Source organism: Dipteris shenzhenensis, chromosome 2, assembly GCF_047967505.1.
Source record: "Dipteris shenzhenensis isolate YYH24624 ecotype China chromosome 2, Dip_SZ_1.0, whole genome shotgun sequence".
NCBI lineage: Eukaryota > Viridiplantae > Streptophyta > Polypodiopsida > Gleicheniales > Dipteridaceae > Dipteris > Dipteris shenzhenensis.
Window position 1 is genome coordinate 1,541,109 of NC_141597.1, and position 72,089 is coordinate 1,613,197.

Sequence of the window (72,089 nt, forward strand, 5' to 3'; positions counted from 1 at the left end):
TTATTTACAAGGGACAATAAGCTTAGTGGCCTCAAGTCCCATGATTGGCACAAGGTCTTACAGATATTCTACATGTTAGCACCAAAAGAGATCTCGGTATTGAGCATCAAGAGGGCTAAGTTGGACTCCATTGAAGCAGTGTGCTTGCTTGAGAAACACTTTCCCTCAAGCATTATGATGACTCAGGTGCACTTGCTTGTATGTGTAGTTGATGAGGTTGCCATTGTTGCAAGAACCGTTCATTGTCATTGGATGTTTTTCCTTGAATGGTTTATGAAAACATTGAAGGGATTTGTAAGGCAAAGAGCTAGACCCGAAGCAAGCATGGCGGATGGATGGCTTGTGCAAGAGTCATTAGAATACATCACAGACTTTCTTGCATCCATGGATCCTGATATGCCAAATTCTTGGAGCATCAAGGACGATGATCATGTCATTGCAGAGGCTCCCCAAGGTAAAGGGGTTGAAAGAAAGATGAGCGAAGAGCAAAGGGAGAAATTCAATAAGTTTTGTGTCCTCAATAGTCCCGAGATGCAAAGATGCATGGAGAGATATGAAGAGACCAAAGCAAAAAGAATAAATGAGAGGGCGAGATTTAGATTCATGCATAGGCAGAGGATTCCATATCCATCGGACCTTGCTCTTCTCCCTAAACACATGTCCCGTTGGCTACAACTAGAAGCTCTGCGTGAAGCCGAATGTGATGGAGAGGACGTAATAAATCGAGAGTAGGAGCTTGCAGTCCGATGTATGCCACATGTAAGTTTTTACCCTTTCTACTTAATTTGGGTATTTATGATCACAAATGCTACAAAATGCATCCTCATTGTTTTAATCATGTTCTTTTGTAGTACAAAAAGTACAGTGCATTGTGGTCACATGGGCAGCATTTTTGTGTGGAATGCATCGATTCAAGGAGTCACATATGATTGTGGAGTCATGGTTGACTTTGTACAACATAGCCAAGCAAGTGCTTCTGATACCAATCTTCTCTCCTCACAGTTAGATTATTGTGGGACCATACGTGACATCTATCAAATTGATTTTAGAAGATTTAGTATTTTCATTCTTGATACATCAAATGGTTTAGAACTAACTATCTACAATGGTCCCAATGCTATAGTCAAGAGAGACAAATGTGGTTTCTTTGCTATTGACTCCACCAAACCCTGGACCAATGAAAGTGATACCTTTGTTCTTCCAGAGTATTGTGAACAACTACACATTAACGAATTAATTAAAAGCTAATAACTTCGTTTTCAAACAAATGTTGGTAGATTCTCTTTTTTTTTTTATTACTTGAGCATAAATGAATATAATTACACAAACCTAATTTGTACTCTTTAACACATAGGTGGTCTTTCATCCGGATCATTTGGATCCAAGATTGTGGTACGTGATCCAAGTTTCTCCTCGAAGCAAACATATTTTTGAAGATAGGGATGTGGATACAGAGATGCCGGCAGAAGATCCAAATAATGAGGTCGATGGATCTAGGGAAGAGGATGAAGATGATGATATGGTCCATGAAGAAGGTGACAATAATGACATTGTAATGGAGGAAGGTGGAGATCATGACTTTGGGGAACAATAGGGAGAACTAGAGGCCAGTAAATTAGAGAATCAAGTCTTAAGTAGACATACAATAGGGGATGATGATGTAGGTGATTAATTGTATGTAAACCTTAAGATAGACATATTTGGCATGCAAGACTTGGCTCAAGATGAAGCCATTGATTTAAATGCTTCTAATTCATAGTTTTGACATTGACAAGACTTCTTATGTATAATTTGGCCCTCACAATTTTATAGTGACATTTTGTACATTAATTTGTATTGGTAATTAAGTTCAGCATTTGCAAATGATGTTCTATAAAAATGTCGGTATGGAAAAATGTACCTGGGTGTCAGTGAAAGCATCACTAAAAGCGTCAGTGCAAGAGTGGTGTCAGTCAGTATGGTAGTCAGTATATGTGTGGGTATAGGCGTCATTATATACCTACTCTTGTACCCACACATATATCGACAACCATACCCATGGATAATTTGACGTCCACCTAGACACCTTCCATGCCCACCAACCAGTACCAATGATACTGATGCCTATATCCACACATATACCCACGACCATACCCATGGATATTTTGATGTCCACACTGACACCTTCCCCACCCGCCAACCAGTACCGATGATCTTCGTGCCTACACCCACGAAGCGATGAAAGACAATGTCAGAAAGAGGCATAATAACAAGACTCAATCTATCATTCTAAGCATCACCTCAGCACAGTCTCTCGCTTGACGACCTGTCATCGCCCAAAATTCAAGGTTGTCTTGGAGAGACCACCGCAGTGGTTCTTGGAGTTATAGCTCCGTTACCTATTTTTACATATTATAGGAGGAGGTCTATGACAACCAGTACACTGGCAAATAGAAGGAGATCTATGATAGCCACCGTGCTGGTACTTAGAGTTATATATTTGTGTACCAAGGAAAATGTATTTCCTTGTGCAACCAAGCAAAATGCAATTGATGAGATAAGGCCCAGGTATGGCCCTTGATTGGTCCCCTTTAGGGGCAAGGGACATGTTGACATGCCATTTCTATCCACCAGTGGCAACCTCAATTTGTATAATGCATGTCGATATGGCCCTTGCCCCTAGAGGGACCCCTCAAGGGCCATATTATCAATTGCATTTTCTGAAACTTTAATTGTAGTTTTATAGATGTATCTCCATGCAACCACAACTATGGGTCGTTGGAGCTATGTTAGCGCTCTTTTGGTCATAAAGCAAGGAAATTGTAGTCCTCTTTTACTGGTATTTTAGTCCTTGTTGCAGGAAATATAAATGAGGGAAAAAGTATTCCAAGCCACCATGGTGACTAGAGGCTCGGTGGTGCCATCCAGATAATCAACTACAATCGAGTGAAAATTAAGCAAAAGAGAGTCTCAAGAGAGTACAATGTACATCTACAACCAATAATAGGTTATATAAAAATTAACAAATATTATTGAGCAAAATTTGAACATAGGATCTTACATTTATAAAAACTCAGCAATTGCTGAGAGCCTTAAAGGCCAAAAGATTACATGTAGAGACCATAACCATTGAAATATTAAAATCTAACAACAATGCATACTGAGAGCCTCAAATTGAACAAAAAGAGATTACATAAATGTAATAAAAATACAGCAATTGCTAAGAGCCTTAAAGACCAAAATATTACATCTAGCCATTGCCTGAGTAGTTATGAGCCCAATCTGAGCAAGAGGAAATTTGTACAACTTAGTATTTCCGCCAATCTAGCTCGTTGCATTAAAGTTTTTTAGGGAGCCCACAACTCGAGCCCAAGGAGGAGACAATGGAGAGGCCAAAGACCATGCACATTGCTAGGACTCAAATTACGGCCCCCCCAACAAGTCGAGAGTACTCTACTGTCAAAATATTGAGGCTATCATTGATGTCTTGGGGGAACCCATACAGCACAGCTATAAAGAGGCAAGAGGTGAGCATGTCATCTAAGGTGGTGACATGCAGATATGTGGGAGGAATCAACTATGGGAACAAAGGGTGACCTCCTGTATCAACCTAGTGAAGTTGTTGAGAGCATCCAAATTAGGCTTTTGAAGAGTGAATGAGGAGCTCCAAAATGTCACGATTTCAAGATCACGGGAGGAGAGGCTCTTACTGTGCTACAGAGGGGGAGGAAGGATTGTGTGAGGAGCTCCCGGACTGTGCAGGGGGGGAGGAAATATCATGTGAGGAGCTTTCAAATTGTGCAGACAAATTTTGAAGCACAGTGTGTCCAAGGGGAACCATTAGGAGAGGGGATAGAAGTTGCAAGAAGAGTGCAAGGGAGAAAGTGGTTGAGAGGGATAGAAGATGAAACAATGAAGGAAATGGAATACTCGAGGCTAAAATTTGCAGTCTGAGTACAAGGGAGAAAGAAATTTTTGAGACAGATAGAGACAAAACAGTGAAGAGAATGGAATAGCGGAGGCTTAAGTTTGTAACCGGACTACAAGGAACCATCAAGGTGAGAGCCACCACAGTGGTTGTCTTGAATTTTGATTAATTCAAGGCGGCAGTACTACCTTGCATGGTAATGAGTGATTAGAGGTGATTAGGATTCATGATTTATTTTTGTGGTGATTACTACCATCTTCCATTGATGGTGGCCACTGATGGTGGCATCTAAGATTACCAGCCACATTTGTGGTGGTGGTTAAGATTCCACTAGGTTGGCAGTTAATTACTTGCCACCACATTGGCCCATAATTACGCACTTGCCATTACCACCACTGGGCCTGCATGCATGATTACTACAAGTGCAGTAAATTACCAGTCATCGGGCTTGCATGCTTAGTAAAGTACTAGAGTGCATGGTAATGAGTGATTAGAGGTGATTAGGCTTTATGATTTACTTTTGTGGTAATTACTACCCAATGGTGGAGGCTCTCATCAGCCACGTCTATCATGTCTAAGGTTCCACCGAGCTGGCACTTAATTACCAGCCATCACTATGTAGAATCCCGTAGGATAGAATAGATGCATCTTGTAAGAGGTGTGAGAGCACAATGAAAGAAAGATGGTAGTTCTCTATTATAGATTGTGAGAGAGATGACTCTCTCTTATGGAAAGGGGGAGAATGTAATACCTTCCCTACATAAGTGGCAATCAGCCCCTACATCAGTGGGAATCAATCCCTACATCAGTGGGATTGCCTTTGTCTTACATCATCACTTAGGTCACACACTAGACACATCATAGCACTTGATGTGCCTTTACAACACACACAAACACACATGTGACTCCCCTAGATGCACACATGCACCATAGAGCAAGCCCTTGATCATACTTATCCCAACATACCCCCCCTCAAGGGGTTGCCTCTTGCAGTGTCAAGGATACATCTAGTCTCATAGTTTCTCATGCCATCTCATGGTGGTCAAGGATAAATCTATGGCTAGGATCTCATGCTAGCAAGGGTTCCCAAGGGTGTGAGGTTCACAGAAATGGGATAGACATATCACATGGTCTACATCATATGGTGACCAGAGGTGATTTACAAAAGACATAACATATTCTTTTTGGAGTACTACTTCAGGCAGAGAACCTCAAAATTTGACCAAGTGATGATAAACAAAAAAGACAAAGTGCCTAAAAAGCATAGTCTTCATTTTCTTCATTTGCTGATGGAGTTCTTCCTTCAGCCAGATTTTCTTTGTTGTTGAAGTAGTCCTTCTTCATAAGAAATGTTGATTCTCTTTGTTGTTCTTCATGGAATAACACATTCCCTTTTCCAATTGTAGGCAAAGGAACAAGATATATTTGAAGCACTTCCCTTCATCAATGTGGTGAAAGTATGAGCCACTTAATCCCAAACCTATGATAGCAAGAGCCTTCTTATTTTTGATCAACCAATTAGCTTTTTCTTTTGTAGACTTCTTTCCATTCACAACATTCCATATCTTCTTTTTCATAAGCATAAACTCAGCTTTTGTTTGCCAAGTATGGAAACTAGTCCCATTAAACTTATCAGAAAAGGTCTTAGCTTCCATGGCAAGGTCTTACCCGAGGGTAGTGTCTAGTGCCTTACAAGTGAAAATATGAGCAATAAAAAATATTCCTTCAAAGCACAAGCATTTAGTGTAGCAAAGGCTTGCAATCAAATTCCATACTACAAAACATAATGGAAATGATGCTTTCACTTGCATGCTTCATAGAGGTGGCTAAATGAAAGTATTCCAAGCAAATCCAGGTATAGCAACTTAAAGGAAAGCTATAGCCATAGTTGTACTGATGCTATTCAACATTTTAAAACATCAGAAATGCTAAAGTAGCATCTAATGTAGCATCAAACTCACAACATTGTCAAAACTATCCAAAACAGAGACCAGAACTTGGAGGGTGCAATTCTCACAGCTCATAGCTCTATTCAAAAGGATTTTTATGCAGCAAGAAGGGCCTTATACCAAAGAAGGGCTACCAGCAAGGAGGGGTGAAATGTTGCGCCAGGTCACCCTGTAGATACTTGAGAAGACCGACTAGTTTTTCATCTGTTGCGCCTCCATCTCTTAAGAAAATGAGCTTAGATTTCAACATCAACTTCCCTTCAGTGTCATGCAGCTCGGGCTCAGAGGAATTTGCAAAAGGATAGTCACAGAGGCAGCATTGTGTGAAAGTTCATCAGGGAGTGTGAGTGTTGGCATTGCACGTACAGTCAAAATTTCTCTGATTGCTTGCAGCTGGAAGTTTGCCCATACGTGAGGAGTTTACAACTCAAAGGGTTTGGGCAATGGTCGCTTGACTGCAGAGAACATATCTCTCAAAGATTTGGGGAAGAAGGAGGAAAATGGAGGAGATGAAGAAGTTTTATGCTAGAGATAGCATCTAATGCTAGACTAGGCTAGATCTAGAACTTGGAGCTCTGATACCAAGTGTAGAATCTCGTAGGATAGAATAGATGCATCTTGGAAGAGGTGTGAGAGCACAATGAAAGAAAGATGGTAGTTCTCTATTATAGATTGTAAGAGAGATGACTCTCTCTTGTAGAAAGGGGGAGAAGGTAATACCTTCCCTACATAAGTGGCAATCAGCCCCTACATCAATGGGAATCAATCCCTACATCAGTGGGATTGCCTTTGTCTTACATCATCACTTAGGTCACACACTAGACACATCATAGCACTTGATGTGCTACAACACACCCTCCCCTAGATGCACACATGCACCATAGAGTAAGCCCTTGATCATACTTATCCCAACACACTATGGCCTATAATCACTCATCTAGCAGGTACGCCCATCGGGAAGCTGCTTCATGATTACCACCCATGTTGTAATTAATTGCCATTTCCCATTTGGGGTGGCACCTAAGATTCCACTGCAATGGCCTGTAATTAATATGGATGTAACACTGGGCCACTGAAGTCCAGGGCCTCCGACCACCACAACGGCTTGAAGTTTATAATATATAAGATTTGTGGCATTTGGCATTTTGCTATGTTGGTCTCATCTGCCCCAGCTTTGCTACATTACTCCACTTGCTCTTCTACTTTGCTCCACACACCCTCCTCCAGGATTCTTCCACCCCTACTCAACTTTGCTCCACGCTCCCTCCTCCAACTCTCATCACTCATCTTCTCCCTTGCTCATCCGCTCCACTACTCACCCACTCATCTTCACAATGCCTATTATAACTACTACCACCTCTCGATGCAACGTGATCCCAATGTTATCTGCCTTCTCATATAAGGTGATTGTGTTGCACTCACCTGGACTAGAAATGTTGGATCTAATGGACACTCTTCGTTCCCATGGTTCATTCCCCCCACATCTACATGTCACCACCTTGGATGACATGGTCATAGTGGGCCTCTATATTGCTGTGTTGTATGGGTTCCCCCTAGACTTCAACGAAGGCCTTAAGATTTTCACATCAGAGTACTCTTGTCTTGTTGGGGAGGCCGTAATTTGAGTCTTGGCAATGTCCATGGTCTTCGGTCTCTCCATTGTCTCCTCCATTGGCTCCCTAAAAAATTTTAATGCAACATCTGGGCTGGTGACAAGACAGACTTGTATAAATTTTCTCTTACTCAACGAGGCTCATAACCACTCAGTAATGGGACTGGATGTAATTTGTTGGCCTTTAAGGCTCTCAGTGATCTTTTGGCTTGCTAGATGTAATCTTTTGGTCTCTAAGGCTCTTAGCAATTGCTGTGTTTTTACATTGATGTAATCTCTTCTGTTCAATTTGAGGCTCATAGTATGCACTATTCTTAACTTTTATATTTGAGTGGTTATGGTCTCTAGATGTAATCTTTTGGCCTCTAAGGCTCTCAACAATTGCTGAGTAATTATAAATGTAAGATCTTCTGTTCAATTTTTTCTCAATATAAGTTGTTGTTAATTTTTATATAACTTGTTATTAGATGTAGATGTAATCTCTTTTGCTCAATTTTCACTCAATGAATTGTAGTTGATTATCCAAATGGCACCACCAGGCCTCCATTCACCATGATGGCTCAGAATACTTTTGCCCTCATTTAGGATTTACTGCAACAAGGACTAAAATACTAGTAAAGTAGGACTACAATCTCCTTGGTTTAGGACCAAAATAGTGCTAAAATAGCTCCAACAATCCACCATTGTGGTTACATGGAGATACATCTAGAAAAATACAATTAAATTTTAGAAAATGCAATTGATGATATGGCCCTTGAGGGATTCCCTCTAGGGGCAAGGGCCATATCGACATGTATTATACAATATCTAGGATGCCACTGGACAGATATGGCATGTCGATATGTCCCTTGCCCCTAAAGGGAATTTCTCAAGGGCCATATTGATGATATGGCCCTTGAGGGATCCCCTCTGGGGGCAAGGGCCATATCAACATGTATTATACAATATCTAGGATGCCACTAGATAGATATGGCATGTTGATATGTCCCTTGCCCCTAAAGGGGACCCCTCAAGGGCCATATCATCAATTGCATTCTCCTTGGTTGCATGAGGAAATACATTTTCCTTGGTACACAAATATATAACTTCAATTATTTACATTAACCAACATTTCACCAGACATGGAAATAGCTTGACACCATATTATTTAATTTCAAAGTATACATGGCTAGCCACATAGAATTTGGGCACTGTATATACATTGTTCACCACGTTTGATATGAGCAAAGTATATCGAGTGCTCATTGTACAAAATTTTTAGGTAAATTGGATGTGGCCAAAAAAATAAAAGTGATGCCCATTCTACAAAAATTAGTTTTACATAGGATGTGGCAAAGTATTAGAAAGTAAGCCAAATAAGTAACATTTCGTAATCGCTCAAAGTAGAGTCATCTTAGGGTCCACAAAGTAGCAATCCTGCATAGCGAGTTCCCATAGGAAACCAAGAGTTTGATTGCCACATCTCCCTTCACTGAGTTGTCGCCAAGAGCTCCTACAGCATCTATGAGAAAGTTGGCAGTTTCTCTAAATAGCCAGCCAATAGCAAAAAAATATGACTCCAACAAGACTTCTTCTGACTATTGTCTTGTGGAAGATGAAACCCTTTTGAAATGGGTTCCTTGGCAAACCAAGATTGTCATTCATGAGATAAATCACTTGGGGGAGGAACTTTGTGTTTCACAATGTCAAACCTGAGATTGTCATTCACAAGATGGATCACTTGGAGGAGGAAATTTGGGAAGGCCTTCAATATTATAAAAACTGATAGTTTGTAAAGTATGTTGCTGAAGGCTCCCATCCTACTGTAGTTAATCACCAGTCATCACTGTGGTGGCATATGATTGCATGCCGAGCTTGCATGTGATTATTTTTGGGGCAAAATCATTTTAGTGCATTTGATTACCAGACACTACGCTCGCTCGGATTTTTATTGATTTAAGGTAGCTTATTAAGGTGGCTCTTGGATGGCACACTAGGGCCTCCAATCATCATGATGGCTCAAATTTTGATTAATTTAAGGTGTATTCAACCATGGCCCTAAACATGATTTGGTTGCTTTTCTCTTATCAGCCCTTGCTCTACTCTTTTGTTATGGTATCTCTGCCCTAAACCTTCCCTTGTCATCCTCTTTTCCCTGTATCCTCTTCTTCCTACAAATCATGGCCTACTACCCAAGAGCCTTCCAATAGCTATTTTCTTGTCTAAGGTGTTGTCTAGATGAACAAAGGTAAGAACTTGATCCCATAAGAGGGACTACAAGGAGAACATGTTGCATACTTGGATATGAACATCATGGAGAGGGTGAATTTTCTACCTTTTTTCCTGATTTCATAAATCATGTCAACCGGCCATAAGCTAGCTTATTATATAAGTTCTTGTGTAGGACATGGCATGGGCTCAAAGGTGTATTGAGAGAGAAGGAAAAGATGAGAAAAGCGAGGAGTGCAAGGAGGAGTTATTGTGTGCCTATAAGGAGGATGAAAATTGTAAGAACCTAGTGGTGAGACTATGTGAGGAGTTTTACAACACTGTAGGAGGCTGGCCATGAGATCTATTGTTAGCCTACTTTGGAGAGATTGCTAGAAAAGTTGGGAATTTAGAATTCCCTTGATATGTGGGTTGTCGACTCAAAGAGAGGCCAAATTTGTTGCTGCCATGTTTGCTTGACTTAGGCGGGATTAGCCTACAAGCAATGTCATATGGTGACCTTTGGACTTACATGGGTGGATCATTGATTCAAGGATTGATCTCTCTTGGTTGGCTCGGCATGCCAGTACAACTACTGTGCTTTCTCATATTCCTAGTTTTGTTAAAGGTCAATGGCAAAGGTACTGCCACTTGATAGGCTCAAGATTTGATCACTTAGATTATCCCAGGTGTGGACTATGCTTCGGCTCAATTTCTTGCTTGTGTTGTTGGGGGTCCAAATTCTAAGTCTTGAATTTGTGCATGATCTTTGGCCTACTGCAGCTCACAATAAAATAGAACCAATGCGGTGGTTGCACACAGAAATACATTTTCTTTGGTTTTAGGATTAACTGCAAGCAACACTGAAATAGTTCCAAGAATTAGCATGGTGGTTGCAAGGAAATACATTTTCCTTGGTTTAGAATTAACTACAAACCCCGTGGTTGCACAAGGAAACACATTTTCCTTTGTTTAGAATTAAATGTCCTTCATTTAGGATTAGCTTTTAAATGAAGGAAGGTGTTTAACTTTGTGCAACCACTGCACTAAAATAGAACCAGTGCAATTATTACGAGGAAATACATTTTTTTTGGTTTAGAATTAACTACAACCCTCACTAAAATAGAACCAATGTAGTGGTTGCACAAGGAAATACATTTTCCTTCATTTAGTATTAACTTTTAACCACTTGATTTAAACTCGATGCAAAAAATATATGCATAGTTGTGGGACCCAATGTGGGTCTCACATGACCCAACCCCTTTTTCTAGGTTTAATTAGGAGTGGTCACACCAAGCCAACATCAGCATGGTGGTTGCGAATCTAGATCAGCATAGCAGAGTTGCACGTAGATGACAAGTGGCGAGTTGTGGGTCGATGATAGGTGGGGAGTTGAGTAGTAGATGACAAGTGGCAAGCTGCGGGTAGATGACAAGGGGTGAGAAGCGGGTAGATGATAGGTCAGACTATGGTGGATAGTCTGATATACAAAGATGCGGCACAAATACTACATGAATGAGGTTAGAACTATTCGTGTAGTGACAAATGTCGGGCTCTTTGGTGTTTAGAACATTAAGTTTTGACAAATTGTGTCTCGTTATTATGCCAATAAGTAAAGCATTATGCTAGAAAAAATTTGGTGAGAGCAAGAGTCCACCCCAAACTCAAAATGTTGCCTACTAGTGCATCATGTTGCAGCCCCAAAATTGCCCCAAAAATAGTTTCATGATTGGCTACACCTGATCATGCATCGACCCCTACCCCCATCAAGGGTGGAGGCAAGTTCACTAATGGTTTCATTAGGAATGGAATATAAAAGCTATCATGTATGTCCCAATGATTGCATTTTATATAGAGAAAAATTCAAGAACAACACAAGCTATCCCAAATGTGGAGAGTCACACTACAAAAGTGATAGCAATGGTCAATTCTCCACCAACGTGCCAAGAAAGGTTTTGAGGCGCTTTCCAATCATACTACGATTACAACACATATCTCGATGCTGAACGTTAGGACAATACATGGGGTGGCATGCAAAGAATTGGAGTACGGATTGGACATGGTGTATTTTTGTGGATTGTGAGGCATTTCAACATATTGAAAGAACATGGCCAATATTCAAAAATGATCCTTGTAATGTGAAGTTAGGACTTGCTCTTGATGGAGTTAACCCTTTTGAAGCATGCTCAACAAACCGGACTATGTGGCCAATTGTATTTGTTAATTATAATATTCCATCATTTATGGTGATTAAAAAAGAGCATTTGATGTTAACCTTATTGATTCCTAGTATGAATACTTTTTTGCACTCTTACATGCGTTCAAATTTATGTGATTGCTCAACATATATAATTCTATGGATGCTGACCTTATTCATTTCTGATATGTATGCTCTTAGGAAAACATCAACTAAAAAACATGGATGTGTACTTGGAGCCAGTAAAAGAAGAGTTGAGACTTCTATGGAACGATGTCGGTATGATTGACATCTTTGCCTCCACTAATCAAAAGTTCACAGTACATGGCATATTAACATGGATGATTCATGATTATCTTAGTTTAGGGTTATGTTCAGGTATATATTATATTGTTAACATGTTCATTTGCTATAGATATTGATCCATTGCCCAACCATACCTTTTAATTGTTTGAAAAACTAATTTTGTAGGTCTCTCAACAAAGGGTCACTAAGCATGTCCAGCATGCGACAAAGAATTGGATACCAGGTTTAGTAAGGGCCTAAGGAAATTGGTTTATCCAAATTATAGGAACTTTTTGCCAATGGACCATCCATTTTGCCCAAGGGATAGGTGGCATTTTGATGGCAAGTGAAAAATGATGCAATGCCCACCTAAGAAAGATCCTACATATTAGTGTAAGAAGTGGGTCCCCGTCTCTTCCCTCAAGGCCTCAGCCCCTTGTCTTCGCTCCCTTGGCCCCCTTGGGCCTTCTCTCCACTCCCTTCTACTCCCTCATCTCCCTACTCTCCACTCCCTTCTACTCTCTCATCCTCCTTCTCTCCACATCTTGTCTCACTCTCTCCCCCTTCTAAGTTCTCTTAAGCTTCACCCACCCCAACTTCTATACACTCTCTCCATTTTCTCTCAGCCCCCTACTCTATCCACTCTTTTAGGCTTTATGTCTATCTACCCCCTTCTCTCAATGGCTCCTAACCATGGCCTTGATCAAGACCACAAATCTCCATGTTGGACGGAGGTGGATCCTAGACCCGTCTATGACAAGTCAAAAGGAGGAGCAAGCAAGTGGCATTGTAGATTTTGCAAACAAGAAAAATCTAGAGGCTCAAACCAAGTGTGGAATCATTTATTGGAAACAAAGAAGGTTGGCATTAACTATAGCCCTGCAAATATTCCAGAGTCAGGGATCACAAAGTTTCAAGTGCTTGTAGATAGATTAGATGCTGTGGCAGCATGACAAAAGGTTCTTGATCCTTGAGATTGACCATTGACATCCCCACATGCAGCATATTCTCCGTCTTCTTCCATTTCAAGCTCCTTGTTTGGGAGTATAACTTCACATACACATACAGCCGCTCCCACTTCATCAGACCCCATCTGCAAGAGTCATGTAGACTAGCCTTGTGACTTCATGGCATCCTTGGAGGAGGGCATAAGTAGATGTTGTAGTGGATTGATTTGTCATCGATTCTTTTATGCAGAAGATGCACCCACAAAAAAAGCCCACAATCCTTACTTCATTGATATGGTGAAGGAGATTGTAGCCTTGGACCAACATACACTCCTCCCTCACATGAGGCCATTTGCACCGTACTTTTGGCAATAGAGAAGACTGCCATAGTGCAGAGGCTTTGGCTCCCATCAAAGAGATATGTCTAAAATGTGGTGTCACATTGATGGGAGATGGATGCAGTGACACTAGGAGCCTCTATTCATGGTATCATTGCATACTCTAGAGAGAATATATTTTTCATTAAATCTATTGATAATGCAACAGAGAGAAAGTCTGCCGAGAGGTTGGCTAGTAGTTGGATGGAATCCATTGAGTACGCTGGGGAAGATAAGGTTATTCAGTTTGTTTCTATTGGCAAGAACTCCAATAGGTCTGTGGCGGTGAGGATTCTCGAAGAGAAGTACCCTCCTCTTACCTTCACTCCTTGCATGGCACATGGGCTAAATAATCTCTTGAAGGATATTAGTAAGTTGGATTGGTTGGATTCCACCATTGATATGGGTAATCATGTTGTCTCTTTCATCACTCACCGCTGCCACTACATTTTGGTTTTATTAAGATATCCCAAAAGAAACAATTAAAGTACTTTGACATGTGCTTTGCCTATAATTTCATCATGTTGAAGAGGCTTCATAAGCTAAAAGCTCAATTGTGGTAGCTTGTTGTTCCTACTGAGTGGGATGCATGGTGTGAATGGAACTCTGTAAGGGCTCAGAGAGTTGTCTTGGATGATATCTTGTGGGATGGCATTTGCCTCTTGCATCATGTTTCAAAGCCTATTCTTTTGATGTTGAGGCTTGTTGATGGAGATAGTCCTTGTACTACGAAGGTGTATGAAGGGATGGATATGATAATTGATACCATTCAAAGTACATGGCTATATGGTATGCTTGTAAGAAGAGGAGCCAAAGGTACTTGCAACCTATTGGTGGACAAAACATCATTCACCTTTGCAACCTTTAGCCTTTGTTTTGGATCCATAATTTTATAAGGGAGGGAGCAAGATACTCATGAAAAGGTAGTGCAAGGATGGGAGAACATATTGAGGTGACTTGTCTTAAGTGGGGATGATAGGCTGCCTCATGGGTAGCACATTGGCTGCCATGTGGACACCATACAAACAAAGAAAAGAATCAGTGGACAGAGGTTCACAAGTGGTGGAGCTTGAAGGATCTTGCTAAAGGATGACCTTGATTCAAAGCTCTACATAATCATCTTCTAATTTGAATGAATTTGAGATGGTAGATGAGCTTCATTACTTCCTCGACATGGAGATTCAAAGAACAGTTGATCGATTATTCCTTAAGCCACCAGAACCTCAATGAGGATATGAATGGCCAAACACTGCAACAATGGAGCATCTGCTACATAGTCCTCCCACCAACAAATGATTTCGACCAAATGAGGAATCAAACTCTGATAGTGATGTAGCAGAGGATGCTTTTAACCATGAGGATGATGAGGCCTAGGACCAAGATCAAGATTATGAGTCTCAATAAGATGAGGGAGTGGGAGAGGCCTCTATTGCTTAAAGTATGTGGCATGTCACCTTTAGACCATTAGCAATGACTCTTTTTTTTTCTATATACCATGTACTTGACTCAAGAGTCTCAAGTCCGATTTTGTATTTATGCCTTCAGGCCCAAGGCATGGCCTCCTTTTCTTGTATTTTGCATATTATCTGCTCTCCGATCTAGAGTGTTCTACACTTCTACGTCTTTATACACATTGCAAACATGTACATTTCAGTTTTGAGTTTTCTAAGAGTGTCTTTAAAAGTCTAAAGCTAAATGCTAAAAGTAGTTGTGCGGGGAGCGTTGGTCTTGGTCAAGATTGTGTTGCTTCTCAGGCAATTGTGCGTCAGCTCTCCATATCAAAGGGTCATCCTCAGAGCTCGCTGCGATCCCCCCCTCCCTGATTTGCCCTCGATAGCTGTAGTGGTGATCATGTCTGACGAGGTATATTTGGTATATTTCCATATGAATTGATGATGTCTCATATGACATGGTGTTCTGGTCCCCGTTCCCCCTTCTCAAAACGTTCTCGTTTTGGCACCCAAGTTTTGGGAATGTCCCTATTCCCTAGTAGCTATGATTGGGACACTGATGTTACCTCGGGTACTTTATGCCATGGCGTATATAGGATAAATTAGTATGAGAGAGATGTACATGATGCTTTAACAAATGCTACTACTTTGGAGATGGCAGTTGTGTAGATCTTCAACATGCCTAATTTGGCCATCTAAATTTTCATAGATTGCTACATTTGCATAGGCATGATATGGTGTCTGAGATGCCATAGATTCATGCTCCTATATGTCATATTTGTGAGGGATCTTGGGGATAATGCATTGGGCATCATTCCCAAAAATGGGTCCATTGGGGCCGTTTGGCAATTGCATCTCATATGCATTGATGTATGTGGTCTTTCTCATTTCATGTGGGTGTATGTGCTGAGAGAGAAGTCTAAGGTATTTTTTAAATTTAGGCATTTTTTTTCTCAACATGAGAATCACACCTCAAAAAAGTGGGTATTCTCCACACTAATTGAAAGGGGGGGAAGTATATGTCTATAGAGTTTCATGCATATCTAGCAAACAGAGGTCATATGCCATATATACTTAAGCAAAAAAAAATTGAAAAGAGGAAGAACAAGTATATCATGGAAATGGCAAGATGCATGCTAAAGGAAAAACGTTTGCCAAGTATATTTCAGATGTAGGCAATTATGTGTGCAACTCAGTGTTGAATGCACCACAAACATCTTGGAGAGCATTCCTCTATATGAAGCTTGGTATGGGAGGAAGCCTTTAGTGGCATAGGTCATGGTGTTTGGATTTTATGCATATGCCTTGGTACCAGTGCAATACTTTTAGGGGATAACTCAGCACCAAGTGGAACACACTTTTGTAATCAACATAAGTAATAGTAGTAGTGGGTAAAACAATGATATAGGCAGTTATAACTCTTTGAACTATTACAAAACATACCCATGGTAATATGATAAGTGTAACAGTTCTCTTTCTCTTCACTAGTTGCATATTATGAGGAGAAGAGCAAGTTATAATGTTGATTGTTGGAAGAAGAAAGCTTTTTGCTCCTATCTTTCTTTATTATGTCTACTTTTACCTTGAATGATATATTTCTGAGTTAATACATAGTTTGACATGTGTCTGACTACATTCTATTTCTGCCTTTTCATGTTGCCTTGCATAGCTGATACATCTTATTGTTCTAGGTAAGTTCTTCCCTTAACACATTTGGCAATCTTGCCTCCGAACGACCTCAAATTACTTTTGTTGTAAGACAGGACCAACTGCCAAGCAACTCAGAATGCGCTCCATGACAAAGCAACTATGCTACAGAACTCGTGGGTGAAAACAATGAGTGAAGTCCTTCTAAGATACAATAGCACCATCAACCGTGCTCAAATGGAGAAGGTGCAAAAATATGACATCCTCATCTAGACAAGGGTGGCGGAAGGTGATTCAAAGATATCACTACAGGCATCTGACCAGTTTGGGTTGACGACTCTCCACAGCGGCAAAGCATTTGACCGAGATTGTATGCAATACCATTTGGTCTAAAGTTGAGTAAAGTGACCTCTTTAAGATCACATCCATCCATGGCATTGTTTTTTGTTCAACGACAAGACACTACAGCACACTTAACAAAGTAGCACTAGTCTCTCATGGAAAGTCTCAAAACGAATGTCACATGAGGACAATAGAGAACCTTACTTCACCCAAGAGAGAGCCCGAGCACAAGCTGAAAATCAATCAGAAGACATAACAATCTTTGAATATTTTGACAATAGTACGAAGAATTCTGATTACATTCCTAGTGATGTCAACTCTTCATTAGATTCTATCCGGAGCTCTGAGTTCTAGGAAGATGAAGCTGACATCCAACTCCTGGAAAAACTCAGCCCATCTGATGTCTTTAGCCGGACTAGTTGTGGGACTCACTTGGCCGTAGGAAAAATGTTTAGCAAACTAGGAGGCAACTGTTCAACCCATTACCTCCTCAACCTCAAAGACGACAACCTACTCCACTTCCACAGCTTTCTCCACCCCAACAACCACCCAAGATGCAGAACCTAATGATCAAGGCCACGAAATTCATAGGCAAGAAAGGATACAACCATGACAACCATGTGGGGCAATTCAAAACACGATGGGTAGCCAGCGACTTAGCACAACTACCGAATGCAATTAAAAGATGCAATATGGTCTTGCACATTTTGCTACATATGATGAGTTAAAGGAGGCTTTTCTGGGAAGATTTCACAAAGAAAAGACACCAAAATCCATTCTGAAAAGGTTGAGAACACTCAAACAAAAAGACATTTTGGTAGAGGACTATGCCCAAAAATTCAAAAGTCTAAATAGGAGACTAGCAGCACTAGAAAGGCCATCTGAGGAACAGTTAGGAGATTACTTTTGCAAGGGTCTCAATAAGAAATTAAGAACTGTAGTGGCAGGAAGAGATCAGTTGGCAAGAGCTAATGATTTCAATAACTTCGTGGAAGCAACTCAGCGAGCTGAAATAAGGTTTGGCATCATCAAGCCAAAGGACAAAAGGGGAAAAAAGAAGAAGTATCAGGACTCCGACACAAAGTCCGATGAAGAAGAGCCTTCCATCTCAAAGGAGCATGATAGTGAAGAATCATCCTCAGACAGCTCAAAGTCAGCAGAGTTTGATTCAAATGAGGATTCAAAGGAAAAGAAAAAGCGACACACCAATAATAAGGTCAAGTCTAAAACAACTGGCAAAAAGAAACAGAGCTCAAAAGGAGACTCAAAGTTAGAAAGGATCATTAAAGAGAAACTTGAGAACCTCAGGGTGTCACCAAAACAGGATAGAACTCCTTGTAGATTCTACTCCAAAGACAACCACAGTGAAGACAAGTGTTAATACAATCCCAACTTTTGGGGACAACTACCCACACATATGCAACCGGCTAATGCTCCAGCACCTCCTGCCCCCAATCAAGTACAAATGGGAGCACCACAACAACAATGATACAATAACACAAGAAGACCCCAAAATCAGAATTGGGGACCACTAGCAAGACCTAATGCCAATGAGCCTTGCACTTATTGTGTAGCAACATGACACCGGCAAAAATATACCTCCGTGTGAATTATGGTGCAAACACAGAGGAGAATGGGGTATACCAATAGTAAAGACCACGGCAAGAGCAACATTCTCCACCAGCAACCAAAATCAATGCAACCCTCCTCCAAACAATCTAGGAAGAGCCTGAAGATGTGACAACTCTACTAGTGACAGGTCATACCGACCCACCTACAATCGAAGCTATGCCATGACCCAATCAAAGGGCAAAGTTCCAAAGGATCCTGAACAAAAATATAACCCACCCTATTGATTGGGTATACTAGGAGAAAGTTCGGCAACAAGCACTTGAACACCTAAGAGATTAATGCAGGCATGCATGGAAAAGAAAGAATGGCAAACACCTTACCCCTTAACTCCCACCAACATGGACAACCCAACACAAACAAGCCAACAAGCCAGAATGCCAATGTCTAGTCACCACAAGCCGATGATGATCGGAACAAATGGGAACCCCATCCGACTAGGATACTAGAAGTAACAAAAAGGGCAATGAACATGCCCTCTTGAACCGAGGTACACCTTGAAGGTACCATGGTCAGACATAACTCCCACAATAGCAAAGGTTTATCTGATGCATTGTTTCAAGCCTTGCTAGAATCCCAACTTAGCATGATGCTAGATCAACTTCTCAACTTGGTACTAGCCTTCAGTGAGACAATGATTTAATATCCAAGCTGCAAGAAAAACTAGTACCTCTCATAATTGATGAGCATCTTGCCTGCTCACTTGAGCAAAAAGATCCAAAGACTTATGCTTTTGTGGTAGAAGAGGTGGATTACAAAGTACCCACTATCCAAGACTTGGAGTACAAGAGACAGAAGATCCCCAACGTCCTTTTGGATGGAGGATCAAGTGTCAATATCTTATCTAAATCTTTATACAAGACATTTTGGTGTCATGAGCTCTTCCCAACACCATTTTAAGTTAAAATGTTAGATCAACGAAGGATCCAACCTTTGGAAATAATGAGAAATCAACAAATCACAGTCCATAGACTAACTTTTCCAATGAGTTTTGTAGTACACTCAAAGTGGAAGGAGAAGATGGCGCCTATCCAATGCTGCTCAGATGATCATAGCTCAAAGTTGCTAAGGTAAAGTAAGACTGGGGAGCAGATCAGATTACAATCCAAAGAGGTAAGAAGAAATACAAGATACCATTGGTACACAAGCATCCAATCCCTAGCACAATGCAGGCACTCCAAGCCAAAGGAATTAACATGGTTATCAAGTGAAAGAGTATTTTTTACAAAGAAACCAATCTCTAGTACCTCTTTTTGAGATGAATGAAGTCAAGATTATGGATCAGTACACAACTAATAGTAATCCTCAGACAGGACCCAATCCGACCAACAAAACTCATAGGGAAATGTAGAATGGACAATAGTCCACCGAGTAAACTCAAAAGTCATATGGTACTAATTCCAAATAGACTACTTCAACTAGTGCATCCACAAATCCATTGGACATAACAGAGAGCCAGGATATTCTTGAGGCAGAAAGAGCATTTTTAGAACACATGAGCAAGAGCTCCAGGGGGGATGATCTAGATGAGATCATCTAGGCTTGCCTAACAACCCGAAATTAGTCTATGTTAGTGCAAAATTGGAACAAACATTCAGAGCAGATTTACACAAACTCTTACTGGAATTCAAGGATGTCTTTGCTTGGCATTACACCGACATGAAGAATGTTGATCCCTCCTTCTATCAGCACAAGATCAACCTAAAAAAAGATGCAATGCCAGTGGTGCAACAAAGGTATTGGATGAATCCGAACTATGCCAAACAAGTCAAAGAGGAACTAGACAAAATCCTGAGAGTGTACGTTTCATTTATCCTCTAGACAAAGTGACATTATTGTCATTGTACCCAAAAAGAATGTAAGCTTAGAGTGTGTGTCGACTATAGAAATCTCAATACATCTACAATTACAGATCCATTCCCACTACCATTTCGTGACAATATGCTTGATGCAGTAGTTGGCCATGAGATCTACAGCTTGACAGGTTCATGCTTACAACCGGATTCAGATGGCACCAGAAGACAAAGACAAGACAGCTTTCATCACCGAATGGGGTGTGTTTGCCAATAATGTCATGGGTTATGGTATTAAGAAAGGTCCTCCAACATTTCAAGTGGAGATGTTCATGAGAGATTTCTTGGATGACTTTTTAGTATTTTGAAAAAAGTATGAACATCTCCACCATCTCTGACTATGCTTCAAGAAATGCAGGATGTCCCGACTAAGTCTTATAACCTTGCTAAGCATGCTTTTGCAGTCAAACGAGGAGTATCTTGGAAAATCATCTCTGAAGAAGGTATTGCGATAGACCCAAAAAAGGTATCTGTAGTTCATAAAGTTTCCCCTCCTAAAAATGTCAAGCAGTTATCCAGGTTCATTGGTCAAATAAAATGGCACAACCAATTCTTGAGATATCTCGCCCACATATGCAAACCATTGACTGAGCTCACTAAGGAAAATGTACCCTTTGTTTGGGTAGAAAGTCAAAAGGATGGATTTTGATATTTTGAAGAAAATGCTTGCTATTGCATTTATTGTGCAACCACCCGATTGGTCCTTACCATTCCATGTTTTTGTCGATGCGTCCGATGTGGCTGTAGCTGAAGTTTTAATCCAATAAAAGTTTAAAAAATGGTTCTGACTAGTCTACTATGCCAATAGAGTACTGTCCAGTATAGAGAAAAATTATGCAATCATAGAGAGGGAAGCATTGGGGATGTTGTATGCACTCAGGAATTCAAACATTATCTACTAGTAGCTAACAAAGTGATCTTCCATGTGGACCACCAAGCATTGATCTATTTGATTAAAAAAGATCAGCTTGCACGTAGACTTGCTTGATGGATGCTCATCCTACAAGAATTTGACTACCACACCATTCATACACCTGGGCAACAACATGCTGTAGTAGCCTACTATCTAAGCAGCCTTACCCAAGGAGAACCTCCTATAAGTGTTTTCAATGACCTACCTGATGCAGACATCTTTCTAGTCTGTGTGGAAGCACCACCAGATTGGTATGACAAGATGCTTTTCTTTCTAACTGATGGTCTCATACCAAAATCACTGACCCGAGATCAGAAAAAGAAACTAGTATTGCAAAGCAGACCCTACCTAGTGATTGAAAGAGTGTTGTATAAATGAGGCTTTGATCCACCTTTGATCAAGTGATCAGAAGATGCATGCCTACCCACCACGAACAAAAAGCTGTCCTAATTGAGGCTCATGAGGGGTCACTTCTCAAGAGAGATTACAGGAAGAAAAATTATACAAGCTGGCCTATGGTGGCCAACAGTATTCAAAGATGCACATCAATACATGCAGTTTGCGGACCAGTCGACGAAGTTCCTCCCAGGAGCACCAGCAACAATACCGAATCAATCTCATCAATGGCATGGCCGACAATAAAGGTGAGGGGTCACCCAAGCACAACATTAGGACCTCTCCCGATCCCCCTTTCAAAATTTTGACCAGCTGATGACGAGTCGACGACCCGCTGCTATGAACACACACTAGGTCTTAACATTCTTGCATAACCAAATCTATAGTCAATGCAGATGGAGTATTATAGCACCAGTAGCATCAAGCATGACAAGACTGAACGAGGGAGATCCTACAACAAATAGAATGAAAGGTTTGCCCGATTGCAACATAGTTGTACAGCGGGGTTCTTGCAGAAAGATAACTGTTTGGCATGGACCCAATTACTCCACAGTCCGACCAGCTACATAACAACGACCAGCGGTTTGACCATCTTTGCTGACCCTAGCTCGAGTCCGACCATCTTCGCTAACCCCATTCGCATCCGACCATCTTTGTTGACCCTAGCTCGACCCTAGCTCACGTCCAACCATCTTCCCTAACACCAACTCACGTCTGACCATCTCCGTACGCTCAAACTCCAGTCCGACCAGCTCCAGGATACCTAACCCGCTTCCGCCGACCACCTGATGGGCTAACCTCATTGTCCGACTGACTTCCCATTGCAACTGATGCCTGGTCACCTTCTACCATGCCAAAGCTCATCATTACCACTACAAGTGCCCAGTCTGCCGACCGTACTTCACAACTTGGGAGATCTCCTCAACATTGCCCTACGGTCATTCGCATACACATGCAAAGCCTCCTACTGGCCAACAAAAGAATCTGCAAGAGTACACCAATCACACTGCCAGAGAACAACCAATTACCTCGCACCAAATTTAGCATCATGCATCAAATCCGGTGCACAATAGAGAGATATCATCTACTTCCATGCATGGACAATACCTTTGTCCTCAGCCCCAGCCCGCCGAGCTCTCACAAGCCTACTCCCACAAGTCCTCTCCTCACTCATCACCAGCAATGAAGACAACAACATGGCATGCAAGTGCCTAGCCAAGAAGAGTTCCAAAGCCATCCCATAGTGCACACAAGAAGGCGGAGGCAGAGACAACCACCCCGATTGTCGGACCAGTCAATGGACTACGAAACAGAGGATGATCTCAGGGTTACAGATAGCAGATAGGGTAGGATAGTTTTTTCACTTAGATTCTCTCAAAAGTCTAAGGTACTTGGCCTTTCTGAGAAGAAGCTAAGCCTAATCCCCCTGTGGGTGGAGAATAGCCTTAATGACCCAGGTGGCAGTAAAATTTCTAGAGCTAGCTCTATATGTATGATGCCTAGCCCACTTTCTTCTTTAGGTTTTACATAGAAGCTTCATCTAACCTTTGCTATCCTTTTACTCCCACCCCAAAGGAAAGATTTGCATATTCTAATAAATTTGTCAGACCTGCCTCAAAGGGGGACCAAAAGATTAGGTTAAAAATAGCAATTGGATAAATAAAATGATTAAGGACAAGCCTTCTTCTAGCTAAGTTAGCTTGGAAGCCTCTCCATTTCTCTACATTTTTTTGGAATCTCAGTCCCACCTCTGCTTCATTGAGATATCCAACCCCAAAGGTATCCCCAACAGTTTGAAAATAGTACCTTTCTTGATTCTGTGACACCCCAGATCTTCTAGGGTTTCCTGTGGCATATCCAGTCTTAGTGTGATTAATCTTGGATCCTAAGGCCTTGCAGAAAGTGTCCAAATAGTTTATGACCCTTTTGATATCCATTGTTTCTAGGTGTGAGGTTGGTGTCATCTGTAAACTGTGGCAGATCAATTGTTTTCTAGAAGGGAGCTCTATACCTCTCAGGTCTCCAGTTTTACTATGAATCTAGAGAAGCCACCCTAATGAGTCAATAAATATAGTAAATAAAAGAGGATTTAGGGGGAAGCCCTGTCTGATGGATCTTTTACATGTGTCCATTTACACATATCTTTGCTGAAGCATTAGTAAGCAAAAGCTTTATGTAAGAAATAAAATGATGGCCAAGGCCCATGTTTGTTAGAGCTTGAATAACAAAGTCCCATTCCAATCTACCATAATCCTTGTCAAAATCAAACATATATCCTATTTACTCTCCTTTTCCTACTCACAACCCTCCCAAATGTTGATTATGGCCTCTAATATGTGTCTTCCTTTGATGAAGACTTTCTGCTCTTGTAGGATCCAAGTATCCATTCTTTTTTGAATTCTGAGTGCAAGTGCTTTAGAAACAATCTTGTAACTACAATTAAGCATAGTTAGAGGTCTCCAATTTTTGAGCTCATCTTTAAATCCCTCCTTAGGAATCAGCTTAATGACACCACCATTAACATGAGGAGGAAGCGCGTCATTTCGAACACTCTCTTGCCATAGAAACAAAAGGTATGGTCCAATAATTTCCCAAAAAATCTTAAAGAATTCTATTGGAAGTCCATCTTCACTTGGGGTTTTGCCATCTTCCATTACTTTGACTGCTTCCTTGAGCTCCTCCAAGGTGAGAGGTTTTTCAAGGTAGACATTGTCAAAGTTGTGCATAGTTCATTCTCTAGCTAGTCTCATAAGTCCCTAGCTCTGTTGACCTCATCATCAGGGATTATAGTGGAAGAGAGTAAACTTTTAACATGTAATTGTATAAGCTCCATATTCTCTTCAGGGGAAGTAGCTAGAGTGTTATTTGCCTTTCTAAGAAGAGGTACTTCATTTGCTCTTTTTTGTCTTATAAGTTTAAAGTATTCTCCGGAGGGTCTGTCTACCTTACCTGCTCACCAGTCCCTAAGTAAACCTTAGAATCATTAAGGATAATTTGATCTTGCCTCCTCACCTCCCTTCCTTTTAGCAAAAGGTCATCAGCCTGAGCTTAAGGGTCTCCTTGTCTAGCACGAACTTCTAGACTACTAATTATATCATGCAACCTGTCCATTCTTCTAGCTCTAATTTTGGCCCTGTCTTTTCTAGCCTTTTTTAGCACTTGTTGAGTCTACTCTATTGTTGCTAGCCACAGCAGACAAGGGTCACAATGGACCTTGGGTTATCAGGAGAGAAGTCATGGGACCACCATTCAAGATAGCAAAAAAAATCCCTTTTTAAGGAATCTTACATTAGTAACCATGAGACCTTTCCTAACCCAGTTTGTTCTTACCCAGCTCTCAATAACAACTAAAGGAGGTCTAGCTCCAAGCAGGTGCCCAAATAATGCATTAGTACTCAACCACTCAATTGAGTCTGAAAATAGGCTATCATCTAAGACCGCAATTATGAGTTTACCTACAGGAGGGCTCTTGCTCTCTCCTGGAGCACCCTATGTTCCTCTTGGATTCTCTCTTACTTTTGAAGTCATTCCAATAATGACGGCTTGTGGATTCCCATTTTTGGTCGGAGCTTCATTTCTCCTTTCATTTTGCCAAAACTCTCTAGCATTGAGAAAAACACATGCTGCAGTGTTACAATGTTGCAAGCTGGAATCAAGAGATCAGTAAAGCCTTTGCACAATGTTGCAAGTTGGAATCAAGAGCTCAGTAAAGCCTTTGCCATCTATGTATCTTTAAGTGAACTTTTTAAAAGGCGTTGGATTGCATGGGCTGAGTACTTCGGAGCCAGAGAACTACGAAGGGGAGGGACGTTAGTTATGTAACTTGTCCAATATCATTTGCAGGAAGGCCTTGCTAGGGAGGGAGCTTACATAGTTTGAGTAGCAAATATAAGCCCGCTATTTTTTTAATGGAGGACATCACTTGCCTGTTTGTATCAGGGGCTCTTCGATTGGTTTCGCATCCCCGTGTGTAGAAGAAAGCCATTAATTTTAAATTGTCTGCATCCTCCACAACCTTCACAGCCTGCACTGTCACCCTAGGGGATCCACCAATGGGAGAGGATCATTCCTCCCAGGAGTCCAATGTTGGGTTGGAATCTCAGATTTCAAGCTCTCTGGGCTGGCATTGGACTGCTAGGGAGCCTCGCTAAGCCAGCTCTCCAGCTCCATGGGGCTGCAAATAAATCCTGCGAGTAGGGCTCCCCTAGAGCAAGTCGCTTGCACGGGAAGGCCCTCTTAGTAATAGCTAGTAGATAGATAGACAGACTAACAATCACTTTTCGATTAGTGCCATTACACTTGACGGAAGTCGAGGGTTTTGTAAACTCTCTTTTCTATGGCAATATTGTCACCCAATCACTTCCGTTGCAGTGCCGATTCTCAGTCATTACATCGGTCCTACTTTCTGTCGGATGCTAGTCCGCTGCTTATCCACGTTCACCGTCAGCGCTCTCTCCGTAAAATTCATTTTTGCAAACAGTACACTGCCTTGAAAGTTGAAGCCGTTGATGCCCCCCAGATCTTTGATTTCGAGTCGAAGAAATTGCTTGAATTGCAAATGCAGAAGAAGTTGAAGATAGGATTAGTAGGATTTGGTAATTTTGGCCAGTTTCTCGCAGAGAGAATGGTAAAGCAGGGGCATACAGTGCTTGCGCATTCCAGATCTGACTATGCTGCCTTGGGCCGCAAAATGAAAGTAGCGTTCTTCAGGTGCCAGGAGAAGATTGTTGCTCCCTTTGTGGGATTTTTTTTCCCAGTCCAAATTATTGCTAAGGTTTTGAGAGTATCCTTTGGCCTCTTGCGTATACCTGTGTTATAATGGCGTATTGACAGAAAGATGCTGCAGAATATTTATACTCTTTGAGTACTATTAGCCTGTAGATCATCTTTTTCCTCCGTCTTCTGATGTAGGGATGCTGATGATTTTTGTGAAGAACACCCGGAAGTCATTGTCCTTTGCACGTCGATTCTTTCGACCGAGTCTGTTCTCAACTCCCTACCAGTGCAGCGCTTACGCAGGAACACGCTGTTTGTTGATGTTCTTTCCGTGAAGGAGTTTCCCAGAAACCTTTTCTTACAGGTGTGCATTCTTGCAATAAGCCTCCCTTCCCACGGCAGTGCAAAAACTGTTTATTTGCGCCATGTGAATATGTGTGTTTGTGTTTTGGTAATCCAATGATTCTAATTTTAAGTCGAATTGGTACAATAAACCTAAAAGATAAACAAAGAACCTATATTTGCTTAATTTTCAGTCGAATTTGTTTAAAGAAACTTAACAAATTCTTGCTTTCATAACGTGAGATTTTTATGTGTTTAACTTGGAGGAGATTGTCACTATGCCACCTTCGTCTATCTCTAGACGGAGGTGGCATAGTTTTTATATGGCCCATATTGTGGGCCATGTTTAAAAGGAGCCTGTAGCAGTGGTCCCTCTAGGGCAGATATTTTTCAACTGTGGTTTTGGAAAGCATTTGTAGAACCATGGCGGGAGTTCACCTTATGAACAAATGTTGCCGGATGTTCTCTCACCACCCTCACCTTCATGAGATGGGTCATGAATGTGATCCCTCTCCTCGATCCCCATGGTGAACAGTTGATTCTGGAGGGATAGAATCCTCCATGAGTTGTTCGTCTCCAAGTCCATGCCTCATTGGACATATCTGCATTTTGGATATGTAGCATCCGTCGTATATGAAAGCAATAGCGACAAGCTCTTTCTAGCAAAAGAAAAGGACAAGGGCATCTCGGCGGCGTGGGTCCAAAAATAATTCCAAGGGCGCGAAGGCTGAAGACATTGGAGACAAGAAGAAGTAGAAGAAATGTTTCTACTGTGATAAACCTGGTCATTTCACAAAGGATTACAAGAAAAAGAAGGCAGATCTGTAAGAAATCCTAGATTTACTATATTTATAAATGTGCTAAGGAACAGAAAGAAGACTGAGATAGCAGAGAACAAGGAATAATTGTATTGCTTGAATGTCTGTCGGGTGGATGTAGTTGTCATCCATACAATTGGGCCTCTCTTATATAGAGAGTGAAGGGTCATCGAGTGGACTGGTCCTTCCTGGAGGGTACTTTGGAGAGACTTGGATTCCCAGTGGGATGGATTCAGGGTATCTCAGCGTTATACAGGACAGCTTCCAGCAGGGTCATCATCGGCGGCAGGATGGGAGAGCGATTTCGATTGGAGAGATCAGTGTGTCAGGGTTGCCCACTCGCTCCTTACCTGTTTCTCTTCTTCGCCGAGGCGATGACACACTATCTTCGGGCGAGATCGATAGGGACCCGGGGTGTTCGCCTTCCCATCAGGGAGGACACGGAGCTCCTCAAGGCACTCGTTTATTTCCAAGGTGAGCTCATATGTTCTCTTTCATCACACTTAGTTGTTTCTCCGAGTACATGCAGGTTTGCACAGACACCTAGGTACAATCCAACGGACTAAGTGCACATTCGATACCTACAAGATCAGTACATCTACTTTGTTTTCATACTCATCTATATTTACGAGTGCATGCAAGGTCTTGCTAGACCAACGATTTGTTCCTTCTTTGTCGATTAACTTATTGATGAGTACTCGTTTGGCCGTGGCATCTATGGATTACTTATTGCATACTCATTTGAACGTGGCAAGGTCCAACGTCTTTTAGGTGACATATTGACCCATGCCTCTTTCAGGAGGGACACAACATTGGTCCACTCTCACGCTTGATTGACTAGGTCTACTTGCTCCGGGCATTCCGTATAGTTTCGCACGTGTGAATCTACCTATAGGTTCCGTACCTGTTTTGGCATTGGCTGTGAACGAGGTTCTTGGTTCTTGCTTGCTATAACCTTTTTGGGTCTCACTGCAGTCATTTACTGACATTTGCAGTTTTGGGGCTTTTGAAGGACATTGGCAAATTTGGGGCTTTCAGTTCTTTTCACTTCCTTTGGTTGCAATTTCTTGCAAGACATTGGAGCTTTGGGATTTGGATTGCAATTTCTTGTTCAGATTACAGGACATTGGGTCACATTTGCAGGACATTGGGTCAGATTGCAAGACATTGGGTCAAATTTGCAAAATCTCAGCAAAATTTGGGGCTTTTCTGTATGTGCCCCCTTTTTGGCTTCTTTGCCCTCATTAAATTTGGGGCTTTTGCCAGATTTGCTGTTTTTTGCAATGGTCATTGCCTGACACAGTCACATTTGGGTAAAATTTGCATTTGCCCTTATTTGCGCTGGAAATTTGCAGAACATTTACTCGCAGACATTTGCTGTCATTTTTTGGACAGCTAGCTCTTTGCAATGATAGCCTTGAGACTTTTGTGTTTTCAGGTCTTTTCTATTCAGGGTATCCCATTTGCAATGGCTGGCAACAATCATGATCTATTTGGCATTCTTCGTGAAGATGATAAGTTGGATGGCACCAACTATCCAATGTGGTCTTATCTTATGAAACATATTCTTGTTGGAAGGCATTTTTGGAATATTGTTTCTGGGGTTGATCTGAGGTCAGCCAATGCTACAGTGGCTGCCCCTACTGTTGGTTCCTCTCCAGAGGGTACCCCTCCTGATGCTTTATCCTCTAGCACCCTTGCTACTGCTCCTCCAACTCAGGAACAAACAAGAAGGGATGCAAGAGATGCAAATGCACATTCTTGTATTGCTTTATCATGCAAGAGAATCAATATTCCACACATCCGGTCTTGCAGGACAGCAAAAGATGCTTGGGACAAATTGGCTTCTCTTTATCAAATTTGCAATGAGGCACGTGTTGCATATTTAAGAAGGCAATTGCAGGAAGTTAGTATGAATGAAGGTGACTCTATGGATGCATACCTGACAAAGGTCAAGGACCTCATGGAACAACTTGCCAATATTGTGAGGTGGTGCCAAATTCTCAGCTTGTCAGGACCACATTGAATGGGCTGCCAGATACATATCAAGGGTTTGCTACAATCCTTCGATTAGTGGCCATGGGTAATCTAGACCACTATTCTTTTGATCAGCTAGTCACTTTGCTTATGCAAGAAGAGCAAAGTCGTGCTAATAGGCAAGCTACTATTCCTGATCATGCATTTGCTTCACAGCAGACAGGAGAAGGCAAGACTTCCAAGCCTATGGGCAAGCCAAAATATGCGCCTAATAGTGGCAATTCCTCCAATGAATCTAAAAATACAGCAGATAAGTCAAAGAAGAAAAGATGCAACTATTGTTGCAAGCCAGGGCATAAAATTTCAGAATGTAGGAAGCGCGTTGCTTCGGAGAAAAAGAAAGCAGGATTGACAGTTAATGCCTCACATGCAATTGAATCCCATGAGCCAGTAGATGCCTCATATGCACGTGCTCTCCAGGATGATTGGGCATGGGCTGTCCATTGCTCCTTTGATCCCTCCCAAGTTGATGCATTCTTTACTGCTAATGATGCTCAGTCTTGGTATTTTGATAGTGGTGCTTCCAAGCACGTCACATCTTGCAGACAGTTGTTTCATTCCTTAGCTACGAGGGGGGACTGTCACATGTGCTAATAATGCCTCCTATGCTGTAAAAGGAATTGGAGATGTGCAGCTCACATCCGTTTCAAGCCATCCTATCACTTTGACTAATGTTCTTTTTGTGCCCGGAATTGAAGTCAACTCGATTTCGATTTCAGCAATTGCCACTCTAGGTTTCAGAGTGATTTTTGATGGATACAGATGCCTAGTATATGATCTTCGTGATGACAATGCCATAGTTCTTATTGGCACTTTGAAAAAGGGGCTTTATCACCTTGATGATCACTCAACTGCACTCTCTATTGAAGCATTTGCTATTTCAGATTCACAGCTTGCTGAAACTCATCTTTGGCATGAGAGAATGGGTCATCTCAATTATAGAGCTCTTGCCAAATAACATTCACAGGGCATGGCAAATGATGTACCTCAAACTCACACAGTTTCCAAACATGTGTGTGAGGGTTGTCTTTTGGGTAAGATGCATTGGTTTCCTTTTCAAAAGAATTGTCCAAAATTCTCACAAAGAAAATTGCAGCTCGTGCACAGTGATGTCTGTGGCCCAATGAGGACAAATGCCATTGGGGGGTACAAATATTTCATGACTTTCATTGATGAAATATGGTTGAGAATGAATTAGGATGCAAGCTTGTCACCCTCAACACAGATAGGGGGGAGAGTATATGTCAAAGGAGTTTGATGCATTTTTGTCTTCACGGGGCATTGTTCACTCAAGCACTACTCCTTACACTCCTCAGCATAATCCTGTTCCTGAAAGGAAGAACAAGTCCACTATGGAGATGGCCAGATGCATGCTTAAGGCCAAGTCCTTGCCCAGTAAATTTTGGCTTGATGTAGTGATGTGTGCCAACTATGTGCTGAATAGATCACCTACAAGGGCATTGAGGACTGTTACACCTTATGAAGCATGGAAAGGAAGGAAGCCTTCACTTTCACACATGAGAGTTTTTGGGTCTCTTGCATATGTTCATGTACCATCTCAGCTGAGACATAAGCTTGATGATAAGGCAACCAAATGCATATTTATTGGTTACAGCCAAGAGAGCAGAGGGTATCGGTTATACCAATCAAATACTGGGAAGATTATTGTCAGTAGAGATGCAATCTTTGCTGAACATCCGGCTTCTCCTCTTGTGGACTGCAAAGCTAAGCCAGAAGTTGACATGTTTGATGCCTTTGACTCTTGGTTACCTTTGCTTCCCTCAGAGGGAGACTTTGAACAGCAACATGAGCCTCCTGCAGGCCCTCCAACAAGCAATGATCAGCTAGTACCTCATGCTGATTTGCAGGTTTCTCTTCCAGCACAAAATGATCCCACTATTCATGATGCAGTGATTGAAGAAAGAGCTGTCAATAGACAGCAAAGACAAGTTCCCAAATGGCTTCTTGACACATTGAGGGACAGGAAACAAGATCAACCTCTTGCTGCCCAGACAAGATCAGTGAATAGACAGATGCATGGTCACTTTCTTGAGTTTGCACTCCTTGCTACAGCTTGCAATGAAGAGCCTTTGTGCCATAAAGATGCTTTTGACAGCAAAGAGTGGATGGATGCAATGAGAGCTGAGTTACAATCTATTGCCAAAAATGACACATGGGAATTAGTAGATCTCCCTCCCGGCAAGCATGCCATTGGTACCCGGTGGGTCTACAAGTTAAAAAGGAAATCTGATGGCAGCATAGATCGACACAAAGCCCGTCTTGTTGCAAAAGGGTATGCCCAACAACAAGGCATTGACTTTGAGGAGACCACCTCCAGGATTACTAGTATTAGATGTGTTATTGCCATTGCAGCCCATCACCATTGGCAAGTGCACCAGCTTGACATCAAGACTACCTTTCTTTATGGGGATCTGCAAGAAGAAGTTTATGTGACACAACCTCTTGAGGTTGTTGTTTCTGAAAACAAGGTATGCCAGCTGAGAAAAGCCCTTTATGGTTTGAAGCAGGCACCCAAGGCATGGTATGCCAAAATTCATGCACACTTACTATCCCTTGATTTTCAGAATAGCCCCACAGAGCCCACTCTTTATGTTCGTGGGAGTGGATCTGATTTTTTAGTGCTGAAATTATATGTGGATGACATGCTGATCACGGGTCCTGATACTCAGCATATTGCAGCTTTCAAGGCTGATTTGCAGCAAGCTTTTGAAATGTCAGACATGGGATAGCTGCACTATTATTTGGGTATTCAGTTTGCTCATGTTGAGGGGCGTATCATGATGTCACAGTCCAAGTATATTGGACAGCTCCTTGATCGTTTTTAGTTTGAGGATTGCAAGCCAATCTCTACTCCAGTGGACCCTGGCTTCAAATTTTCAGCTCATGACGGGAGCCCACCATGTGATATCACTCATTACCAGCAGGCTGTTGGATGTCTCATTTACTTATGCCACACCAGACCTGACTTACAATATGCAGTATTCTGAGACGTTTCCAGAATACTTCAGTCCATACCATGTAGGGGGGTTTGTAGGCCATCTTCTCCCTATCGTAGTGATGCCCTGTGGGCCCTGGTATGTGCCTTGTAGGCATAGTTGTAGGCACTTTAGTGTACTCAAGTTCCATCTTCCCATTTACACCTACCCTTATCCTATGACCCATGCATCTACCATTCAGTGCACCTTAATGCACCCTTGTGTGCACATTTTTATTAATAGAATATTGCCACATGTCCAATTTGATGCCGTTTGAAGTAGTAGCTCTAGCTCGACTAGTTCTATCTACGGAGATGATTCACCGCCATAACAAATCAGTCGGTGTCCATCATAAATACAAATACATGTTACACCATTGGCGTATAACATATAATAATGTTCTAATGTCTATTAATCACGGATTAGTGATTTCTCTTGTCATGACACTCCCTCCTGCTTGAATGGGCAGAAGTCCTCTTCTGGATCCTCTCTTGTCTTTTTCTCTTGCGTATGCTTTTCTCTTTTACTTCTGCATTTGCATCTCCTCTTCATAATCTACAAATAGTCTTTTCTTGATAGTACACGATCCTTCTGAATCAGAACTTAAATCTCATCTTCAAGTTATGGTTCCTCCTGATACTGAATATCCAAAATGTAGAAGTACCACTGTAGTGCCTCTTTAATATCTCTTCAAGCTCAAAATCCTCTTCTGAATACCAAGTTGCTGAAACCTCTTCATAATAACCTGCTTAATAAGCTAAAACATGTTCTCAACCAACTGGTCAGTATTAAAAAGATTCTCTCACCCAAATGTGTTATTGAACTAGGTAGACCTTGGCCATAGTTGATTTTGCGATGGAGAACTACTTAGTCTATAGAAACCATAGCCCTTCAATCTCTTTTTTTTTTTCTTCTAATTCTTCTCTTTCAGCCCTATTCATCCTATAAGATGCTCTACACAGAGGAGAAATTTCTTTATTCTCTGTCCATACTCTACAATGAACATGCCTAGTCTCTATTCAGTTCATCGCATAAATGTCCTACTCTATTAGCCAAAATTGCCAAAACCAATTCTGTAAAAGGGAAAGGCAAAGCATCCAAGCAGGAGGGTGATGTTTCTACCTCATCATCCCAAGAATCTACGGTGAACATAGAACCAAATGTAAATGCTATGGTGTATGGATGCATCCAAGACGTGATTGGCTGTCAACATTTTGTACAATAGCTTTCTCCTTTTCTTTGTCGAAGGGTTTATGAGGATTCAATTTCCTCTTAGCAATCTCAGCCAATTTAGTGAGGTCTTTCAAGGTGGTTGGGTTGATTATTTCAACCTCATACCTCACTTTCTTAGGTCTGCTAAATACTCCTTCCTTCCATCATCCTCGCTCTTCTGAAGTAACTCTAAAGACAATTTCCAGAACCTAGCTGTAAATTCAGCATTACTCTCGTTATCTAATTGCCTGAACTTTTTCCAACGGAAGGTTAATTCTTCTTCATGCCTCGGAGGCATGAAAGGCTTTAAGTTGCTCTACAAACTTGGACCATTGAAGAATAAATAGGCTCTTTTTCCGTTTGTAATAAGGACCACCGCATCAAACATCTTTCTGTAGATGCAATGTGGCAAGAGCAAGCTTCTCGTGATCGGTCTTATCTTGATGGGCAAAATATAGTCAAAAGGGCGAATCCAATTGAGGATTTTATCCGCCTCTCTTGCTTTGTCATACGTTGGGTAGAAATATGTCGCCAACAATAGCACGATCAACCAGTTGGGGCTCAATCTATTGATAGAGGCGATGAGGCTTGCAAGGAAGCAATATGGCTTACTCGGTTGGTGGGAGATTTGGGCATTACAGGAGATATGCCAGTTTTGCATTGTGATAGTCAGAGTGCTATCATGTTGGCAAAGAATCCGGTCTTTCATTAAAAGACCAAGCACATAGATGTGAATTACGATTTCATCAGGGAGGTACTGGAAGACAAGCGACTTGAGCTTGTGAAGGTGCATACTGATGATAATCCTGCAGATTTGCTCACTAAGAGCTTGCCTACAGAGCGGTTTGCACATTGCCGCCACATCATGGGATTAGGATGAGACCATTCTTATTTTATGGTCTTGTATACAGTAACTGTATATTGCTGTAATTTTTATTCTTTTCTCCCCTTTAGGCACATTGGCCTTTAGGTGGGAGGTTGTTGGGGTAAAGGCACATTGCCACCCTTTTGTTAAAGTTATGATACCTATGACTGTCTTAAGACAGTCATAGGGTGAAAGCCTAATCCTAATAAAACCTATGAGTTTGTGGTGTGGCTCAACACTTTTTTGACACACCCACACATTTTGTGTCTCTCTCTCTTTGTCTCCTTAGTTCCACTCCCTCTCCCTTTCCCTCACACCACCGACTCTAGGATTCTCGCAGTACCACACATACAGAGGATGACGTGACGTCACCAGACGGCTATGTGGACTTGTTTCCACCAGAGGTAGAAAAGACTGAACTCTGTGCCCTCTACCGCTTACTCCAAGCTTCCAAAACTAAAAGACTTGACATTAAACTTCCGGAAGCCTACACTGGTCAATGAAATTGCCGAACTGTTGACCAATGGCTCGCAAAATTACGCATGTACTTTGATACTGTTGACCTCATTGAAGGCAAAAAGATTGCCTTGGTAGCCTCCCTCCTCAAGGATACAGCTTTCCTATGGTGGCAACGACGCTTAACGGACGGTAAAAGTGTGTTAACATGGGAACGTTTTGAACATGTGCTCCGTAAGTAGTTCATACTTGCCAATGCGGACTTCCAAGCACGTTCAAAACTCCGACAGTTGGAGCAAACGGGCTCCCTGTCTGCCTACATCTCTCAGTTCACCACATTGGTGCTGGAGATCGATGGTTTAATTGATGATGATTGCCTTCATGCTTTCATCTCAGGCCTAAATCCCTCGTTACGCATTGATGTCGTCAAAGCAAACATCACCACCACAGCTGGCGCTATTGCTTACGCAGAGCGCATTACCAATTTGTAAAACATAGGGAAGCAGAGTTCTAATAGAACATAGAACTCTACTATGGCCAAGGGTGCTCTCCCTTAAGATAACCCCAAGTTCAGAAAAACTCGGGTAATCAAGGTTAGCGACAGTCTCAAGATCCCCACAAGTTGTAGAATTCGTATGCTGGATCCCAACAAAAGCACTCCTCCAAGGATCGCGCCTCTTCCTCTTCACAAAATCACGACCGACATCACCAACATAAAGGTGCGGCCACTGACAAGAAGAACAACTTCAGCACAAAAGGACTTTGTACCACCTGCACGGGCGACCATAAATGGTTCGATTGTCCAAAGCGACCAAAGCAAAATTCCAATATGGAACCTAGCAGTTCCCAAACAGAAGATGCTACCCCAGCACAAGACAAGAAAGGCAAAGCTGTTCGAATGGCAAATACCATCCACATGAGCCTTGCCAGCAACCTCGAACCTTCCCTGGCCACTCAAGTACTTTGCGTCCAAGGATCGATTCGAGGAACAACAGTTACTATTCTCATCGGCAGTGGCTGCTCTCATAACTTCCTAGCTAGTTCTATGGTAAAAAAACTTGGGTTAACCACCAGTCCTAGTCTTATGGACTCAGATTGAACTCGCGAATGGAACTACATTTTTGTGCAACACCAGGGTCAAAAATATGTCTTTTTGCATACAACATTATACGGACAAGTTGAACTTTGACATCATGCCTCTTTTTCGGTACGATGTCATCCTCGGATAACAGTGGTTCTATGACTATGATGCATCAATCAGTTTTCGCAGCCATACTATCCAGTTTGTCCACCAGGGAAAACTTATTGAGCTAACTGGTTCTAGGGACTCTCCTTCAACCCCAGTTGCCTCTGCCCTACAAGTAAAGAAGTGGGTTCGTAAACGTCAAGTAAAGACTTTACTTCTGTTGGTTACGGCAGTAGAGGAGACACCAACAAAGGATCCTCCTGAGTACCTCAACCAACCTTTCTTCCAACCTTACCTGTATATTTTTCCACAAGAATTGCCAAAACAGTTACCACCTCGACGACCAGTGGATCACCCAATCGAACTTATGTAGTAATCCACTGTCGAAACCTCCTTATCGGGTTTCTTACACTCAAAATGAAGAAATCCAAAGACAGGGGACTAACCTACTAGACAAAGGTCACATTTGGCCCAGTCGCAGCCCTTTTAGATCTCTTGTACTACTTGTGGAACAAAATAATAAGTCAATGCGCCTCTGCATCGACTACCGAGCCCTCAATAAGCTCACTATTAAAAACAAGTATCCATTGCCTCGCATCGATGACCTTTTCGATCAACTTTTACACGCAACACAATTCTCAAAGATTGATCTTCGTTCAGGTTATCATCAAATTCGCATACGAGAAGGTGATGAGTACAAGAAAGCTTTTCAAACAAAGTATGGACACTATGAATGTTTGGTCATGCCTTTTGGGTTAAACAATGCCCCGGCCACATTCGTGACACTAATGAACGACATCTTCAGGCCTTTCCTCCATAAGTTCGTCATCGTTTACCTCGATGACATCCTCGTTTTCAGCAGATCCCTACATGAGCACAAACAACATCTTCACCAAGTTTTTGAAGTTCTTCGTGCAAATTCTCTCTACATCAACGTTGAGAAGAGTGAGTTCTTCAAGACCCAACTCGAATATTTGGGACATGTTATTTCAGCTCAAGGCATCACTGTGGATCCCAAGAAGGTCGAGGTAATCCGAAACTGGCCTACTCCTAAGAATGTTCATGATGTCCGCTCTTTTCTCGGATTTGCAAACTTCTACCATACAAAGGTCTATCAGTTTTCTGAGATCGCAGCTCCTATGTCCGAATTATTGAAAAGCACAGTAGTTTTTCAGTGGCTTCCTGAAACAGAGTATAGTTTCTAACAACTCAAGCAAGCACTCACTACCACACCAGTTATGGCTATTGTTGACCCAAACCTTTCATTTGAGGTCTTGACCGACGCTTCCGACATCGCTACAGGAGCTATCTTGATGCAAGAAGGCAGAGCTATTGCTTTTGACAGCCATAAATATTCTGATATCCAAATCCAATACCCGGTTTATGATAAGGAGTTTCTTGCCATTGTACATGCTTATCGCTCTTGGAAACATTATCTCATGGGAGCCGACTCGGTGGTAAAGACAGACCATCACTCTCTGAAGTATATCTTTACTCAGCCAGTCATGAAAGCTCGACAAGCACGTTGGATTGAGTTTCTGGCCAACTTTCACATGACCATTGAGTACATTTCAGGACTACGCAATGTAGTTGCAGATGCTCTCAGCAGGTTAACTCTAGCATCAGCTATGGTAATCTCTACATTATCTGAGGATGTACCGAATTCATTCAAAGGGAAGTATCTCAATGACAAAGACTTCGGCACAGCAGTACAAGTTCTTTCGAAAGATCAACCTTCAACTTCTGAACAGAAGATTTTCTTATCCTATTCTTATACGGACGACCTCTGTATCATCAAGATCGCGTCTGTGTACCACATGACAAGGATGCTTGTCTTTTGTTAAAAGAGCATCATGTAATTCCTATGGTGCCACACTGTGCATCTGCGAGTAGTCAATGACAAAAAGATGAGGAAATCCAGTAATCTTATCCAAATATTCCTCCTCCTTCAAAGCTCCCAATTGTGAAACTAGAATTTTCAGATTTGCTGCCCTCCTCTCATGCTTTTTTATCAGCATCTTCTTCTTCTTGAGGTGTCCTGACTCCTCGCTTTTTCCAAAATCAAGCCAAAAAATCCGCAGTTAAAGTTTAGACTCTTCTGAGGTAGACTCCCCCGAGTCCAGATCATAATCATCATACTCTGATGAGGATGTACACTCAGATTCTCCATTCTTCAAAACCTCTTTCTTCCCATCCTTTAAACCATACATCGGCCAACTTCTGTACCGCTCCCATTTGACACAGCCACGGCCTCCCCAAGATAATCGAGTATGCATTCTTGCCTGGCTTAATTGGGAGCGCATGAAAGGTGCACAAGACTGCAACATCACACACGTCGGATGTGCACAGTTTCCGAGCAAAAACCTACGAGTAGAAAAGTTTGAGCAATAATTTTTGACACCAACCATGCTTGTATATTTCTCAAAGATATATACAATTCTTTCTTAATTTCTCATTTATGGAACCATACACTTACTTATTTTTCATTATAACCCTCATTTTAGAGAACATCATCTATAGATGAACGAATAGTGAACACTTTAGAAACTCCTATAAATACCTCCCTACCATACTCTCTTTTGAGGATTATGGTAATTCAATCAATTTAAAAGAGTTTCCCTATTCTTTAGCAATCCCATAATTGAACCTCTCATATAACAATGTATACCATATTCCTTTTTTTTGCCGAAAAAACAGTGCTGATTATATTACTTCGAAAAAACAAGATACATGAGGTCAGTTTTGCAGCTGACGGGGCTGCGTTCACAAATCGGACGCAGCCCTAAATGGAAACAAAAAGCTCTCTCTCACGGAGAGATCAGGCGGGTGTGAATAAACAGCCAGAAAGGTGGTGAATAGCGCCACTGAAGGCCCTGAGAAGTATGCTTGAAGAAGAGGCCCTGCGTATCCCAATCTCGGAGGACATCCAAGCATCAACAAGACTTACAGGTTACTCAGTGCAACATACTAGTGGCCTCAGATGAAAAGCGACGTCATCAAAATGGTTACATCTTGCTTCTCTTGTCAACAAATGAAAGCAAGCCGACGACTTTCAGCAGGACTTCTTCAGCCTCTTCCAGTTTCAACTGAAAGGTGGGAAAGTATTTCCATGGATTTTATGACAACACTACCACGATCCTCTAGAGGTAACACTCAGATTATGGTAATTGTTGATTGATTGTCCGAAATGGCACCTTAGACTTGTTGCTTGCAAAAGAAGTGCCCGCCAAACTCTTCATACAACACATCTTCTGACACCATGGATTGCCCAAGAATATCGTCTCCGATAGAGATCCTAAGTTTACCAGTCACTTTTGGATTTCACTGTTCGAATCTTTAGGTACAACTCCACTGTTCAGTTCAGCCTATCATCCAGAATCAGATGGCCAGACTGAAAGAGTCAACCAAGTTCTGGAAGAAATGCTCCGACATTATATTCAGTCACGACTAGCAGCTTGGGAAGAAAATCTACCACTCCTTGAGTTTGCTTATAATAACTCTTTCCACAGTGCCATCAGCATGACTCCATTCCAAGCAGCTTATAGACACACTCCGATTGTACCAACGAATTTCGTACTTCAACATCGAGTGGCCCTAGCTGATCAACTGGTTCAAGAAATGCAAGACATTCTACTCCAAGTCAGGGATCATATACGAAAGCGGTATCAACGGTCTGCCAATAAACATAGACGTCACCTGGAATTTGAAACTGGTGACATGGTGCTATTATTTGTAGCCCCACATCGCTACAAGATGGTTAAGTGTGTGTTTCCTAAGTTGCGACCAAGATACCATGGACCTTTTCGGATCGTTAAGAAAAATTCACCTTTTAGTTACAAATTGGAATTACCATCATCATGGGGTAAAATCCACCCGACATTTCATATTTCTTGGCTAAAGACGTACATTTCAGGCGATGAAGCAGTTCCTCCTACAGGTGATTATGTCCTAGAAATCGAAGACGATTATGTTCTACTTATTCCTAAGCGTATTCTGGACCATCGACAGCGTGAGACTCGACATCGACTTATCACGGAATTCCTTGTTCTTTAGCGAAATCTGGACGACTCTGACGCTACTTGGCAATCTGATGAAGACTTACAGCAGTACCTTGACATTTTACAGCAGTATTTTCAGAATTTACCGTGATATTTTCTACACCAGTTCATTATCTCCACCAGGGTCTTATTTTAAGTGGCAGGGGATGCCACGATCTGTGACGTATTCCTTTCTCTATTCCTTAGACTTTGTTGCACTCAATTCAGGCATGTCGACATCTAACGTAAACATTCTGTCCTTCTTCTTCCCTTTTGCTATCAAGCGACCTTTATTTTTCATATCCTCAATGAAGCATCCATGAGGATTAAATCTGACCTGCAAGCCTGCTCAACCATTTGACCAACAGAAACTAGGTTCTTGGTGATATTCGGGACATGAAATACATCAAACAGGTATTTCTTTTTTCCATCCTGCATAGACAAAGGAATTTTACCAATCTACACAATAGGATGTGCAGTATCATCACCAGTCTCCACAAATCCTGGTCTTTCCATTTTCCTTGCATCCTGCATCCATTCTACATGACCTATCATGTGGTTTGATGCACCTGAGTCAACATACCACACATTATTGCTTTCTTCTGCACTTGTCACAGAATTGGACATGTACTGCACCATAAACAGATGCTCATTTCTGTCATCACCCTGTCTACTAGAGGATGCATAATTGCCTTGGTGCAAATTTTTAGTCATGATGTTATTTTTCTTTTTATAGCAGTCTTTAACCACATGACCCATTTTACCACAGTAGTAGCATTCAACATTGTTGTTTGCATTTTGGCCTTTCTACCATCCACCACGACCTCTTTGGCTCCCCTTGCCTCTAAAGTTACCACATCCTCCTCCATAGGACTGGTTTTCTTGAATTTCCTACATATTCTGATTTTTGCCACGGCCTCCAAATCGGCCTGCTCTACCTCTGCCTCTACCTCTTCCAACATTTGAGTAGAAGATAGCTTCTTTTGAAGTTCCTCTTGAAGAAGATGCACCACCATTTCTTTGATCTTCAGAAATTACAAGAGCAATCAACTCCTCAAAATCAGGAAAATTCTCACGGATGGCAATGGATGTCTGCAATTCTGCATAATTCTTTCCTAGACCATTCAAGGTCATAGAAAATAAATCATCATCTTCCACTGGCGACCCAATAGAAGCAAGTGCATCTGCAATCTTCTTCACCTTCATGTGGTAGTCATTGATGCTCATATTTTCTCTCTGCACATTATGCAACTCCTACTTAAGCTGCATTTTCCTGGCTTGTGTATTTGTGCTATACATTTTTGTCAAAGTATCCCACGCCTCCTTCGGCATGCTTGCATCCTGAATATGCATGATCATAGAATCTAAAATACTGATAGACAGCCAGTACATAACTTTTCTAGCTCTCTCATGCTAGCCTTTAAATGCGTGCAACTCCTATTGATTGGGAACATTAGGAATAACTGGTTCATGTTCAGCTCTAGTAATAAACTCCCAATAGCCTTTTCCCTTAAGGAAATTCGTCATTTTAAACTTCCATGCTTGGAAGTTGTTCTTGTCAAGCTTTTTAGTGACAATCTATGAAAGAGCATTAGATGCCATTACAGAACACTGCAAAATATTATGTCATCATCTTCTCCAACACCACTTTTTGAGCTTTCTTCCTCCTTCCTTCTTAGAAATTGCTTAGCTCTATTCTCCCCATTCCTTACGACTTTTGCCAAGCCCTTCTAGCTGGAGTTTCTACCTATGGGACACTCCTTGTTGAGATATCGAGCTCCACTCGTGATATGCTAGGGTGACCATTGTGTATTTATGTCACCGACACGTACCTATCCTTCTGCATTTCTGTCACTATACCCACCACAGTGAGGGCCCTGTAGAGACTGACAGCTATCTAGGTCCATTTTGATAGAGTACTTGACCCAGTGTATATGGGCCATCTGAGTAGAGAGCTCCTAGACCTACTCAGAGACGATGATGACATGGACCGAGCACATGCCTCAGACGCGCTAGTATCAGTAGTGCAGGAGGCTTCCATAAGGTCCTTCCCCACGACCAGGCCCGCACGGCCCCGTGATGGGAAGATGCCACAAAGCCCATGGTTTGACGACGAGTGTAGGGCTCTGAGAGCACACTTGATACGGGAATGCGCCTTGGGCCATTTGTCTGCATCTGAGGCACAACGGATTTATCGATGGCTGACACGGCGTAAGAGACGTGCATTCCTTACACACATGATGGATGACATTATTAGCTTGTTCCGAGGGGAAGACCCCACCATCGGATGGGGGTTCCTTCAGAAGGGAAACCACCCATTCCCATCACTAACCCTTCTGTGTGGCACACATATGCATGCTCCCTATATGATGTCCCCGGGCAGGCACAACCTGACATGTGTGATATGCCCAGGCCTACCACATGTTATTTGTTCACCACGCAGAATGTACGGGTGCACTATGCTATCTACACAATCAGAAGGCACAGGATCATGAAGGACTACAGACATAGCATTTCTCACATGGGCATGAGGTCCTGGCCTCGATTTTAGCATGGATGTTCAATCACGCAATATGCCACGGTTTTCCACCTACCTGGAGCACCACCACCATCGTACCGATATACAAGGCAGGGGACCCCATGGATACCGGAAACTACCGCACCCTCATGATTGGTCATACTTTGGCCAAGATCTATGGATCAGTGCTGGAGAGCGAACTTAGTAGCCACACGGAGCTTCAGGGGCAGCGAGCACTAGGACAGGTAGGCTTCCGGAGACAGCACTCTACTTTGGATCACATTTTCACTCTGCGGACTATCATTGAGGAGGCTAGGTCCAGACATCAGAAAGTCTACACATGCTTTGTAGACTTTTGGAAGGCCTTTGATACCGTCCCGCGATCTCGTCTGATCACAAGACTATGTGAGCTACATATCCTGGACTCCATGATCTGGGGAGTCACGAGTCTATACGAGTTTGTTCGAGGGAGAGTTTGAGCCCCAGGAGGTATATCGGATTGGGTGGGCAGTACTATAGGGGTGAAGCAGGGCTGCCCCCTCTCCCTGACGCTCTTTGGACTCTACATTGATGAGATCACATCTTTCTTAATTTGGGGGAGGGAGGGTTCGCCATTGGCTGATCTCATGATACATATATTGTTATATGCAGATGACATAGCACTCATATCATCATCAGTAGAGGGCTTACAGAGACATCTGGATGCTTTGGAGGTGTTCTGTAGAGAGAGGGACTTGACAATCAACCTTGGGAAAACCAAGGTTATGATCTTCAACACTCACGGGCGGTGCTTCACCGACACAGTTTCACATACAACGATGCCCCAGTGGAGATAGTGTAGTCCTACACATATTTGGGTGCAGTTTTCTTTGGACCCCTATTCATGATGACCCACGCCGCTAGAGCACGGCTCACACGGGGACGGGGCGCATTGGCTTGTCTGGAGAGATAGTGTTTCCAGTGCCACTTCCAGGACCCTCCGATGAAGGGTTGGCTTTTTGACACCCTCGTCCGACCGACAACTATGTATGCTGCACCCGTTTGGGGGTGTGACCTCCCGATAGCAGAATGGAGGACATTTGAGAGGCTGCAGGTTCTCATGGGCTCCAGGATAATTCGGAGTAAGCCCTCAGTCCCATATGAGATCATACAGGTAGAGTTCACGATGACACCCCTTCAGATTGATGCCATCTTCCAGATAGTGACATACATCCACAGAGTTTGGGCCCTACCTCATTGGAGACTGTCGAGAGTGGCCTTACAGGCTTCCATACGCTTGGCAGAGAGTGGCGTAGACACTTGGTATGCACGCATAGGTACATGGCTGGCGAGGCATGGTATTCAGCTAGATAAGCTCCTTCCACCAAGAGCTGCCCTCCTTAGAGGGACCGCCAGAGGCGTGGGATCACAGTAGATACAGCCCGTCGGGTCCTCAGATTGAGACGATCGCCTCCACTGCTGTCATGCGATACTATTCGACAGATATAGATCCGCGACATCTTCACGGCCCACAAGGGGGACACTTTGATACCAGGCATCGGGATCTTGATACCGGACCCCAGCTTGAGCTTCAGCTCACAGTTTCCAAACATGTGTGTGAGGGTTGTCTTTTGAGTAAGATGCATCGGTTTCCTTTTCAAAAGAATTGTCCAAAACTCTCACAAAGGTAATTGCAGCTAGTACACAGTGATGTCTGTGGCCCAATGAGGACAAATGCCATTGGGGGGTACAAATATTTCATGACTCTCATTGATGATTTCACAAGATATTGCTGGGTATATCCTTTAAAAGCCAAATCTGAAGTTTTCTTATGCTTTCAGAGCTGGCTGAATATGGTTGAGAATGAATCAGGATGCAAGCTTGTCACCCTCAACACAGATAGGGGGGGAGAGTATATGTCAAAGGAGTTTGATGCATTTTTGTCTTCACGGGGCATTGTTCACTCATGCACTACTCCTTACACTCCTCAGCACAATCCTGTTCTTGAAAGGAAGAATAGGTCTACTATGGAGATGGCCAGATGCATGCTTAAGGCCAAGTCTTTGCGCAATAAATTTTGGCTTGATGTAGTAATGTGTGCCAACTATGTGCTGAATAGATCACCTACAAGGGCATTGAAGACTGTTACACCTTATGAAGCATGGAAAGGCAAGAAGCCTTCACTTTCACACATGAGAGTTTTTGGGTCTCTTGCATATGTTCATGTACCATCTCAGCTGAGACATAAGCTTGATGACAAGGCAATCAAATGCATATTTATTGGTTATAGCCAGGAGAGCAGAGGGTATAGGTTATACCAACCAAATACTGGGAAGATTATTGTCAGTAGGGATGTAATCTTTGCTGAACATTCGGCTTCTCCTCTTGTGGACTGTAAAGCTAAGCCAGAAGTTGACATGTTTGATGCCTTTGAATCTTGGTTACCTCTCCCTTCCTCAGAAGAGGACTTTGATCAGCAACATGAGCCTCCTGTAGGCCCTCCAACAAGCAATGATCAGCTAGTACCTCATGCTGATTTGCAGGTTTCTCTTCCAGCACAAAATGATCCCACTATTCATGATGCAGTGATTGAAGAAAGAGCTGTCAATAGACAGCAAAGGCAAGTTCCCAGATGGCTTCTTGATACATTGAGGGACAGCAAACAAGATCAGCCTTTTGCTGCCCGGACAAGGTCAGGGAATACACAGATGCATGGTCACCTTTTTGAGTTTGCACTCCTTGCTACAGCTTGCAATGAAGAGCCTCTGTGCTATAAAGATGCTGTTGACAGCAAAGAGTGGATGGATGCAATGAGAGCTGAGTTACAATCCTTTGCCAAAAATGACACATGGGAATTACTAGATCTTCCTCCCGGCAAGCATGCCATTGGTACCTGGTGGGTCTACCAATCAAAAAGGAAATCTGATGGCAGTATAGATCGACACAAAGCTCGTCTTGTTGCAAAAGGGTATGCCCAACAACAAGGCATTGACTTTGAGGAGACATTTGCTCCCACATCCAGGATTACTACCATTAGATGTGTCATTGCCATTGCAGCCCATCATCATTGGCAAGTGCACTAGCTTGACATCAAAACTGCTTTTCTTCATGGGGATCTGTAGGAAGAAGTCTATGTCACACAACCTCCTGGCTTTGAGGTTGTTAATTCTGAAAACAAGGTATGCCGCCTTAGAAAAGCCCTTTATGGTTTGAAGCAGGCACCCAGGGCATGGTATGCCAAAATTCATGCACACTTACTATCCCTTGGTTTTCAGAATAGCCCCACAGAACCCACTCTTTATGTCCGTGGGAGTGGATCTGATTTTTTAGTGCTGATTTTATATGTGGATGATATGCTCATCATGTTGAGAATAGGCATCTCCAGGAGTGGCTGGCCGACCAGCTCCCACGCAGCAAGGGGGGCCAGAGGGGGTAGGCTGGCCGACCAGCTGGTCGGCCCAGTTGGCTGACCGACCAGGCTGGTCGGTCTAGGCAATCTGGCCGACTCCCCCCCTGGCCTGCCCTATAAAAGGGACTCCTTCCCTTCACTTCCTTCACCACTCCTTGCAGCTCCTCAAGGCTCCAGCACACAGCCTGCTCCTGACTATCCCCTCAGAGCCCCCTCTCAGCTGCTCAGTTGGCTGCCCACACTCCCGCAGCAGATCTTGCCTCTTCAGGGCTCTTGCCTCCTCGCTCCAGGCCTCTACAGTTCCCTTGTTCCAAGGTTCCTGCCTCTTCACCCAGGCTCCTTCAGCCTCCTCTTCTTTAGGCTCTTGCCTCCTCAGTTCAGGCTCCTCTAGCCTCTTCACTCCAGGCCCCTGCCTCTTCGTTTCAGGCTTCTTCTGCCTCCGTGCTCTCAGGCTTCAGCTTTCTTGTGCCCCCCCTTTCCTCTGCTTCAGTTCAGCCTCTCCTGCAGCTCCTGTTTTCTCATCTTATTCAAGATATCTTGTATTTCAGTTGCTGCCCTGGTTTAAGGGCTGATTTACAGCAGATCAGTTGTGGCACATTTTGTTATCTCTAGTGTTCTCTGTATGGCTCTATAATTTCAGTTTGTTTGCATCTTCCGTTGCCATTTTTAATATGGTATCAGAGCACCAGAATACTCTCTGATCTGGGAACTTCTATATTGATGAAGTTGAAGAAGTTTGTCCTCGTCAGCAACTCTCCTTCCCACCGACTACAGAGCTCTCTTCTCCCCTCCCTATATATTTTTTTTTGCTGCCTGTCGGCAGCCCTGTTCTAGACCTTGATCTTTTCACCAGCCCCGTTCTCTTCAGCCCCTTGTTGCTGTCGACTCCCTGGTTTCAGTTATGGCTGATGAAACAAAGGATTCTACTCCGGATCTTCGCGTATCCCCTATGTCCAGTTTCTTTCAAGAGTCTGACAAGCCTGTACGTATTCCCATTCTTCCTACATTTCCAGATGCTCGGCAGTTAGATGGGACCAACTATTCTCTTTGGAAAATTCAGATGGCGTCTGTATTGGAATCTTATGATCTTGCTGAGTTTGTTGATCCCGGGATCCCTCGTCCGTCACCTGAGGAGGAGCCACATGCTTCTCTTATCTGGGATAAATTGAATGCTCGTGTACGCTCGTTCATCTTTCTCAATTGTCAACCAGGGGTTCTCAATCATATCAAGCATCTTACTTCTGCACGTGCTATTTGGGAATTTCTTGATGGCATGTATCTTCGCGTCACTCCCATGAAACGTATTTCCTTGGAAGTTCAACTTCGTCGCCTCGATCCGACTACTTCCCCTTCCATACGGGACCACATCAACAAAATGCAGAGCATGCATCAGGACATCCTCCATGCAGGCAAGGCTATCTCCTCCGAAGATATGGCTATTACTCTCTTATCTCATGTTATTACTGACAGTCGATATGCAGCATTCTATTCTTCTCTTATTACCTCTGGCCGCCTCAGCACCATCACTTGGGAGGAACTTGTCCCCATGATGATGGATCAGGAGGAACGGTTCACTAAAACCTCTGATGGTTCTTCTGAGGCTCTTGTGGCTCACCGTCCCAAATCACGATCCAAGAATGCCCCGTCCTCTGCCAATAACTCATCTCCTTCAGATCCCTCCAGTGACCGTCCTGCTCCCAAAGGTAATTGCAATCACTGTGGCACTCTTGGCCATTATTGGCGCAATTGTCCCTACCGCAAACACAAACGAGCTGACGCACCCCTGGCCGCTGCGGCTGATGCTTCCCTTACCCCTACTCCTGCATTTGTTCACCTTGAGCTCTTGAATTCGGTACCCCTTCCTGCAACAGAGTCATTGGCTCTCCATAGCTCCGATGCTCGTGAATGGATTGTTGATAGTGGGGCCTCTCGGCATATGACCCCCTCCTCCTCACTGCTCCAGGATCTCACTCCTCATTCTGGTCGTGTCTGCATCGGCGATAAGCACTCTATTCCTGTTCATTCAGAGGGCTCTCTTGATATTATTCCTGATGGCAAAGGGGGTAAACACTCTTCTCGTGTTCTTTATGTTCCGTCTCTTGGCTTTCATCTCCTTTCGGTTCATCAGATTTGTCAAAACAATATGAAAGTTGAGTTTGAAGCGGCCTCTGTCACCATCCGCGATCGTGCCACCGGACAGCCGGTTTGGACCGGCCATTCTACTAATGGTATCTACAAGCTTGTCGCCCTTCCCTCCCTTACAGGAACCTCTCTTGGCGACCTTTGGCATTATCGGTTTGGTCATCTACACATTGATGCTCTCCATCGTGCTTTCCGTGATCAGCTTGCTCTCGGCTTCTCTGTCGGCACCTTTCTCATTGGCAAGCTGCTCGACGTCTCCTCCGCTATCTTCAGGGGACCTCTACTTTCGGGCTCTTATATGCTGCCGGTGGTTCCTCTCCTTCCCCGCTCACTCTCCGAGGTTGGAGTGACTCCGATTGGGCTGGCGACCCCGATTCTCGCCGCTCTACCACGGGCTATGTTTTCTCCTTTGGCTCTGCGGCTATCTCCTGGTCCAGTAAACGCCAACCCACGGTCGCCCTATCTTCCACCGAGGCTGAGTATCGGGCTATGTGTAGTGCCCCCTGTGAGGCTGTGTGGCTTCGGCGTCTTCTTCTCGATTGTGGTTTTCAGCAACCCACTTCTACCACACTTTTTTGTGACAATCAAAGCTGTATTGCCCTTGCTCGCAATCCGGTTTTCCATGCTCGGACAAAACACATTGAAATTCAGTACCACTACACGCGAGAGAAGGTTCTTGACGGTTCCATTGTGCTCCTATTCAGCACCACTTCCGACAACGTCGCCGACATATTTACCAAACCTGTTTCTCCTCCCCTTCTCCAACGTCATACCAGCTCTCTGGGTCTTGTGCCACACCCTGGAGCTGAGAGGGGGTGTTGAGAATAGGCATCTCCAGGAGTGGCTGGCCGACCAGCTCCCACGCAGCAAGGGGGGCCAGAGGGGGTAGGCTGGCCGACCAGCCAGGCTTTGGCCGACCAGTTGGTCGGCCCAGTTGGCTGACCGACCAGGCTGGTCGGTCTAGGCAATCTGGCCGACTCCCCCCCTGGCCTGCCCTATAAAAGGGACTCCTTCCCTTCACTTCCTTCACCACTCCTTGCAGCTCCTCAAGGCTCCAGCACACAGCCTGCTCCTGACCATCCCCTCAGAGCCCCCTCTCAGCTGCTCAGTTGGCTGCCCACACTCCCGCAGCAGATCTTGCCTCTTCAGGGCTCTTGCCTCCTCGCTCCAGGCCTCTGCAGTTCCCTTGTTCCAAGGTTCCTGCCTCTTCACCCAGGCTCCTTCAGCCTCCTCTTCTTTAGGCTCTTGCCTCCTCAGTTCAGGCTCCTCTAGCCTCTTCACTCCAGGCCCCTGCCTCTTCGTTTCAGGCTTCTTCTGCCTCCGTGCTCTCAGGCTTCAGCTTTCTTGTGCCCCCCCTTTCCTCTGCTTCAGTTCAGCCTCTCCTGCAGCTCCTGTTTTCTTATCTTATTCAAGATATCTTGTATTTCAGTTGCTGCCCTGGTTTAAGGGCTGATTTACAGCAGATCAGTTGTGGCACATTTTGTTATCTCTAGTGTTCTCTGTATGGCTCTATAATTTCAGTTTGTTTGCATCTTCCGCTGCCATTTTTAATACATCACGGGCCGAGATACTCAGCATATTGCAGCTTTCAAGACTGGTTTGCAGCAGATTTTTGAAATGTCAGACATGGGACAGCTCCACTATTATTTGGGCATTCAGTTTGCTCATGTTGAGGGGGGTATCATGATGTCTCAGTCCAAGTATATTGGACAGCTCCTTGATCGTTTTCAGTTCGAGGATTGCAAGCCAGTCTCTACTCCAATGGACCCTGGCTTCAAATTCTCAGCTCATGATGGGAGCCCACCATGTGATATCACTCTCTATCAGCAGGCTGTTGGATGTCTTATTTATTTATGTCACACCAGACCTGACTTAGAGTATGCAGTATCTCAGCTCAGCAGATTCATGCACATGCCGAGTTCACAGCATTGGCAGGCAGTGAAGAGAGTTTTCAGATATCTCAAAGGCACTCAAAATTTAGCCCTCTTCTATGGTGATTAGGGCTCACTTACCATGCATGCTTACACGGATAGTGACTGGGCAAGATGTTTCGACACCAGAGTGTCACATAGTGGCAATTGTTTTTTTCTTGGCAATTCATGTATCTCTTGGCTTAGCAAGAAGCAACCAACAGTTGCCACATCTAGCTACGAAGCTGAGTACAGGGCAGCTTTCACCGCTACAGTAGAGTGTGTCTAGCTTCGACAGTTACTCACAGATCTTGGTATTCGCCAGACATCCTCCACTATGGTCTACACTGACAGCCAGAGTGCCGTGGCCATTGCGCGTAACCCAGTGTTTCATGCGCGTACCAAGCATATTGAAGTTCACTATCATTATGTTCGGGAGCGGTTGTCAGCAGGAGACATAGAGTTGTCCTATCTTCCCACAGAGGACAACATAGCAGATCTGTTTACAAAGGCACTTCCTCATCCCAAGTTCGAAGTCTTCTGCCAGGCTTTACTCTTGGTTCCCTTTGTTACATGATCTAACATACCTTGTACATTCATAGGTGGCTATATCCTTTTGGATGAACATGTGCCACCATGATCAAAAAATACCAGGTATTCTAAGATGTTTCTAGAATACTTCAGCCCATACCATGGAGGGGGGTTTATAGGCCATCTTCTCCTAGTTCTAGTGATGTCCTATAGGCCCTGGTATGTGCCTTGTAGGCATTGGTATAGGCACTTAGTTTATTGTGTGCCTTTTATGCCACATAGGACACTTAGTCCTATGTGACACCTAGGACACTTAGTCCTAGGTCTAGGTACAAGTACTATGTACTTGGTTTTTTCACACACTATTCAAGATTGACGTGACGGCTGTGACTCTTCGACTCTTTGTATCTTGCACTCTCTTTTCATTCAACGATCCTACAGTTCCTCGTCGTTCCGGCGAATGAAATCTAGTTTCTTTCTTTATACCAATCGAGAGATTTTATTCCTGTTTTTTGGTCGATTTTGTTTCTTGATTTGCCTGTTTATTTTTGCTTAGTCACCTTCTTCCTTGCTTCTTTATTTCTTGTTTTCTTTCTCTTTTGTGTTTTTGACGTATTTTTAGTAAACACTTGGTTTGCTTGAGAGGCTCTGCGGGTCTTTAGAAACCCAGTATAGCTGCTTATGCTTTGGCACCAATGACGAAATAAGTGTTGCTGTTCTGCTTAGTATGTCTTCCTTTTGTTTTTCAAAAAACATTTGTAACCTCTTTTGGTTTTCTCTTTTATTTTCTGTGTAGATTTTTGGACTTTAGAACAACTAATTTTCTAAATTTGTACGATTGGATAGTTGTACAAAGGTATATAAAAAAAGTTCTTTTATGCATGTCAAAATCTTGTGTATTATGATTGAACAAAAGGTGCACAAACATGTTGTCCCTGGTCGTTGCTTAGCTCCAAGGTCAGAGGTTCACATTTTGAGATGTGTTTTTGTGCAGGTACTCCCTTCAGAATTTGATGTTCTTTGTACTCATCCAATGTTTGGGCCTCAAAGTGGGAAATCAAGCTGGAATCGTTTACCATTTGTGTATGAGAAAGTCCGTGTAGGGAAAGGGACCCGTGAAGATCGCTGTGAAAAGTTTTTAAATATCTTTGCAAGTGAGGTAATATGTTTTGTCTTTATAGTCTGAACAGCTTTAAGTTACAAAAAGGAGGTGAAATTTGATGGATGATATATTTACTTTTATTTTCCGGTTATGCTCCGAATTCAGGGCTGCAGAATGGTTGAGATGTCTTGCAAAGAACATGATCGATATGCTGCCAGTAGCCAATTCATTACTCATACTGTAGGCAGGTTTGTGGTTTCTACTGCACAATCAAATGCAATTTCAAAATTTTTTCTTACATGTTTCCCAGGAAAGCAGTGAGAATTACAAGTTACTTTGATATCCGAGGCTTCTTGTGTCTGGTTGACATCAATGCTTAGCAATTGAAGTGCTTACATAGGCAGGACCATTTAGGCTGACAGTTTTGTCTTGTAATGCTCAGGGTCTTAGGCAAGCTGGGCCTTAACTCAACGCCAATCAACACGAGAGGCTATGAGACACTACTTGACCTGGTAATAGATTGTGGTAATTTTCTGCTTTGTTTGTTGAACTTCACTCCTTGTAACATAATCAACTTCATGTTTTGTTGGCGTTTTCCGTTATGCCAGGTTGAAAACACAGGAGGGGACAGTTTTGATTTGTACTATGGTTTATTTATGTACAATATCAATGCCACGGAGGAGGTATGTGTGTGATAACTCTATTTTGTATCCTTTGCTTACGACAATTGTTTGTTCGGAGTGAAAATAATGCAGTGTGTACTAAATATTTCTTTTCGGGAGCGCGGAATGCGATAAATAATTTTCAGCAAGGGACACATCGTGTGTGTGGAAGTCCATTTTATATTGCTATTGAAGCACTCGCTTCACCACTCGTTTTTTGATATTATGCAGCTAGATCGTCTGGAGATTGCATTCGATGATGTGAAGAAGGAACTCTTCAGTAAATTGCATAATGTTCTAAGGAGTCAATTATTTGATCGTGTTCATCCAGCAGAAGTGATTCCTGCTCCAGTTCGTACAGCTGAGAACACACAGATAGTTTCATCACAGTTAGCAAAGCTTAAACCAACTACTGGAAATCTTGAAACCAACTCTGGGCTAAATTCTGCAACCAACGAGGCCTCAGTCAATTGAGTTTCGGTAACAAATTGGGGGACTATCATGACCTTTCATTTTTATATCCATTCTCCGCAGTGATTCTTTATAATTTAAGATGCACAATATCTGGGTTGGAGAATTCTCGATAAGATGGACAGGTAGCAAACCATTTTGCAGTGGAAGCTGATGGTGCAGATGTCTCCTCTTTTTTATTTCATTGGATGAATTTAAAAAAATTGGAAGTCTTTGGAAAGCGTCCCCTTTTTTTGGGGGAACCATGCACATCTTTCAGATTAGGGGACAGTCGACCCCACACCTTCATTGTAATGGGCAATTGCTTAAAACTTGCTCTCGAGCTCACAAACAGAATTTCAAAGACAGACTATAGTACATAATTGAATACTGAAGCGGGGCAGGGTCCCTTGTTTCCACACGGTATTTCACCTATGCCATTAATAGGTGGGGAAGACAAATCAAAAGCCCCTGCATAGGCTTTAGTCAGATTATGGGCTCAACATCAATAAAGAGAAAATTGTTATGCAGGCACTAACCCCATTGTGAAAAGACATTTGAAGGGAGTACTCCGTGTACGTATACATTGTGAGCCACTGATTGGCACGGGATTGCAAGGTCCTTGTAAAAATACTATTGAGAGGATTTGGACGTTTGAACAGTCCCGGCGAGTACATTGCATCAAGCATCAAGTAGAAGTAGAAGCACAAGAAGACTAGAAAAGAGCAGAAGTATACAAAATAATTAGATGGTTATGCATTTATGAAATCTAAATGATGTCAAAAAGTGATAGAAGTATTGTCACTTAGATTATTGGGCATAATTTTTAAAAATAAGAGTCAATATATTAAATATCTCTGTGACTGATGCTTAAAGAGGCATGCTCAAGGAATAAATAAACACGAAAGTATAGAAGTCTCCTACCCAATAGACTAAGAAAAAAGAAAAATTCACAATAAAGATTGATGGAAAGAGTTGGAAGTGTTCATTTTACAATGAAATATGAAAATCTATACAAGCTTTGGAATTTAGGCATAAAGAATAAACCATTAGCGCATATTTTTGTTTGAGAAAATGGAGATAGTTGCCAACACAAAATGACATGAGGTACGAATAATTCTATACATTTAAAGATTCTAAAAAAGGTCAAAGAACCTTTAACTTCCCAATTTGGCAAGGTTTTAAAAATCATGTAAGTTGATTTCTTGCTTAATGCGACCATGTAAAGATGATCCAAGGACAGATCATGATCAAGTAATGACATGGCTAGAAATTTGGTAAGCTTTTGGTGTTAAGTTGACTTGCAAGTTGGAAAACTACAACTATAAGTTTTAGAGCTTTACCAAAGGATCAATATATACTATTTAGTATAATTAGTTTTAGAAAATATTTTTATTAGAGGGTTAAATATATACTATTTAGTATAATCAGTTTTAGAAAATATATTTACTAGAGGGTTAAAAACAAATTATTATATGATTGGATCTAGCAATAGTGAAAGTTCTTTTGTACCATGGGAATGATTAGTTATACTGATTGGATTCTCACCAGAATTGTTCATAGTTAGATGATTAACATGGTGAGTCTACCTTTTGTCCATGAGTTCGACCTTGCCTCTCTCATCAATCTTTGGATAAAGTAGGTATGGTCGGTGTCACCTCTACTTTTCAAGTGCCTCTTGTATTCAATTCTTTTGCATTGTGCCATGTGGGAGGAGGTTTATGATGTTTCCTCTCTTCTGGTTGTTTGACTAGGATTGGGAGTAGGTGTCATGTGTAAACCTATCTTTTGTTTTGTTGTGTTGTGGTATATGAGACGATAGTTTGTGGACATTTCCTTTCCTTCAAATTATTGGATTAGGATATGAAGGATAAATGGCATCAATACCCTCTTTAGTGAAGGTTGATTTTAGAAGATGCAAGGTGGTTGTGGTGCTTAAGCTTCAAAATGAGAATGTTTTTTTAAGACATTATATTTTTGGTATACAAAATTTTCATTGCCCTTCTATATCATGTTAATAGCTTCCTCCCTTTGTTTGCCATTTTATTGTACAATAGTTTGTAGCTAGGTGACTATCTAGTTGAGCAAGTCTTATTTTCTATAACTCATACACATTGAATTTTTTAAAAAGAGAATCTATAGTAATATCCTAGCATTAATATTAAAATGAATCATATAGACATAAGATGATCAAGGTCTAGTAAATTTCACATATGTAGAACACATTTACTTTTGATGCATATTATCTTTTGATTTAGATTATTAGTCTCATTATAATTATTCATGTTTGCAAACTTGTGACTTGATTGTTCTCCATTTGTTTGAAATGTTGAAATTGTTTCATAGTTAATTAGTTATTGTATATGAGATAATATAAACCTTATTGTTTTTGAATTTGTTGAGTAGCCACATTGGTTTTGATAGGGTGAAATGACATTTATGGATGGTCGCACAAATTTTTCTTCATTAGAAAATGATTTGTAGCTCCCAATAGAAATAATTTTAAGGCCATAGATAAGAAAAATTGATTAAAGTATTGACATGTGCATTTGTGTTCACCATTATCCCATATGATAGAGGCTAAAATAGATGGTATCATCAATAATGATTTTAAATTCCTTGCAATTTATATTAAAGTAGGGATGTGTAGGTCTAGTTATACTTGAAACAAAAATGGAAGATGAAAGATGGGTTACCAAGTGGTTTGAGAATGGCTATGTTAGATGAGAGGGTAGTGGCTACATTTCAATCAAGCTTGAATGATAATGCCAATCATCGATAACATTTCAATCGCTTAATGAGTTCTTATAAAAGGTACAAAGCTTGGAAATGTGGCCTTTGGGATGTGGAGGTCGATGCTTTTCCAATATCTCCAAAATTATTTTGAGGGGGATATCTTTTGGCGAGCTTTTTGTTACTAGCTTTTTCACCATTCTCTAACTATTCGTGAGCTTTTTTAAGGGGGACCCTTTGACCTTAACCCTCCCCATCAATAAACCATGGTCCCTTTCATCCAAAGAAAATTTGCTATTTAGTGTCATAGATTATGAACATGTAAACTTATGAGAATTAAATCATAACATTGTCCACAATCTCAATGCAATGGATATCAAACATGTGGCAATGCACAACATAAACTAGATCCACAAGATTACATGGATATGTATTAAAGACATACAAAACCTTTCTCATAGTCAAATTTGGGGGCCTATCAGATTTGTACTAGTCCATCCTCATGTCCAAGGCAATATCCCTGTATTCATATCATCTCCATCTATATGCTATTTTTCCATGTTAATCTATTCGCCAAATGTAGAAATGGATAGATAGATTATATTAACAAGATATACCAAAATGTGATGATATCTCTATTCTTCACCATTAATAGTACCCTCATGAATTCATGACCTCACTATCTCAATGATAAAAACAATAGGAAATGTATACCAATGAATTCATTACGTCACTATCTCATTGATAAATAATTGGAAAAAACAATAGGAAATGTATACCAAATCCTTTACAAAAGCCAACATTTTTTGAAGAATGTAGAATTATGAAATTTTGACACCAAAAATGAGCTCGGAGTGCCCCAAAACCCCTAAAATAAATGTAAGCATGGATACTTTTTGATGACTTTTCTATATGTCTTCTACCTAAGAAAGGGGCTTCTTGGTACTTTTGAGTCTTTATTTTTATTTGCGCTAGTGCATATGAAAAAGGGACCCAGGGAGGCCCTTTTCAAGAAGATGAGATATAGAAAGTCATCGAAAGGTATCCATGTTTACAATCATTCTTGGGTTTGAAGTGTTTTGAGCTCATTTTCACTGTAAAAAATGCATAATTCTTCATTCTTCATTCTTCAGAAAGTTTTTGGTTTTTATATGGTGATTAGAGCCTAAACAAGACACAACCGACATGCAGATTGCCCAGATGGATATACACAATAGTTCATACACTTGGAAGCCAGCATTTGGTAGCAGATTACTTAAGTCGACGAATGGAAGTAGATGAGATCCTAATGGAGGGCATCATGATGATTTGCCAAATGTAGGCTTATTCAAAATAGAACCAATCCACGGTACTCATTGGTATGATCGGATGAACAATTTTTGACGGATGGTCCAAAGGACACACCTCAAAGCAAATTGCATTGAAGAGAAGCCTTTTCTAGTAGTCACAGGGATGCTATACTGATGCGGTATCGATTAGGTTGTGTGATGATGTGTACCGGATCATGAATGGAATGCTATATTGATGAAGGCTCATCAAGGTGTATCTGATGGACACTTTTTAGGAAAAATTATAGCAAAGAAATTCTTTTAGGCTAGATTGTGGTGGTAGACAAAGATCAAGATGCATAGGAGTTTGCGGAACAGATACTATCAAAGGGATGGTGAACCAGTGAATGTTGATAAGTTGCTACTGAATCCAATTCTACCTTTGGAAGAATTTAAGAAGTGGGGCTTGGATTTCATGGACCCATTCAAACTAGTGGTCCAGCACACCAGTAATTGGTATGTTGTGATGGCTAGGAAATACTACACCAAGTGGGTTGAGGCCTAGGAATTATGAGATAACTCCACATCAAGTATGACAAAGTTCCTATACAAGAATATCATCAGCCATTTTGGATGCCCCATTGAGTTGGTCTCCGATTAAGGAGGGACATCTCTCAACAAAACCATTAAGGAGATTACGGATGTGCACATGGTGATCCACAAAATGTCTATGACGCGTCATCTACAGGCAAGTGGATCGGTAGAAAGTAGCAACAAAATCATGAAGCAAGTCATGAAGCTAATAGTGTCAGATAACATAAAAGATTGGGGTATGAAATTAGATCTGGACCATGTAGGCATATGGAACCTCTTTCAAGGTCACCACTAGAATGACGCGTCACCCCATTCTGACTAGTTTGCAGGTTCGAGGCCATTGTACATACCAATGGAATTTTTCTCTTCGACGTTACAGATTGCAAGAGAGAATTTGAGTCCAAATGACTTCTTCAATTTAAACAAGGCAATTTGTGCCTATCAACGCATCCAACAAGGTTTGCAATGCATCCAAATGGCTTGGAAAGCGGGATGAGCATCTACATCGTTTGCAATTGTGTTTTGAGACCTATTGTAAATCACGATTGAGTCTAAATCCGGCAAAGGGCACCTTTGCGATAAAACGTGGAGTGTTTCTTGGTAATATCATCTCTGAAAAAGGTGTAGCGATTGATCCACAGAAGGTAGATGCAAGAATCCAAGCAAGCCATCCAAAATATGCACAAGACTCGCTGCCAAAACTGCATGTTCTCCTGTGTACGGGTAGACCCTGATCTAATAGATGCTGCATTGTACAAAAAACACTTAACGCGTGTTGCAGACTACGCTTATGCACCCGGTGACTGCTTATTTGACACAATTAAATACTTGCTAAATATAAACTCAACAGCCAAAGAACTTCAAGCTGCAATAGTAAACCAATTCATGTATTCTCTGACCATGGACTACATAGACACCAAAGACTTCTTGGAAAATTTTATAACGTAACTTTCTGCATGATTACCATGGCGTCCAAAGTTGCGAAGAATACCTAGAACATATGAGTAAACCCACATCAGAGAGTGGAATTTGGGGGGACTATTTTGCTATTTATTGGGCTTCTAAGTACCTGCAGGGGCCAATTTATGCATGGTCGCTGTCTAGAAGAAAGATTTATATAAAATGCGACGACGGGTTAGAAACATAACCACTACAAATTCTTCACCATGATGGTCCAATGGATGTAGCACACTTCGAGCTAGTTGTTCAACTAGGTAGTGCACCTTCAGTATGACATTTAAATCCACGTCGTAAACATGGAAAAACTACACACAACGAGACAATTTGCCAAGCTAACATGCACAGCATAGGCACCAGAAAGATATGGCATCTTTGCTCAAAGAAAGATGATGAGGTAATACAGCTCATCATGAGCATATGCCTAATCAAACAGTAAGAATGATCGCTGAGAACTACATAAAATTCAATGACAAACAAAACACTCTTCTAGAGAAGGTGATGGCTCACATACGTACCTCAGAAGAAAACACCAGTTTATAAGGTTCCGGTAGAAACTTTACTCAAAGCTATTGATGAACAACAACCACAAACTCATTCTAGAAAATGGTTTGATACATTCGACAAAGAAATCTTATCGCTTGCCGTAACCATGCCTTCATCAATACAAACCTAAGTAGCAAGAACTATGTTGGAATAGTAGCGGGTGGAAGGGAAAGCAGTAGCCCAGATAGTTTGCCATCTCCATTATCTTGAAAATAGATTCAATGACCAAACACACAAAGGGACAAGTGAACGAAAGCGTAGCAGGCCAACCAATAAATTTCTATCGCTTATCTCAAACACTCCTACACATCTTTACTATTGTTGCAAAATGTTACTATTCAAATACCAGATCAAAGAAGCAACTGAAGAAATCATTGCACTGCTACTAGAGATTGTAGCCATAGATGAGGACCGTATTAAAGCAACTAGAAGTTCTATCTGTTCTAGCTGTAAGTGGCAAGTTGAGCATGGTCAAGTGCCTACTTTAGTGTCGCCCATGAATATGAGAGTAAATAGCCCAATTGAACAAGTACAGCTACTTACTGAACTTGAAGAAAGGCTCATTGCACCATGGGCAACCTTCGGCCAAATACGATAATATTTACACTTTGGCTAGTATTTGCTAAAAGGGAGTTATCATAAACATTGCAACTAACTTAAAGAGCATTCAAACCATGATTACGCGATGGCTAGATGATAACATGACAATCGGAGTTGCAATAAAGCGAAAACTAGAGTACCAAACTGCATACACTACTGGTAATGTTCGCCCAAATCTAGTAATGAAGGCATTAAAAAGGCTCGTTGAAACACCCTTGTACAAGCAAGAGGGTGTCTCAATCTCATAACTTTGGCTTCCACATTTCCAACTTAGGATGAATGCACAACACAATAGAGACACCTACTTTATAGAGGAAAGTATGACTCCAGAACAAGAGGTGGACCCCTTCATAGTAAATGGATATGTCGACACAGTCGAGATTTTTGATACAATCTCAACCATCACAACAATCGCTCCAAGCGAAAACCAAAAGCCAATGCCAAAAAGTTACCCAATGGGAGATCCTGCACAAAGACCGATGCTTTGCAACTCACATCCAAAACCTTTTCTTCAAAGTAGTAAAGATATTAATACACTTTGTTGCTAGTTCAGTGTGATTCGTATGTGGAAGGCACAGTTGAACGGTAGGGTTATAACTACTAAGGATGTCAAAACCATACCTAACTTAGATGTACTCTTGAAATTAGATATTGGTTACTGAGAACTTGAAAGCATCCGAACATCTTCGCACTACTTGCAACGCCAATGGAAAAGATTGTGTGCAATGATTCACCAATTAGGCCCATCGACATTCTTCATGATGTTTACAAGTGGAGAGAGAAATTGGTCATCGTTATTGGATGGACTGAGGGAGTTGCAGTCAACTGAGCGCAACAGTAATAAAACTTAGCTTCCAACACACGAGATGGTCCGTGATGACCCCGTCACTTGTGCGCGGTATTATGATCACTGAATGAAAGCCTTGAGAAATCTTTTGAAGGTTGATTCACAATTTTTTGGAAAGATCATAAATTTCTACTTTGTAATCGAATTTCAAAACCGTGGTAGCGAGCATGATCATGCTCTGCTTTGGGTGGAAGGGGCACCTATTTTTGATGGTAAATCCAACGAGCCTGTAACATACTTTGTGGATCAATATAGATCCTGTGATCTAGCGTGGCTCCCCAAGTCATTGCAGGCAGCACAATGCCATAGACTCGCTATTGGGCACTCTGGACTTTATGGACAGACAGGAACTGTAAAGTCTTTAGTGATCCCATATTTTCCTTGATGCACATGCCAAAAAAAAGGCAGGGCAATTTATAGGTTTCATTTTCCAACACCACCAATGGATGAAACAACAATCTTGGAACCTCTCCACGATAACTCCTTGCATATCAAATCTAACCTTGTGAGTGTGTATAGGGAGCTGAACGACTCGACCTCTATTTCATTGCACAGTTTCATAGATTTTTTAAATAAATTAAGATAGTTAACCAAGGAAAAATATATGATGTGTTTGCGACGAGCAAATTTAAAGCGGCCAACACTCTTTCTACAGAGGAAGCCATCGGATACTTGGACAAACCCCTTTGAAAAATTACTGGCACCGTTATGGGATGCCAACACTGATGCTCAATTCATATTAGACCTATATGCAGTGGCCGCATATTGCATTTCATACATCATAAAGGTAGACAACACAATAACTAGAGCATTTAACGATATAATAAAGAAATCAAACCAAGACTGCGATGGCATGGTTGAACGAATCAAGAAATTGGGAGCTGCATTTTTAAACTTGCAACAGATGTCGGCACAGTAGGTAATCTACCTAATCCTTTCACTGGCGATGCACCATGCTTCTCGTACAGTGCAGTTCATAAATACAGCGCCATTGCAATAGCGTGTAGCTATGCTAAAACCTAATAAAGTCTTACAAACATTATCCGATGACTCAACCGACATCATGTGTGCTTCAATTATAGATCGCTACGCCACATGACTAGCAAGTCTCTAGCTAAAAATTTGGCTTGCCGAATTTGTATATCAGAATACAACAGGTTAATGTACAAAAAGTTAAAGAAACCATAGGTGATTAGGTCCACACATTTCGATCAGCATCGAGACCCATATAACTATTATAGAGAATAGTTGATGCTCTACATTCCTTACCGCAAATCAGAAGAAACCTTGAAACAACCACATGAAAGATGGCAAGACGCTTACAACAAACACACCCATTGAATTGACGTGTAAAAAAGTCAATTTTCGGATAGATGCGGACAATCAAAATGCGAAAGCTTGGTCAAACTTTGAGCAACAGGTGCATGAGATGGCTATGAATGCAAATGATAATGTATGGGCTAAAACGTTCAACAATGCTATTTTGCTGGACTCGTTACGATTGTCTCAAAGATCAACCAATTGACATTCCTTCTCTAGAAATAAGAAACGATAAGAAAAGAGAACGTGCTAACACTTACCAATATCTAGATCCACCAACAGGATTAATCTCCACAGAAGAGTATTACTCCCAAGTACGACGACTGAATGTAGAGCAAAGACGTGTGTTTGATGACATAATGTGGAAAAGTAAAAATAGACTGGATGAGCCAATTTACATATTCTTGACTGGAGGAGCTGGAATAGGCAAGACAACACTGATGAGCTATTGCATCTATATAATAAAGGTTCTACCTCTGACCCATTGACTACAAAAATACAAAAAATGGCTTACACAAGAAGGGCCGCTTGCCATATGAATGGTGCTACTCTCCATTCTACATTGAATATACCGATAAACTGCAAAAACTTGCATGAATTGGTAGCTGACAAGGTAGATATGCTCAAAAAACAATACTTGGACCTTCGAATTGTTATCCTGGACGAGGTATCACTCATTGGGAAACACGTACTTAACTTTGTGGTGGATAAGCGGTTAGGCTCCATCAAGCACATTCACAACATCTCGTTCGGGGGCTTGGATGTCATAATAACAAGAGACCTATACAAGTTATCCCTTTCCATGACAAGTGGGTATTCCAACATCAAAACCCTTTAAAGCAAATTTGTTGGAAAGAACGGATCAAGTGTTACCAACTCAACACTGTCATGCACCAAAATGATTTATTGTTCACTAAAATCTTGAACAAATTCCAGACGAACACACAAAATCAAGACATTGACACAATCAATTCGGTATGTTACCGTAAGCCACCACTAGACTTGACGATACCTCATCTGTTCTGCACAAACAAACTGGTGCATGCGCATAATGAAATGGTGTTCTTCCATACAACCGATAACATTTACACTTTCCAAGCAATGGATAATAGACATGGCAGTTGCCTCGGCACTCTTTCCTTACTGAATGACCCTAGCAAGACTGCCGGCTTGCACAAAGAAATAAAGTTAAAACCAAATATCATTGTCAAGCTATATGCAGGGAACTACAACATAGCCGATGGTATTGTGAATGGGGCCGATGGCCACTTTAAGACTGTAACAACGTCTAGCTCAAACATAGTTATGTGGGTGCAATTCTCTAGCCCCACCATCGCAGCATGCACACATCAACAAAGTCTGCACTTATACGAAGATTATATTGACCAATCCTGGACTGCAATATTGCCAATCACAAAGGAAATACAAATAGGGAGCAATAGCAACTACGTCATTTCACGAACGCAATTCCCAATTCAACTCGATTCAGCAAGAACCGTCCACCGTGCACAGGGCTCAACACTAGAAACATTGTGTTTCGATCCTACAAGCCATCCACAACACGGCATCGCATATACAACACTCTTGAGTACATTCTAAGGAAAACCTTTACCTCCTCAAACCCTTATATAGCAAACATTTCCATGTGGATGTAAATGTGGCCACTGAAATGGAAAGACTCCTTGCAACTGCAGCTTGGCAGTTCGATATCCCTTGTCTCAAAAACTGGAGCCGAACACATACCATTATACAAACCTTAAATACTCACTCTTTATAGCTGCATTTTGAGGATATTAACGCAGATTATAACATCCAAGCCTCCGACTTGCTTTGCCTTAATGAAATGAGAACCGTAGACCTAGAATGCTATATCAACATATAACATTCGCTACTATTACAGCATTTGCAAGAATGACTTTTGTACAAATGCAGGCTTTCTTTGGTTTCGCATTAAATGTTTACAATGCTCGATCTCGAAATGATCATGGCTTACTTTCGACTGAATCCGAGGCAAGCAATGTTTATAGTGGCAATATATCGTATCGAAGCATGCAGCCTCCAGAGTTTCCTGGAACAAATCGGATGTGTGTTACACCAAAGGCCATCGCTCTATCCAACTTTTGTGCCAGGGGATTTCAACATTAATATGCTATAACCTTCTCAAAAGCAACTACAACTACAAAATCTCATGGAAGAAAATCACTTGCTATTAGTGAACAAAACCTCCACAACAATTTATGGCTCTCAAATTGACCACATTTGGACAAATGCACCTTTGACGACCAGTTTCTTCAGAACAATGCAAGTGTACTAGTTTGATCATGATCCCGTCTACATTGCATACCAATTCCCACCATGGTTGCCAATGTTCAAAGCAAAATAGCTCCCAATTACCTTGCAATACGTAAATTTCCTGTTTTTCCCCCTCTAAAGCACTAGTTTTACTAGCCTTTAACAAAAAACTTTGTACCCTAATCAATTTTATTTGAACTACATGCCCTAATAAGTCTTCCATGTGTCTAAAGACCCACTCTGCTCCTCACAAACAGGAGCCAGTGCTCCCATACATACATGCACTCTTGTTGAAGTATGGTAAGGATATAGAAAGTTATAATGTAAACTGTAAAATAAAGTAAGTTATAAAAGATATAGAAATAATGAAACATTAAAAATTAATGAAAAGTATGAAAGAGTTAAATAAACACTAAAGGTAAGATGGAAAACCTTTGAATAAAGAGAGAGAAAGGGCAACAATAATGTAAAGAAAGGCCATAGAGGAGGGGGATTACATGTGGCATTACCTTGTGGTGGCGAAATAGCGTACGTGAGATCTGTAAAGAAGCATAGGGAAGTAAAGAGAAGATCATGGTGAACTAGATTTGCGGCAAGTAGTCTTTCGATCATGGAGCAAGTAACTACTAACTCGAAATTGAACATGAATCCTACTATTTTATCAATTAATTAAGGAAAAAAGAGAATGAGTAAAATAGTGGACATGAGACGCGACACAGGGTCTGTTAGGACCCGATCCTCTTTGCAAATGTTAGGGGTGGTGATTTATTATTGATTTTTTGATGTCCATATTTTGGAAGCTGAAGTCCAACAAATATATGAATAAGGCGATACAATAACTGATCCTCGTTGCAGTTTTTACAATATTGTCACATGGACTACAACCATATGAATACAGGTGTAGTCATCCTTCAATCTTGCATCCACCTTGGATTTCCTTGCTCCCTCACATCGATAACATGCATTAAATGAGAGGAATGTTGTAAGAATTCAAATTGAAGACAAGGAATTTTGAATGGACCAGTACTTGAAAATATTAATATTTTAATATATAATATATAATTATTATAACCACACATAGTGTGGGTGGGGAGGCGGCGTGCTTCCTTCCCCAAAGACTTATAATCTGAGGGAACGGGCCCTTCCCTAGGTGCTGAGATAACACCGAGAATATTAGCACTGAGGATAAGTCTCACAAATGGTTAAGAAACTGGCATATTACTTGAATGTCAATAGTTATAATTGTAGTCGAATGTCGAGAGACAATATCCGAAAAACTTACCAATGTGACCCTGAGAGGATCTGTGTGTGTCTTTGAGTAGGATGATTCCAACATTCTCAGATCATTCAATAGAATCTAGACATCACAAAAAGACAACTATCATTAGAGGAAGTCCGAAGTAGAGCATGTAACATTCTCACTCCACTTAGCTAGCATTATGTGCCTTTGCAACCTCGGAAAATGGGAGTTTGATCATTGTAGTAAGTCGAGCTTTTAGGCTTGTGAGAGTAGACCATAAAGTCATCGCGAGGCTCTCCAAAGCTTCACATGCTAATAAAGCCCAAATTTGCAAATCAAGTAGACCATCTCTTCAAAAAGTTTTGAGCACCTATATGCTTTTAGTGCTTTAGTCAAAATCTTAGCTTTTACATCAAACAAAATCAAGGGCATAAGATGAAACGAGATCAAGGGCTTAGATTCATGACATGTGGCTCAAGGGGGTGGAGAAAACCCAAACATCTCCCTAGGCTGCTTGCCATAAATAATGTACGTGAAATCTGCAAAGATAGGGGGATTACATGTAGCGTTACCTTGTGGTGAAATAATGTACATGAGATCTGCAAAGAAGCATAGGGAAGTAAGAGAAGATCACGGATGACAAAATTAAGGTAATAGCAAGGTATCATGGATGGCCGAGGAGTCCTCTAAGAATCCATAGATGGTCACTACAAAGGCAAGGTCACACAATGGGGCTCGTATGAGCTCAAGGCTGCAAAAGGAGAGGAGAAGGCCAAGCAATGTCTTTGTGCAAGCATGTGGAAGGCGAGGAAGAGATCGTAAGAGATGTGGAAGGTGCAACAGCTCATGAGAGCGTAAAGCAAAGGCCAGGTAAAGAGAGCAGCAACAAGCAGGCAGGTGTGCTCAAGTGGAGAGCTGTGATCGATGCCAGCAAGCAGAGAGGAAGAAAATCAAAGGAGAGAAAAGGAAGAGAAGCCGCGGATAACAACAGCTAATAGAGGAAGCAATTAGTGCAGTGGGAGAAGGAAGGAAGAAGGAACGAGTATAAGTAAGGGAGATGTAGCAGTCAGGAGTGGAGGAGATGAGGAATCGGATCAAGGCGACGAGTTGGACGCAGAGGCAACGTAGCCACGATAGTTGAAGAGTCAAGGGGCTCGGGTTTGGGGTTGGTTTGGTTAAAAATAAGTGAGGTTAGCTAGTGGAGTAAGGGATGGGTGGGGTAGTAGGGGGTAGGATAGTGGTTGGGTTGAGTAGAGCTTGGAGGGAGAAGAGGGGAAAGGTGGGAATAGAGTAGAGATAAATGAGGGGGGTTTAGAGAGATAAGAGGGGAGGGCAAAGAGAAAGGGGGGAGAGAGGGGGTTAAACTTAGAGAGAGAACATGGGGTAGACTAGAGAATAGTATAGTTAGGGAGATTAGTATACTTAGATGGTTAGTTAGGAAGGGCAAAGAGAGAAATTAGTAGGAAAAACAAATAGAAAAGGGAGAAAAAGAATTGGTAGAGTAGTTTGTGCATAGGGAGAAATAAGGATGAAAGAAAATTAGAAAACGGAGAAAATTAGAAAACATTAGGGAAATAGGAAGGATTAAAGAAAATTAGGAAAAATTAGGGGAGGGTGGAGAAGATACAAAAATTAGAAAAAGGGGAAAGAAATTAGGGGCAATGGGAAAATTTATGGGGAAAAGGGGAGAGTAAGAAAGTAAGGGAAAGGTAGAGAAAATTAGAGGGAAGGGTAAGATTAAAAAATGGGGTAGGGATTATGAAAAAATAGATGAAATATATAGGAAAGATTAGAAAGATATGAGGGAAAAATTATGCAAATTTAGGGAATTTGGGAAGTATTAGGAAAATTTAGGGAAATGTTCAGAGATTAAAAAAAAAAAAGCGGTTTAAGTTGGAAAAGGGAGATGGTGTAAGGGAATTTTAGAGAAAAAGAGGGCGAGAGAGAAAGTGGGGGGAATTTAATTTGGAGAGAGAGAGAGGGGGGGGGGGGAAGGCAGTAGAAAAAGGGTTTCCAAAGCGGTATAAAGGGAAGAAATGTAATTTGCATGGAGAAAAGAGAAAAAAGGAATTTGTGTGTGTGTGTGTGTGTGTGTGTGTGAGAGAGAGAGAGAGAGAGAGAGAGAGAGAGAGAGAGAGAGAGAGAGAGAGAGAGAGAGAGAGGGGGGTGAGAGAGAGAGAGAGAGAGAGAGAGAGAGAGAGAGAGGGGTGTGTGTGTGTGAGAGAGAGAGAGAGAGAGAGAGAGAGAGAGAGAGAGAGAGAGAGAGAGAGAGAGAGAGGATTAACATTGCTTGCAAAATCGGGATTATAACAAGTTGGTAGGTGCGAGAGATAAGCTTCAAGAGAAAAGAGGGGGTAGGGGGGGGAATGGGTTGGTTTAGTTAAGGTGGGTGGGGGTTGGGTAAATTTTAGAGGGTAAAGGTAAGTGGGGGCTTATTCATTCCTTTTAGAATTATCCGTTAAAAGAAAATTAAAAAATATTAAAGGGATTTAAAAAATAGAGAGGATAAATATGGGGGGGGAATAAAGGGGATAAAGATAACTCTCTCTCTCTCTCTCTCCTCTCTCCTCTCTCTCTCTCTCTCTCTCTCTCTCTCTCTCTCACACACACAAAAGTCTATGGGGGTAGCCAAGATCTAAAAAGTATGCTAGAGCAGCCAACCAAAAAGCTAAGAAGCTGTTTGAAAGGAAATCTTGAAAATTACAACAAAATACTGACTCTAGCACAGAAATTGCACGAATGATCAAATGCTGTGTTTTGCATGTTAACTAATTTTTAAAATCTTCAAGTCACATTATAGTCTGAAAAACAACTCCATCTTTGCTTGCGTGAGATCAAAGTTTGTACATATGGGTCCATCGTGATCATTACAAATGCTCTCGTGGCAAGGATCAATAATGGTAAGTAAATTCTCATGTACATGGGCCCACCAGTTGCTTACCCGCTTCTTAGCATATGACCCATCACAAGCCTACCCTATAGCTAGCATGCATAGGAACAACTACTCAGTGCCTAGTATTGATCCCACCACTTATTTGGCATAGAAATGCCATGTAGGAAATTCACTCACAAGAAGTCAAACTCCTTACAGAGATACTTTTTGAGTCCAAATCTGGCTTAATATTGTATGCCAATGTGTTGGTAGCTATGGGGGAAGTGTTGAGAAGACATATGCATGTAGACTTAAAGATGGTGACTTGTGAGAGCTAGCGAGGTGGTTGCTATCATGCCAAGGCAAGTGGGTGACTTTGATGTTGGGAACCGAGTCATTCATATTTGAAGGCACAATGGGTTTATCAAAAGAATATATGATTTGCATTGATCATACATACATGTTGCCACTCATGTATGTTTTTTGGTTTCCTTGAGGAGATGATGTTAGCATGCACACATCACATATGTTTATGCGCTTGCAAAGATACATGGAGAGTAGTTTCTTACAGAGAGGCAATATTAAGCATCTACATGGAAAAATTTAAAGTTGAGATTTGAAAAAATGGACAAATTTAATGGGGGATATAAAATGGGTAAACAAATTACAGCCATGTCACCCTTTTTTTCTTAAAAAAGCCATGTCATCATTCAATATTTGAAACCAGCTTTTAGAAACTATTGATACTTCTCTAAAAGAGAAAAGTCCCCTTAGATTTTTAAAGTATATGAGAGAGCAATCACCCAGGTTGGGATATTACTACATTAGCAACAAGTAATGCAACAAACTATAAATAGGTACGTGAGCTAATTATGGTGAAATATCCCTCCCTAACATGGGTGCCTTGTGGTGCACATACTCTCAACTTGTTGTTGAAAGATATAGGACAAGTTTATTTTGTTTAACTATTGTTGCAAGAGGAGAATACTCTTGTGAATTTAGTAAAGAGTCACCGATATCGGCATGCTATGTTTAAGGAACACTCAACAAAGCAATTGCGCCAATTTTGTCAAGCAATATGTGCTACATCTTTTCTTATTCTCTACAATCTACAATGTATAGGACCTCTTGTAGCAATGAGTTCCACTCGAGATCTCCAATAGCTAGTTCTTCCACAATGCTTCCTCCTGAACACATCTGCTATATGCCAAAATTTTATGCCTTCCTTGTCAATCGCCCTTCTACATTTCCCTACTATGTTTTATTTATACAATCTAGAAAAACCATGAGATGGCTAGTCCCCTGTAGTTAGCTTGAGCTTTCTACTTTGAATTTTGGCATTCTTTATCCTTTCCGCTTCCCACTTGTATAGGGTGCCCTCCTACTCAATAACCGATGCAACTAAAATCGGATCCTCTTGGGAGCTTTTTTTGGAGTCGTGTATAGGGACTCTATAATCCGCATCAAACTACTAACTAGCCTCCTTCGCGAAACTTTGTATTTTCTGCTCCATGCAAGGGTACTCACAACTTTGATAGACTTGTCCCACCTACTACAAGGATCATCCATCTCTTGCCGGCTCTCTTCCCATTTTTGAAGAAATCAAATCACAAAATGACTGGCTCCTCAAAGGAATCTTGTCAAGTTGAAACTAAATAGATGAAGACCTCCCACTAGCTCCATTGGGAAGGGAAATCACCAATTCAAATGACATGATTAGAATAGCTAGAAGAAAATATAGAGAATATGTACTTTCTCCCCATGGAGGCTCTCATCCACCGTCCTTCTCGAAAGGCATATACTCTATCTATCCTTCCCACGTGGAAGTCATCACCTGTTCTCCTAGTATCCCACGAGAAACCTTCTAACCCCGATGAATCCAACTATGTGCAATTGCTTTAATCTTAGGCCAGGCAAAGCTCTTCCCAATCCGGAATCTCCAAAGAAGTAAGCCTTCTCTTAGGATGAGAAGGATGCCTCTTTGCATATTCCAATCATCCCTAGAAGCCAATAACTTCCCACCATCCTGCTTTTCAACAACTTCCAATAGTCCCCATGTTCCCTCAATCCATTGGGGGCATACAAACATGCCAAGTTGAAAGCAAAGCTAACACAAGAAACTTCAACTACCAATACATGTTCTTCACTATTTCTAAACACTTCTTTGGCATCAATTGGTTTTCACTACAACCGCTATCCCACATTTCCCACTTCAAGGACTTTTGACAAAAACTTTGAAACTATGTTCATATTTGCTAGAAGAGCTCATCCTCTCCACATTTGCTAGAAGAGGTCATCCTCTCCACATTTAATCTCCTGCAAAAGCATTAAAACTATGTTCACATTTGCTAGAAGAGGTCACCCTCTCCACATTTAATCTCCTACAAAAGCATTGAAACTATGTTCACATTTGCTAGAAGAGGTCATCCTCTCCACATTTAATCTCCTACAAAAGTACTATATGTGACTTTCTCTCTCTAATCACCCACAAGCAACCCTTTTGCTCAGACTTGTCACAGAAACCTTTGAGGTTCCAAGAAAGGATCATCACCAATTGAGCATCATGATTCCCTAGCAGCCTTGTTCCCCAACCAACATTATCTAGCAATGGATATATAGGCATATCAAAAGAAATTAAATCAGTTCTCCTTACTCCCACGTAGATTTCTCGCCGTGCATCCTTGATGTGTTTTGGGACAAGTCTTGTCGATTGCAACTCATTCGAAGCACCAGAATCATTAAGATATTTCTTATGCTCTTATCTTCAAATGTCGTTTTTTGTGATAGGCCTCGAGGGCCGAGGTGATCTTTGTCTTCCAAGTTGATCGCACTTTTAGCCTCACAACTTGCCACATTGGCAACAACCTTCTCTTGACCATTGACTACACATAATAATTTCTTCAAGGAACTAGCACCCAAACCAATGGCCTCACTCAACACTCAACTCCTCCAAATGCTCCCCCTATTTGGACTAACTAACGGGGCCACGAAACCAAACCCCCTACCCCGCCCCTCAAAGGAAGCCTTCCCTTTTCTTCAAGCAAGAATCCTCCCTTTGCAATAGGCTCAACAGAGGTGGGCTCCCCCTCTTTTTGCTCTTCCCAAAACGATTCATGTGGAACCTTCTCAATGCCTCCTGACTCCACTTCTAGGTCCTCTTATTTAGCATCCTAGACCCCCAATACTCCATGCATCTCGACACACTTTAGCAACTGGGGACTGGACCTCTTTATGGACCTTCGATAGGAAGTTTCTTGCAGAATGACCTATCTCCTTGCACACAAAATGGATGTGCAAGTGGATGTCCCAAGGGCTGGTGTAGGGTCAAACCCCTCCCCTTCCTCAACACCCTCATGCATGCAGTCCACGACCCACAATTGATTTTCAGTTGATACATGCTTTTGATTCTTAGATAAAAAGATGGGGATAGCCCAATGAAGCTCAAGTCAAAGAGAAAGCTCAAATTTCATGCAAAGGAGGGACTTGAACAAAGTCATCCTTCATCCACTTATGCAGTTTCACCAAGCTACATGAAGGCCTTATTGAAAAACTTGCCATCTTAAATAAGATAGGAGGACCCACCCCCTCCTTTCCCCCTCTCCCCGAAGTTTTCATTAATTACTATCCTCTTTACCCAACCCCATCCCTCCCCATCCCCCCCCCAAATACTTTTCCACCACTTATATATTTTTGAATCCTTTTCACAATTGGTGATCCTACAAAAATAAAATGTATATGTAATAGAAATACCTATAGAGGA

The 72,089-nt window shown here is 41.8% G+C and overlaps 1 protein-coding gene across 1 annotated transcript; it reads left to right on the plus strand.

The window, feature by feature from the left end:
- Nucleotides 1–25,808: 25,808 nt before the first annotated feature.
- On the plus strand, nucleotides 25,809–53,586 carry LOC147904207 (arogenate dehydrogenase 2, chloroplastic-like). Its single transcript, XM_087393615.1, has 7 exons — nucleotides 25,809–26,402; nucleotides 26,604–26,772; nucleotides 51,841–52,005; nucleotides 52,114–52,196; nucleotides 52,391–52,460; nucleotides 52,557–52,631; nucleotides 52,842–53,586. The coding sequence occupies exons 1-7, from the start codon at nucleotides 26,029–26,031 to the stop codon at nucleotides 53,082–53,084; spliced, it is 1,179 nt and encodes a 392-aa protein (XP_087249741.1). The 5' UTR covers nucleotides 25,809–26,028; the 3' UTR covers nucleotides 53,085–53,586.
- Nucleotides 53,587–72,089: the final 18,503 nt, after the last annotated feature.

Coding starts and splice junctions, on each gene's coding strand:
- LOC147904207 (XM_087393615.1), top strand. CDS start 26,029: ATGGCAATATTGTCACCCAATCACTTCCGTTGCAGTGCCGATTCTCAG. Junction 26,403..26,603: donor ATGAAAGTAGCGTTCTTCAG/GTGCCAGGAGAA, acceptor CTTCTGATGTAG/GGATGCTGATGATTTTTGTG. Junction 52,006..52,113: donor TAAATATCTTTGCAAGTGAG/GTAATATGTTTT, acceptor CTCCGAATTCAG/GGCTGCAGAATGGTTGAGAT.